General features: G+C 36.2%; 5 protein-coding genes, 1 long non-coding RNA gene and 2 pseudogenes across 8 annotated transcripts; 5 read left to right on the top strand and 3 right to left on the bottom strand.

The window, feature by feature from the left end:
* Positions 1–20,151: 20,151 nt before the first annotated feature.
* On the top strand, positions 20,152–24,437 carry FUC1 (alpha-L-fucosidase 1). The gene is made up of 3 exons (XM_068455419.2): positions 20,152–20,981; positions 22,910–23,146; positions 23,567–24,437. Exons 1-3 carry the CDS (start codon positions 20,428–20,430, stop codon positions 24,333–24,335), a joined length of 1,560 nt encoding a protein of 519 aa, XP_068311520.2. The 5' UTR covers positions 20,152–20,427; the 3' UTR covers positions 24,336–24,437.
* A 420-nt stretch (positions 24,438–24,857) lies between these two features.
* On the bottom strand, positions 24,858–28,179 carry LOC137714332 (uncharacterized; annotated as a pseudogene). The gene is made up of 7 exons (XR_015960389.1): positions 28,166–28,179; positions 28,027–28,093; positions 27,510–27,624; positions 26,687–26,786; positions 25,967–26,042; positions 25,790–25,882; positions 24,858–25,467 (listed from the first exon to the last, which is right to left on the bottom strand). The product of XR_015960389.1 is annotated as an uncharacterized LOC137714332 (transcript).
* A 5,345-nt stretch (positions 28,180–33,524) lies between these two features.
* On the top strand, positions 33,525–35,457 carry LOC148698130 (uncharacterized; annotated as a pseudogene).
* A 1,588-nt stretch (positions 35,458–37,045) lies between these two features.
* LOC137714333 (uncharacterized) lies at positions 37,046–37,453 on the top strand. The gene is made up of 2 exons (XM_068453573.1): positions 37,046–37,237; positions 37,340–37,453. The coding sequence occupies exons 1-2, from the start codon at positions 37,046–37,048 to the stop codon at positions 37,451–37,453; spliced, it is 306 nt and encodes a 101-aa protein (XP_068309674.1).
* A 1,144-nt stretch (positions 37,454–38,597) lies between these two features.
* Positions 38,598–41,121, bottom strand: LOC137714104 (serine carboxypeptidase-like). Its single transcript, XM_068453393.2, has 8 exons — positions 40,726–41,121; positions 40,443–40,611; positions 40,244–40,363; positions 39,949–40,092; positions 39,707–39,857; positions 39,493–39,584; positions 39,136–39,394; positions 38,598–39,035 (listed from the first exon to the last, which is right to left on the bottom strand). Exons 1-8 carry the CDS (start codon positions 41,082–41,084, stop codon positions 38,779–38,781), a joined length of 1,551 nt encoding a protein of 516 aa, XP_068309494.1. The 5' UTR covers positions 41,085–41,121; the 3' UTR covers positions 38,598–38,778.
* Positions 41,122–44,042: 2,921 nt separating this feature from the next.
* Positions 44,043–47,375, bottom strand: LOC137716033 (vacuolar protein sorting-associated protein 24 homolog 1). Of its 2 annotated transcripts, XM_068455421.2 has the most exons (6): positions 47,072–47,375; positions 46,855–46,931; positions 46,202–46,304; positions 45,320–45,441; positions 44,697–44,888; positions 44,043–44,593 (listed from the first exon to the last, which is right to left on the bottom strand). In XM_068455421.2, the coding sequence occupies exons 1-6, from the start codon at positions 47,181–47,183 to the stop codon at positions 44,513–44,515; spliced, it is 687 nt and encodes a 228-aa protein (XP_068311522.1). In that variant the 5' UTR covers positions 47,184–47,375; the 3' UTR covers positions 44,043–44,512. The 2 variants fall into 2 exon arrangements, with proteins under 2 accessions (XP_068311522.1, XP_088547395.1); XM_088691269.1 differs by lacking the exons at positions 46,855–46,931; positions 47,072–47,375 and adding an exon at positions 46,588–46,738.
* Positions 47,376–49,962: 2,587 nt separating this feature from the next.
* Positions 49,963–52,456, top strand: LOC137714728 (xyloglucan endotransglucosylase/hydrolase protein 31-like). The gene is made up of 4 exons (XM_068453870.2): positions 49,963–50,236; positions 50,412–50,512; positions 50,781–50,998; positions 51,748–52,456. The coding sequence occupies exons 1-4, from the start codon at positions 50,038–50,040 to the stop codon at positions 52,106–52,108; spliced, it is 879 nt and encodes a 292-aa protein (XP_068309971.1). The 5' UTR covers positions 49,963–50,037; the 3' UTR covers positions 52,109–52,456.
* Positions 52,457–58,414: 5,958 nt separating this feature from the next.
* LOC148698129 (uncharacterized) lies at positions 58,415–61,239 on the top strand. Its single transcript, XR_015960335.1, has 3 exons — positions 58,415–58,863; positions 59,562–59,620; positions 60,985–61,239. It is a non-coding gene; the product is annotated as an uncharacterized LOC148698129 (long non-coding RNA).
* Positions 61,240–71,325: the final 10,086 nt, after the last annotated feature.

Genomic DNA, 71,325 nt, shown 5'->3' with positions numbered 1-71,325 from the left:
ATGTTACTTTCTTTCTTTATTTTTTAACTTTTATACTAGGACCACTCAATGTTAGAATCCTAAATCTGCCACTAATTTGTATGGTTGACGATATGTGGCTCTGACTTATATATAAACTAAACTAGAAAAGTGCAGTTAAATTTAACACAGTTTATGATACACATATAGGTTTGATTTTCTTATTCAAAAGGGAACTGTTATTAGCACTCTAAAAATCTCATTCTACACTCCTCACGAGTGTATTTTTCTTTCTAATTATAGAAAGTTTGGAGTGCAAAATGAGATTTTTGGAGTGCAAATAACAATTCCCATTCAAAATAATGAAAGATGTTCTTCATAATCCTTCACTGCGTTTTTTTTTTAATGAAAGTACGATATTCATTGATGAAGAAGTTGAATACGTACAACGTTGAGGATAGGGTGTATATAATGGGCCTCGATAAAAATATTGCCAGAATTTCAACTCGGACGAAGAGAAAAAGAGCATCCCACACCATTAAAGATTATAAAGAAGTACTATCCTCAACGAGAAGATCAGAGATTACATCAGGGGTTCCTCGAACAAATTACATGAGTATCTAAGATTAAACCCAACCTTACCAACCTATGTGCCGCCTTGTTCGTCAGTCGCTGACTAAATGTAGTCTTCCTTCATTGCGTTTTTTTTTTTTTTTTTTTTTTTTAATTCCTTCATATTTCATCAATAATGCAAGGTCCATATACAATTATGTTAAGAGCAGTACATATTATCTTCACACATCACAATATCACAATTTTCGTATCAAGATATTGTTTTGTCCCATAGGTCATGATGCGTTTATCATTATACAATAGGGTGATGCCATCCATATCTCTTTTTACTTTTCACACACACCCTTTTAATTTTTGTCTTTCCATCTTCTATAATTCATTTGATTCAATGGCCGATAATTAAAAGGTGGGTGTCAATACATATTTGACATTGCCACTGCCATTAGAAACACCGCATTGCACTGCAGATTCTAGAGCTTGCTCATCGCCTCCAATTCCATTTTTGGGGGACTGAGGGAGAGAGAACACGATTGACATCACCCCTACGCATACGGCCTTAGGCGATGGGTTGGGCGATAGGCCTAATTAGCCCGACCGGTTGGGGCTTGGGCTGGAGCTCATTTTGTTGATTTTGGTGGATTGAATCACCCAATCCCCCTAACAATTGGGAGGGGTGGACTTGCTCTAAAAAGGGTTAATAATTAGAAAAACTTAGGAAGCTTAAGGCCATCTCCAACCGAAGGATCCATAGGGCCGAAAATAGCCTAAAACCGTCTCCAAATGAGGGCCAAGCCAAAGGCTCGTGGGCCCCACTGGACAAAAAATGGCCAAAGGGCCAATCGGCCGACTCAAATGAGCCAACCAGCTAGCCCCGATCAGGCTAAAAAAATTTAAATCTCAATAGCTAGTTAACGTCAGCTAGCCATTATATATATTTTTTTACAGTTTGTTTTTTGGGCCACAAATTTAAAAAGAATATTTAATTAAGGCCCAAAAAGGTGATTGGTTCTATATGAGGGCGTTGCTTTTATAAGCATGTTTGATTGCTCAAACCTCTCCCATAGTCGATGTGAGACAAATATAATGGGTGCCACACATGCAAGCTTTTGCTTGCTCAATTCTCTCCCGATGTGGGACAAATATAATGGGTGCCCCAAATATAAGCTTTCTATTAGAGATGGTAAATGTGCATTTAATTTAAGTTGTTGTAGTTTTTAAATTTAAATAATATGTTTGGCCCTCAGTTGGAGATGGTAAGAAATATGACTCTGCACTGTTCATTAAAATATTAATTTCTTAGAGGGAGCTTTCGGTTGGAGATGGCCAAAGTAATGAAAAGATGAGATTATGCCTTTTTACGCTTTTTTTAGCAATTCTTATTAAATGTATCCATATCAAAGAATCATTACACAATAATCATGATCATTGTTATCTAGTAGCTAGAGTACAGTGCCTGAGATGCACATAGTAACTAATGAGAGTGATGATATAGTTTGGACCCATCAATCAGATTCTTTACCCTTAAATTCATCTGACCAGGTGCCCGGACCGTAGACACTAATCAATGCCACCTCCTTGGATTGACAATGCATCATAGCTATTGACACAACTAGTTTTAAAAAGGCAAACAATCTTCAGAGATAGTTCTCGTACATTGTAGCATTTCCTCAATGGGATGCATCGACCATAGTTTAGTTGGGGTATACGTAGGCTCGCTATTTGGGTTTCTGAGTGACCCATAGGAATAGAGGCCTAATAATGGATCACTTGGACGAGGGAGTCAGGGACCCTACCTAGCCAGCTAGATACATGATTTTGCAAGCCAAAAAAATAAAAATTGTTTGGCACAGGAATGATGACTACTCTACATGTTTATAAAAGAAGAAAAAATAGTGATTTTATATGTATAACATCTTCATTGCTAGGTAGCACTTAGTGCTACGGCTTGTTTATAATTTAGATTTAATTTTCACAACTGTTAGATCTTTTATGTTCAATTTTAATTATTGACAATTTTTCAGACCATTGACAAAAAAATTGCATTTTTTTTAATGCAAATACTTCAAATAAATATCATTATCAATAGTTTATAGTTGACTAGTAATAACGCTCAAGCACTAATCAATTAATAATTTAATACGACACTAACCACTAAAATGGGCCCACTCTCCGAAATTTCTCATATTCTAAACCGATATCATTTTTTAGATTACTGTTGAAAGATTATTCGTATAAATATTTATTGAAATCAGAAATCATTCAGTCATCTAATGACGACGTAATATACATACAAACACAATGTTGACAATAAATAATGAAACAATCATAATAATAATTAAAGGGTTAACTGAATTTTCGATTTTTACTAGTTGATCTATGAATGAGGACCTAAAAAATGAACGGTTCATATATGAAAGCATCTTCAATCATGCTCTCTATTTTTTAATTAAATTTTAGCTAAAAATACCATAAAGTTAGTTTAGGAGCTCCCCTTAAAAATATACTCCAATCATACACTCTAGTTTAGGTAGTTAATAACTAGTAGGAATAGAGTTTTTATTTAAAGTATTATTAGAATATCAGTAATTAATGTTAGGAGCTTTTAGGAGAATCCCTATCTTAGAAGATGAATGTGTGATTGAAGATGAATTTTTTCATATTCTCGCTAAATTTAGTTAGGAGTTCATTTAAGGAGCCCATTAAAAATGCTATGGGACTAGTTTTTGTATAAATGTGACGTGTAAATTAAGTTACTAATGCTTGACGTTGAGCACTCATTAGATTGATAAATGTGTGAGTCTGACGTTTGAGCACATATACATTACACACACGCGGACTCACATTTTGTTATGCCCATTATAACTAAGATGTGAATAACTTGGCTACAATAAACATAAACTGCAATGTAAAGTCTGAATCTGCACAACTGTATAACGAAAACTGCAATGCAGAGTCTGAAACTATAACCTATTGAAAAAATATTTAAATTTTGAAAGATGTGCTGCCAACTATAAATGTAAGCGTTAGACTTTGTGGTTGTAAAAATTTGTCGTCTTCAATCTCGACGAATTTGTACCTACAAAACAAATAACACATTTGATCAAGAACCAAAACACACGTGCCCACGAGCTAGGGGTTTGGTCAATGGATCTTTGATTCCTAAGTCAATGTCTCTGAAAAAAGTGAGTGTTTATGCGTAGCAAAAGCTTACCAAAGTATGGTGGAGATAAGCTATTTGTAGGGAGGTGGCCGGCCTAAGTGTAAGGTCTTTCCCTACACATGGCGACTTCCCATTGGTCAATGTCATGTCATCCATATATAGGATGAATGAGGAAGTAATATTCCCAATATCATAATTAGGAGATAATATATTAGGATGATGGTGGAAATATCCTTGATTGGTTATGATAACGCTTCCGTACTTGATTGAGTTGATTAGAATGTATTAAAGATAGGATTTAGTAATTAATCATATCTTTATTGCCTTTGACTTTTCCATGAGATGAGCTTTGAGCAGTCGTAGTTTGATACTTGAACTTTCAGGGATGCTAAGTTGCACATGTGAATATTTGCGTGCCTGACCATTTAATGAGGGCAATTTTGTCTTCTTCAGGATAAATTCCACGCGTCGCCTCCATGATTTTTAAGATTATTTTTGGCTCCACAAACTATGCTTAATTAATTCATAATCCACTTCGTAATTGTAGTATGTACTATGGGAATGTAATTTCGAATTGTAATGAATGTCGGATTCCAACTCCAAATAGAGATTAATGTAACCCTATTATATTGCAATTTTTTTCATACATAAATATAAAGAGTTGTAATTCTACTTGATGATAGAAAGTTTAAGAAAGTTTAAAGAAGGTTACAGTAAGGGCACTAGCTGCTTTTTTTTTAAATATTTTTTTATTATTATATATATAGCTTCACTATTATTACGGGGAATGGGAGAGTTCGAAACTATTACAATAATTTAGGAGAATTGGGAGTTTCGAACCCAGGACGCATGGGTAGAAACTCAATACTGTATCCACCCGTTAGTTTATAATTTTGTTTGGTTTGGGGCACTAGTGTTATAAATTTCATTGACCTCCTGTGTTAATTAAGATAAATATAAATTATATGTGAATTAATTTTGATCCCCTAAATTAAAAAATCCCATAGAATAGGCTTTTATTTATTTATTTAATTTTTTTTTTTTGTGTACATTAGGGTCATTTTGGGTGTAATAATTAATTAACTTTGTTTGTTCGAAATTAATACCGGTGATCTGCATGACCAGATGATAATCAAAATAACAATCATAAAAATTCATTGATGTACTTCTCTCGAGTTTGTGAACTAAACAAGAGAGAATTTCACCCTTTGTGTAGTCAGGGAGAGAAAGGGCTACTTCTTCGTTATTGAATCTTGTACAGATTCATTTCCTATTAGAGAAAGGCTAAGGAGATTGAGACTTTCTATGGATTTTATGCAACCTAACAATATTATTAAATATCGTAGTAAAAATATGAGATGACAGATAGTTTATAAAAAATTCCATTTTTAAAAGATCTCCTTAGCATTTCTCTTCCTCTTTTCTTCCATCTTTTTTCTTATGTCTTCTTCTTCTTCTTTTCGTTCCATCTTTTTTGTCCTCCTCCTCCTCCTCCACAAAATTTTCTTCTTTCTTCCACGAATTGCAGACTCCCATGATTCTCGTGTATTCATGACGTTTTTTAAGAAACTTTTTGCTAGGTGTATTCATCATATTACGTTTATTTTGTTTGTTTATATAGTAAGTAGAGTATATATGCTTCATAGGTATAAAGTATTTGTCTTCCTGTATATATAGTAGGTATATCTGGAGGTTTTTGGCAATACTTTTGTTTGTCTACTTATAACATAGATTTTTGTTCTTAGTATACATCACATGTTTTTGTATTTTATATATCTATTACATATTAATTAAATATTATAGATCACAGGTTTTTAACTTTTTATCTTCACAATGTTTTTTTTTTAATTAACTGATCCTATTTGTTCTATGGGGCTTTTAATTTTTTTTTATTAGAAAGTAGATTAAGGAATTTTAAAATTCAAATTTAAGAAATTAAATTTATTTTTATTTTTACTTTAAGGTACAAAAGGGGCATTCTAAAAAATCAAATGAAATTGAACTTGATCTGAAATTAGATGATATTTTTTGGGCTTGGCTCAAAATGCCCTGTAATTAATTAAATGCAGTCTTGTGTAGCATATATCTTTGTTTCCTAATAACCTTCTGAATGGGTTTATATGGGCATGATACAAGCTCATAATTTTTTTTTTTTTTTAATTTAGGGCATAGTTTTCAAGTCTTCACATGCACTCAAAATTAAAAAAAAAAAAACGAAAAAAAAAAAACAAAAAGGCAAAACAGAGATTAGAGGGCCAACAATTATATCAATAGTGCACATACTTACATATAATAAAGAAGCATGCTATAGTCACTTAGTACTACGGTCTAGAGATATTTTTTTTCATTTGTAAGTGAGAGACTTTAGGTTTGATTTTCACCAAAGACGAATTTGAATCACATTATTGCTAGCCCATTGTGAGGCTTAACCCACTCCTCCACACTACTGCAAAATTGGCTTAATGTGCTGGAGACTGGTGGCGCTTTTATACAATATATTGTCGGATAAGAAATTTTTGAGAACCTTTTTAAATGATGTCGGATGACAAAGCATTACTGTCGCTTATATCCGAGAGTAATCATGAAGTGGAAAATGAGAACAGTGGCACTTTTAACCGACACATCCTGACCAGAATCGAGGCATGTTGGCCATCACCCGAAGGTGACGTAACCAAATAGGAATGTGAAGCATGAAAATAAGAGTAAATTTAAACCAAAACTAACAATTAATTATTCTAAAGTAGTGAGTGCGTAGTAGTGGGCAGAACCCATAAACACAAGTGTTCAGAGCATAGATGACATAAAAGTGTGCAGTCGAAACTAGTTTAAGTGCTTACTACACAATCGGGAAAAGTCCCTACATTATTTATGAATATGTCAAAACCGTCGGATATTCCTTATACGCCACATAATAAATTAGCTAACTAGGACCTGGAGGGGTGAAAAACAAAAGGGTGAGTGGGCAAAAACAAAGGTTTATAAAACACATTTATTTTCTGAACATACTAATCCCTCACCGTAAAACATGTGTAGTTTCCAGAAAATCATATTACGTATAAGTATAAAAACAACTGTAAATCAACAATAAATCTAGAAATACGCCAAATCACAATATCTCAATAGTAACATAATAAAATTAGGTGCTCATCAATCTATGCTAACACACGAGTTCATGTAGAGGACTTCTAACATGAACAGGATTGGGTGTAATCATAATATACGCTCTAGTGTTACAATCACTTGAAGACTAGAGCTATTCAAGGTCACGTACAAGTCGGAGTTGTCGATTGTAACTTGTACGACAGGAATGGCACCTACTTGGATCCAAGGCGGGCGTGCGGTGTGGATCTAAACATACACGTGAAAGACTGGCCATGGGCAAGCACTAACACCGGGTGTAGAAATGTATGATGATCAGGTAAAATGCATATGAACATGCCATGACAATATATAAATCTCAACCACGTAATAACATTTCTAAAATTAAATAAAGCATGGCATGATAGGCATAAATCAATCCAAAAGCATTTGTGGAAACTATCAAGTTTATATATATATATATATACATGCCCACTCATTGATCGGATCGTAGCCTCCTAGCCTTGCTTGACCTCATACGTCTTTGGGATAATCTCACCTATGTGGGAAATAACTAAACTAATTAATTAATAAGGACATAAACAAAAAGGCTAGGAAAAACCCCTATAATTTGCTTAAACGGAGGGTTTAAATATACGAAAACATTCTACACGAAGTCACGGACCTGTACACGTCGACCACATAGTGACCAGAGGCCGGACGCGCCTTCATACATTGCCTAGCCCACGACCACACGTGCAAGTCAAAAGCTGACAGACCTAGGGAATATTCCGTCTCACTTGACGGAATATTTCGCTAAACAGTAACGACGTTAGTTAAAAACGCTACCTAACAGGGTTAGAATGTTCCTTCAACTTAGATGGAATATTTGATCTTCTTCTTCGGTAGTCCTTCGCCGTGCACCGGTGCTGCCATCTGGTTTGCCGATTTCTGGAAAAAAAAATTCAAAACTTTGTTAATTCTTAACCATTTTCAACAAAATTTATATGGAATTGAAGCCCATGAGAAGTAAAACAAATCTATACCTTTCAAGAGTCCAAAAAGTGGACGGAAATTATCCGAAAATTGCTTGAAGCTCTCGGGTCAAATTCCAACTCCTTGAAACCGTGTGTTTTGACATTGGCTCATTTCCCAACTTAGATTAGTGGCCACGGGGAGTTGCCTAGATACTTCCAAAACTCCCAAAACTTTGTAACCCACATGGAAACACATTGGAAAAATTCCACTCAAGTCAGAGCTTCGAGTTGGACACTCAAAACTCGTCCATTTCGTGATTGGTTGGTACATATGGGTTCATGAGGATGAGAGGAATACGATGGTGGTAATTTTAAGCTCGATTTGTGAGGTTTGATGTTTGCTCTTTGTTGTTGCAGAGAAGAGAGAGTCATGGTGAAGGAGAGAGAATGAGAAGATGAGAGATATGAGGTTTTCTGATTGGTGAAAAAATAAGAGAGAGAGTGAGTCTGATTGGAGAAGAAAAGCTAATTGGTTGGTGAGAAAAAGCAAGGCACGAGTCAGATTTTTAAAGAGAAAAATGATAGGGTTTTTGTACAGCAGAAATCACGCGATATCTAACGTGCCTTATAAAAAATAATCGTTTTCAAACGCTGAATAATTAACACGCATGTATACAAAATCTACCTATTGTTAACTCACTTTAACTAAGCGTAACTTTTTCGTTACAAGTCCGATTGGGGTTGTTGGAGAAAATGGTTCTTCCTACGGTTTCTTAATCTGGGTTCGATCTTGATTTCTTGGATTTCCAATCTTCAATCGTGGAATCGGTGCATGTGCTCTCGTTTCTTTGTTTCTGTTCAGTCTTTTATTACCTTGTTGGGAGTTATTTTCACACTTAATTAGAAGTTTTGTATGGTGGTGATAGGTTTTTCAGTATATAATTTGGGGGTTTTCTAATTTCTGAATGCGAATTATGTTGTTGTGAGTGTCATTCTCACAGATAAGTGAAATCATATTCAAGAAAGTGTCATTCTTTCTTGCCAGATACGAAAGTGTCATTCTCTCTTCTAGGGTATGAAAGTGTCAATCTTTCTGTACTTGTGAATTGTTTGGTTTTGTGCCACAGTTTGTTCAGCATATCAATTGCTGTTTCTTGTATTGAAGTGTTGATTTGTCAAATTCATCATGAATTCTTCAACTGTGAAAGTGGATGGTTTGTTAGGGATGATTACTATAAAGTTGAAAGAGGATAATTTTGCCAAATGGGCTTTTCAGTTTCAATCTATGTTGAAAGGTTACAAACTCTTTGGCCATTTTGATGGGACTACTGTCTATCCACCTAAATTTGTCATCACTACAAAGTTAGGTATCACCAAAGAATTAACTACTGCCTATATTGAGTGGGAGTAAACAAATATGGCTTTGCTTAGTTTGTTACTTGCTGCATTGTTTGATGAAGCAATGGAATATGATCTTGGCTGTAGAACTGCTAGTGAAGCATGGGCTAATTTGGTTTGCTTTTGTTTCTAAATCCAGGGTTAATCATCTTAAGACTGAGTTACATACGATTCAAAAGGGTGCTGATTCAATTGATAAGCATTTGCTTCAACTAAAGAATATAAGGGATCAGTTGAGTGCTGCAAGGGAAACGATTTCTGATAATGATGTGATGATTGTTGGTTTAGCTGGTCTGCCAAAATAGTATGCTATTATAAAAACTGTGATTCTAGCTAGGGAATCTTCATTTACTTTGAAAGAATTTCGTGCATAGCTCTACTTGGGGCTGAGAATAGGGATGGGCAACGGTTATGGCAGGCGGGTAACCGCGATTATTTACCCATAACCGTTTATGCTCATACCCGCATAACCGTTTACCCATTGGGTAATTGCCTAAACGGTTATACCCATACCCATAACCGTTTATAAATAGTTAACCATACCCATAACCGCATACCCATTTAACCGTAACCGTTTAATACCCGTTTACCCATTTAACCTTTTTAACCCGTTTATCTTTTCTTTCTTTTTTTACCATTACCCCATTTTCACCCATCTACATGCTTTTTAACAACTTGAAAATTAAAAAAATATTGTCATAATTTTTTTTTTTTTTTTGACAATTAAACACCGTTATAGGTACATTCATCATACATTTCCGTATTTTAATTTTTTAAGTGCTTATACCATTCCAATAATTGAAATAATAGTTTACGGACGATATTTTTAACTATTACCAATGAAGGTAAATATAATATTTGCTAAGTATTATTGGGTTACAAAAATTGTTTAGAAGACATTTTTGTCAAAGCATTTCTGTCAATTTCACAGTTACTCGCAAGGAATTTAAATTAATTTGGCGAATTCCTTGATGATGAGAATCATCATTACTGTAGCAGTGTTATTGAGAGAAGGACCGATGAATTCCTTGCTAATTTATTGGGTGCTAAGTATTATTGGATCGAGAACATAGTTTGTGTTAATTTTACATATATAAAATAAATGGGTAAACGATGATCCGTTTATAACCGCGGTTAATACCCATAACCGCCCATTTAAATTTCGCGGGTAAACGGTTATACCCATAACCGTTTATTTATCTAAACGGTTACCCATAACCGTAACCATTTAATTTAAATGGGCGGGTAACCGCAGTTACCCGTAACCAATGGGTATTTGCCCATCCCTAGTTGAGAAGGAGATAGAAGGGGAGATTAATACACTGTTACACAACATGTCTGCAATGTATGTTCAGGGGTCTAGCTCTGGTTTTTCTATGGTATCTGGTTCCTCTTCAAATCCACAGTATCATAGTCATCTTCTTGCAACAACTAGGGGAGTCTTAACTCAAATTCCATTTGGTACACCTCAACAGTTGCCACTAACACCACAAAATCCTGGAGCCTCTACTTTTTAGGCAGATTATCCTATTGTTTCACCACCATTTTTCCCCATGCCCTCTGCACCATCTCCATATTTTCCTTTGCCTCCATATGGATATGGTTTTGTTGGTAATGCTGGTCCTAACTTTGGTCTTCGAAATCAGTCTTCTAATTTTGGGTTCAATAATGGTTCTAGGCCTCCAAATGGTAACATTTTCAAAGGCTCAAATAGTTCCAAAAACAATAGTGGTTACAAAGGGAGAAATTTCAATTATGGTGGATTTAGACAAACTTTAAATAATGCAGGCTAGTTTGGTAAAATTGATATGGTAGCACTGATACAAGGGTGAATACTGTCATTGAGTGTCATATCTGTAACATAATGGGACATACTACTGCCAATTGTTTCCATGGAGAGGTCACTTGACTCTTGATTGCTATTATCGAGGGAACTATGTGTATCAAGGTCAACCACCACCATCATCTATGAATGCCATGACTATTCAACAAAGTTCTCAGTTATTTCCAAATGACGCTTGGATTGTAGATTCTGGAGCTTCATACCATATGATTGTTGATGTTAGTGGGCTTACACAAGCAATACCATTTGAAGGCGATGACAAGATCACTATTGGCAATGGTACACATTTACCAATCAAGAGTGTTGGGTGTACTACACTTCAGACAAAGGATCATTCTCTAATTCTTAATAATGTTGTTCTTGTGCTTCATATTGCTAGAAGCTTAATGTCTGTTAAACAACTTTGTGTAGATAACAAGAGTTGGTTCATATGTGATGAATGTAATTTCTTTATGCAGGACAAGAAGACAAATGAGATACTGTATCAAGGAAAGAGTAGGCCAAGAAAGTTATTTCAAATTCCTGTGTTTCACCAAGCTGAAGGAATCCAGTCAACTACATCCAGTTCTGTTGCTTTGCTGGGAAAAGTGGTGAAGTCTAATCTGTGGCATCAAAGGTTGGGGCACCCTTCCACTAAAATTTTGTTTTCAATGCTTCACCAATCTAGTATTTTCAGTAGTATAGATGATTTGCATAGTATGTGTAGTTCTTGTATTCAAGGAAAAATGTCAAGAATACCATTTCCAACTAGGACTGAGAAGTGTTTGTTTGCATTTAAAAAGGTTCACTCAGATGTTTAAGGACCTTCTCCTGTCAAGTCTTTAGATGGATTTAGGTATTATGTACTCTTTGTGGATGAATATACAAGATACACTTGGGTATTTTCAATGTGTAATAAATCTGATGTGTTTGTAATTTTTGTCAAATTTTATCAATATGTGCTGACTTAATTTGGGATATGTATAAAGTGCTTACAAGTTGATGGTGAAGGAGAATACGTCAGTATAATGTTTAAAGAATTTCTTGCTGCTAAAGGAATTGTTCCAATGTTGTCATGTCCTTACACTCCTCAGCAAAATAGAATTGTTGAGAGGAAGCATAAACATATTGTTGAAACTATTATCACCTTGCTAACTGAAGCTGGTTTATCTTTGGAGTTTTGGTACTTTTCATGTGCTTATTCTATGTTTCTCATTAATCGAATACCCTGTAAGTCTTTGATGATGTCATCTCCGTATAGTGTGTTGTATAAGAAATATCCAGAATTGAAAACAATGAAGATTTTTGGCACTACATCTGGTTCTCTGTTCATTAGTCAATCTAAATATGCTGAAGAGTTGTTGGTTAAAGCAGGAATGGAGCATTGTAAGCCTACTTCAACACCATCTAAACCACACACCCAACTTTTTGTTGCAGAAGGTACACTATTATCTGATCCAAGTCATTACAGAAGTCAAGTAGGTGCTCTGCAATATTTAACATTTACTCGCCTAGATATTGCTCATTCAGTCAATATGGTATGTCAATTTATGACAAATCCCATTTATTTACATTTTCACTTGGTAAAGTGCACACTAAGATATTTGAAAATGACTCTGGATTGTGGTCTGAGGTACACAAAGAGTGAAGATATCTCTATTAATGGTTTCTTAGATTCTGATTGGGCTGCTGATATTAAAACAATGAAGTCTATTACAAGTTATGTGGTGTTCTTAAGGACAAATCCAATATCGTGGCAATCTAAGAAACAATCTACTGTGTCCAAAATCTCCACTGAAGCAGAATATAAAGCCCTAGCTTATTGTGCAACTGATGTGTTCTGGATTAGATCACTCCTTAAAGACATTCATCAACTTTTGTCTTCTCCTCCTAGCTTATAGTGTGATGATATTTTTGCTCTTGCAATTTGTTCAAATCTTGTGTTTCATTCCAAGATTAAATATTTAGATACTGACTACCACTTGTTAGGGAGAAAGTTCAAAAAGGTGATATCAAAGTTCAGTAATCCTAACCGATGAACAAGTTGCTGATATATTTACTAAAGGATTGCATGGTCCTGTGTTTGTCAAGCACTATCATGCTCTTGGTTTGGGGTCTGTTGCTCAGTCTTCATCGCCCTCAGTTGCCATTCCTTCTTCACTTATTACTTCAACTTTATGAAGTTTCTGAGGAGCCGTTTTTCCATGGTTTCTCTTTGCATGACTGCAAACTCAGCAATGACATTCCCAACTTCGTTTGAGGGGGGAGTAATAGCTATATACATACACTTGTCATATTTGTATTCGTCTAGTTGGTTAAAGGTTGTTAAGGGTAGTTTTGTAATAAGTCATTGTATGGTTCCTATATAAACCCCTTGTACAACTCATAGAAGAATCTTATCTTGCAATATAACAAATCTTTCACATTTCTTTCTCTCTAAGTTTTTCCTGCTCTTCCTTTCTTCTTCATTGTTTGTCACCGACATATCATTGAGAGTTATCACTAACCTCATATATATAGATGAATAGTTAAAAATAAGGGACGAAATTTTTGGAAATTTTCACCCTTAGGTTAAAGATAGTCTAAGTGCCCATTGTAAGGCTAAGTCCACCCTCCCCCCTTAGTGATGACATCGTTTGTTAAAAAAAAAAAAAAAAAAAAAAAAAAAAAGGTTTATGTCTGACACATTGTTTCTTATGGATTCAAATTTTTATGGTAGCAATTGCATGCTTTCAAAATTCAAAATTTTATTTTTACTCACTACTCTACTTATTATCGTTAGATGAGTTTAAATTTTGTGATTTGTGTCTATCAACTAGACGGATGTCAAAATTTAAACTCATTTAACGATCATAAATAGGATATTGAACATCACCATCACTTGAGGGTAGTGAGCAAGAATATTTCAAATTCAAAATGTATAATTTAATCAAATAATGCACTTAATCAAAATTTTTAAAATTGTTTTCGTTATTTATTTAATGGCCAATTTCGTTACTTAAAAACCATTCAACTCTAACATAATAAATTCAATAGACATTACCAAAACATTTAATTTATGTTGTTGAGTGTTGAGTGTTGATTGAGTCTAAATCAACAGACTCTTAACGATTCGCCCACCAACATTAAAAAATTATTGAGACAAGTGTCATTATCTACATTGACCGACTCTTAGTCTTGGACGTGCATGCTTTCTGTCTTCATCACTTTCTCAACGGCTGGTAAACTAAGTTAGACAAATGTTGCATGCTTAACAATTATAAATTTAATAACAAGTGAAGAGTCCTTCTAAAATGTTAGGTTCATTTAGATATATAGATTCTTTAAGGAAGGGATCTCCATCGAATTTCAACGATCTGGAATTATTTATTTTTTTAAGTTGTATCTCATAGATCATTCTTGCAAAATATTAGCCAAATTAGAAATATTTTAGGCATCTAATTGAATTTAAAGAAATTGACGAATACTATATTTGAATAAACATTGAAATTTAATTGTAATCTATGAATCGAGACTTACAAAATAGCCGGCTGAGATTGTTGAAGTTCAATGTGAAATGAGTCCTACAACAAATCCACATTTAATTTTTTTTTTTTAAGATTTCTTCCTTTATAGGGGCTGCCATTTGATAATACTTGAAGCTTTTAGCGGTCATAAGTTTTTGAGTTGTCTCTAAAACCTTCTATTGTGCGACCCATAACACTAATTTAGGAAGTTATCCCTACCCGTCGTAACTGTGGGAGGTATTGCAATCATCATTGCATTACTAGGAATTGAAATGAGTTTTATTTTTCAGGGCTATTATTTTCATTCTATAAAGTCATTATGCACTCAAATTTAGTAAGAAAAATAAAGAAGAAAGAAGCGCATGATGAATATTTTGAAGTGTTAATAATAATTCTATTACTTTTCTTTATATAATTTCAATACAATTTTTTTTTTTTGCAAAAAAATTGAATACAAAATTAGGGGGCCAAAATATCGAATAGGAATTTTTTTTAGTACAATGATATATTTTATACTAAGGGGAGGAAGAGTTCGGCTAAGCCACACCAATGGGCAACCTAATTTGATATCAAATTCCCTATCTACAAGATTTGAACCTAAGACCTTTCACTTACAATAAAAAAAAATATCACCAGACCGTAGTACTGAGTGACTATCGAATAAGGATTTTAAACTCTAAGCTTAAGTAATGGAGTATATGCTCACACATTTATTTATTTTTGCCCATCAATTTGAATAAATTAAGCCAAAATAATGGACATATATAATCCAATGGAAGTGTGTAGAAGAAGAAAAAAATGTGTATTTATCATTTCCTTAAATTTACCAATGCATAATCAAGATATACAGTACCCGAGAAAGCATATATCGGAGATCTCAAATGAAAGATAAGTATTTTTTCTGCGTCCATTGAAGAATAGAATGGAGCAAAGATTGATGGGCATCGTCCTTGTGTGTGGCTGGGGAGAAAAAAGATGTATGTATAGGAGATGACACTAGTGTTAGTTTGTTCTAACTAGGGTTTGCTTTTACGCACTAAGTTAACAGTTCAAGTTCCTTAAGATATAACCCACATAATTAAAAATCAATCCAAACTAAAACTGCTGGTTTTTCATACGAACAGCATGACTCACGTAGCATATCAAATTTACTTCTATTATAACACGTAACAATTTCTCATGCAGTGACTAATAAGCTCGAGTTGGTTTCATAACTTTAATTATCATTGATTTGGAATCGTAATACCGTTTTAGCATGTCATTTAGTATAATAGATAAATAGTACTAGCTCTTACCATCACAAAAATATTTCCATAAAACTCATGCGTTTATTGAAAATATGTATAATCCATCACAAAAACATTTCCATAAAACTTTAAAGCAAAGATTGCAGGGTCATATTTGCAGAACCGAACGTGAACTAGATTGCCTTCTTTAACAACTCCTTAAATTTAGACAAAAATTTATATAAAAAACGAATTGATAGTTGGTAATATTCCCGTTGAGGCAAGATAGGATATGTTACTGTATTCTAGCAACTTATTCAGCTTATAGAACACGGAAGAAGGGTAGACAATAAAAGTCAAAAGGAGTTCTTCTCCTATATTGTATTTAACTGGGATTTTCCGCTCCAGGGATCCTATCAGCAACCTCGCTGTCTGGTTAGTGACGTCACAAGTTGCGACAGCCATGGCGGGAAGTATCTTTTTCAAGATTCGCTCTGCGGCCTCACCGCACGAAACGTGTCTTTATTTGGTGCATCGGTCTTCGTGTCCCCCGTGGCTGTAGTTTTCTAGCATTTCTTGTTACTGCGGTCGTTACTTGTACGTGATATTCAATCTCTCATTTTTTTTTAATGAGGTCGTATGACGGTATGAGGGAGCCAGGCTCGGAGAGCGACGGAAGGAGGGAAGGAGGCAGTGGGATTTGGCTGTAGAATTTCATGGCAGTATTTGGGGTTGGTTGGTTTGCTGAGAATTGAGATTTGGTTCTCACTTTCATGGATTACAGAGTTTGGGAAGAGGAAGAAAAAGCAATCAATCAGTCAATCTCTCCGTGGCACTTAGGGAGGAACACAGATCCTCTCCGGATCTGTGCAACCAGAGCCCTGGGATCAATGGATCCAGATTATTAAAATTTGATCAAACAGTTATAAACAGGAAGCTTCTCTAAAAATTATAATAATTATAACCATTAGATCAAATTTCAATGATCCGGATCTATTGATCGCTAGGCTCCGGTTGCACAGATCCGGAGAGGATCTGTGTTCTTTAGGGAGCTAGAATTTGTATGTCAATGAAGGGATTTTCATGAGGAGTCTCAAATATTTTGAGTTTTTTAACCATTAAATTTTTTATTAAATTGAACTGTTAAAAAGTTTGAAGTATTCTATTATAACTTTGAGAACGTAACATTTTTTTTTATCAAGAAATACCAAAAACAAATGAACTACCAAGTTGTGCTACATCATTTTCAATTGGTCAACATGTTGTTCAATTTATTAAACAAGTTTAAGTACATCTTTTACACCCTTTTGTGGGGTTGTTGAGGTTGGTGTATATATAGTTAGGGAGTTTGACATTGTGGTAGGAAAGAAGGTTAATTTGAATTTTTTCTATAGTAGGAATTCGTACTTGAAAAGCTATAACTATGAATTCCTCAAATTTTAGTAGTGACCGAATATGCGTTGTTGTAAGCTTGAAGCTGTTAAAGAAGCAACTCATTTGATTGTGTTCATTAGTTAAGTATGAATATGTACTGAATCATGAACTTATTAATTTGACCAACTACACCATGTTTTTGGATCAATGTATTTTCAGTAAACTTTTAGATTTCATTTGGTTGGGAATTTTTTAAATTTGCCGAGAAGGATAAATTTACTATAAAGGATTAGAAACTCTGTGCAAATTGCAATGAATATGGTTTGAAATCCATTTATTTTATTTGTTTCCATTCATTCTTATAAGTAATGCTAGGTAGATTAATTTCTTAGACCAAAATTATAAACCATGTGATTTGTTATCAATATGAAATAAGCACATTAATCAATACTTTAACAATAATCTAATTATCAACAATCACGTTATATGGTTTACAATATATATATGATTTAAATAGATGGTCTCTCTTACATTTCTCAATTCTTATTCAACTCAAGTATTGGTATACATGTTTGGAGTGTGATAGTCTAAACAAACAATAGTAGCTTTATTATAATTTCATGTCAATTCCTAAATTTGAAGGCACTCCATTTAGTTCTAGCGTGCTAGCTAGCGTACTCTTTCTTTCTGCGAGTCAGACAGAAGTAAAGCCAACGGTGTAATCGCTACAAGAAAAGTTGACAAGCCACTATATTAGTTGTACATAATAAGGTGCGTAAGACTTTATCAATAGCTTATTCACGCTATACCCACCTCATTCTGTACAACGAATGTTAGTGGCACTATTGTTAACTTTTCTTGTAATTAATGAGAAATAATTTGTTCAAAAAATATAAAAAATAAGACATGTTGTTTTTAGAGTGTGTGTGTGTATACGGAAAGTTAAAATATCATCATATAATAATCCAGAAATTTCATATAAACTTTGTCCTCAATATGTTGATTTTTTTTTATATACAAGAAACTTTAGAGAATAAGAAGAGTAACAATAAAGAACCTTGTGTCAATGTTTAAATACTCTTGACTACGATCTTAAGCTATCCTTGCTCAACAAAATCGATTTATGCCTCCAAATCTATACCAGCAGGTACATATTGCAAGCATGCTAACAGCAACACTTTATCAGAAGGATTTGACGATTTGTATATGTACCGTCGGACAAGAGTCGTGGGTAGGCTACATACACTAGGTCATGCATGGCAGTATCCAAGATCTTTGAGCAAAAGTAGTGTCTCCTCACACTCGTCCCCGACTTGATTTGGGGGTAAATTTCCTCTAGGTTTAAGGCCCACCTCCAAAGAATATGTTTCATGGCACCATCGATCCTTCACCTTCAACCTTCCTTTTAAAACATGATTCTTATATTCTCTCTAGGCCATGGGGTTTTCTCTAGTGCACATCAAGTTTGTACATTTAACTTACACAATGGAATAAAAACCATGAGATTAATTGGCCAAACAGTGCTCCAACGACTCTTGTTTCATTGTGTAACTTAGATGTGCAAATTTAATATGTATTCGAGAATTTTCATTCTCTCTAGTCTCTAAAGCCTAGAGAAGTTTTTCACGCTAAAGCTTTTAAAACAAAGTAATTGGTGAATTTCTCTGGAATTAGGGCATTCTTTTTCAACCCACTCGATTCCAAGTTCAAACCCTCCTCTCTTCTTGTCTAGAATATTACTTATACTAAACAAAACCCTTTAAAAAAAAAAGAAAAAAAAAGAAAAAAAAGGGTGCTTGCATTCATTAAAGTTGTGGGTCTAAAGCTTGGGCCTCATTATTATTTATTGTGGGTCAAAATATTGGCCTTGTTATTCTTTTGGGTCGAAAGCTTGGGCCATTTTAGTTCGTACATTCTACAATATGACCCGACACAAAAAGTAACAAAAAAGAAGCAAATTCTGAGTTGATGCGAGCAATCAGGGAGAGGGGGACAGTTTGAATAGGGTTGAAAAAGAATATCCTAACCACTTGAACAATCCACAACTTGCAGCAATTACAGTTGATTAAACCATACAGCCAATTCTTTTTTTTTCTTTTTCTTTTTTTTTTGGTTGTATAAACCATACAGCCGAATTCTTTGTGGTGAAATAATGGCTTTTGTCTCCATGAGCTCGAAACCAAAATGGAAGCAAAACTACTAATAATTTTGTGGTGCACTCTTGTCCTCACGGTTGCTATACCACAGCAGTTCCCCCCCCCCAAGTCCGTGCCCATCTCTCTCACGGTACTCATACAATCTCTATTTGAAGGATGAAACACTTCCGGCTAATTTGGTGGACTGGATGAAATTGGACTATAGAGATTGGTAAAGATATGTAAGATATGATTTGTGAATTCATAACTTATCATGTCCAATCATGTTCATCTCATATTATAACATAACAAACAATGGATTGGACTTAATTCCATTTTAAATAGTCACAACTTATACCAATCAGCCAACTAAACAGGCCATGTCGGACCAAACCAATTCACTTGTTTTGTAAATTCATTCATTGTCTCATTGTCATTACTGACTCCAACCCATTTTAATCGAGAAGAATTTATGGTGGTTTGATAATCACTTCATTTTTAATATTCTGTTTTTAGTTTATGCAACAAAAAAAAAAATTCTGTTTTTAGTTTGAGTGTTGTTGTGCACTCCAAGCATTCTAGATATAGAAAAAAAAAAATACACTTACAAAGAATGCATAATGAGTTTTTTTAAGTGCCAATAATTTTTTTTTTTTAACAACTAAAAACTTAAAACTTGTATTTTTCATTTTTCAATTTTTTTTCCCTATAACTAGACTAGTTGCCAATGAGTATTCAATTTTCATAAAAAATGAAAACGAAACTCTTTGGCCATGAACTCTGGCCTGCGCACTGATTCCAATTCGATTCATAATATACTTGATTATCAATCGACATATAACTATTATAATTATATAAATCAATTGTGTTAACATCCCTCCCACCACATGACACAAGTTACACTACTATCACACATACAACTCTCCAGCTACATTTTTTCTACTGTAATCATACCATTTGGAAGAAATTTTTTTCAGTGCGACCATCAAACGTGATGCAAGATTTTTCAAGTCAGCCCGTTCTATTCCCATGCCTTCTCCTTTAATCATTGTCTAACAAGTAACAACCACCCCCTCTTTGCTTTGCTTTGCGACAACATCATCTCATAACCCAACTAGCCACTCTTTAGATCCAAATAAATATTTAAAAAAAAAAACAAAAGAAACAAAACAAAAGACTAGTCTGCAACTGAGAAACTCCCCCAGTTTCTCCCACCCACCATGAACAAGAAGAAGTCAACTTCCCAACTTACCCTTTTCATCTTCCTCTCACTCTCTCTCACTTCCTCCTTTTCTTCTTCCCAAACACCCAGAAAGCCACCTCCTCTTCCCATTTTGCCCCTCCCCTCTTCCCCGCAGCTCCAATGGCAGCTCGGCCACATGGCAATGTTCCTCCACTTCGGACCCAACACCTTCACGGATTCCGAGTGGGGTACCGGCCACGTCGACCCCTCGGTCTTCAACCCCGCCAAGCTCAACGCCGCTCAGTGGGTCCGAGTCGCCAAAGACTCGGGCTTTTCGCGCGTAATTCTCACCGCCAAACACCACGACGGGTTCTGCTTGTGGCCAACTGAGTACACCAACTACTCCGTGAGCTCCAGCCCATGGAGGAGTGGCCGCGGTGACGTCGTTGGTGAGCTGGCGGCGGCGGCCAGGGACGCAGGTATTGGATTGGGGCTTTACCTTTCGCCGTGGGATCGGCACGAACCGTGCTATGGGAAGACTTTGGAGTACAATGAGTTCTATATGGGTCAAATGACAGAATTGCTCACAAGGTAACTTTTATTTATTTCTTGAATTTTGGGGGTATTTAGAGTTTTTGTGAATTGGGTTTGTTTGATTTTCTTGATCGATTATTTTCTCTTGGTTTTGTGATTTTGTTGTAAGTTTGAATCTGCGAATAATGGTCTGCATTGGGTAATTTAAATTGTCTGCAATTTTTGTTATTTTATTGAATTTTGTTTTCATTTTTTTTATTAAGCAATCTTGCCTCTTGTCTTAGCGTGTGGTTCTGGAATTGTGTTCAGCAATTTTGAAGTCTAAAGGATTGTTTCGTATCCTTCTGGGATCCAATTGTTTGTCTCTGAAACTAATGAGTACAAAGTAATTTAGCTACATTCATCGTTTTTGAAAACGAAAAAATTGGATCCAAGAAGGACACTAAACAGGCTCTAAAAGTTGTGTGCTTTTATGAGTTAATCATGTGTAATGTAAACTGGATTCTCGGTATTCAGCATGATGTGTTTTTTGTTTTGTTTGGTGAAGTGGCAAGCCTAAGCCCCAACAAAAGCAAAGAAACTGTCATCTTCTAGAATGCAAAGTAAAGGAGGAACGTCTTTAACAACATGAATGCCCGAAGGAAGAGAGCTTCTGATAGAAGCAAGGTGATGAGTAGCATGGTTCTCTTGCACTTATCGATCGATTTGAGTAAGAGATGGTTTACATCAATTTCCTTAGTCACCCTAGTCATAGTTGCTAGAGAGTCACTTTCAACATCAATAGTTATGAGTCCTTTGTCCCAAGTTAGTTGCAGACCATAACATAAGCCCCACAGCTCCGCCTCAATTATGCTTCCAACACTGATAGTAACAGTAAAACCAAACAAAAGGCTCTTTCGGAAAACTTCCATCAATGTTTAGCTTACACCTTCCAGAAGTATGAGGACCCCAATGCATTTTGACCACAGCCCTAACAGGTTTACCTCCCAATGATTGATTTCCCTCGTACCATTCCCTTGAACATTGCAGAATGATATTGAAACTGACATTAGGAGGCTCAAACTAGGATTAAACACACGATTACACCTCCATTCTGACAATGCCAAAAAAATTATCAAACACCACCTTCCAAGGCAACTTATGTAAAGTACACTTGCTTTTCAGATTAAATAAAATCCAATCACGAAGGCATAGAATAAAAGTGCATGACCTCTTAAGGATTTTGCATGACATTTCCATACTTTTAAGACCATATTGATAACTGCACAGCAAGTGTTCCAAAGTTTCAGAACTTGAAGGACTTCTAGGACAACAAGGACTAGTAGTTAATCTTCTTTTAAACCTCTGCATAGTGGGTGAGAAGCTTTCCATGCCAAGTTCTTATTCTAGGAGGAACCTGAAGCTTCTAAACGAAACTCCATTTCCACTCTAACAACTCCTCGAACAAATACAAATAAGCAGAATTTTCTGAAAAAACACCACTTTTAGCAAAAAGGGGTACCTCTCCAAGTGTTAGAGGAGGAACCAAGTCAGAATTATCCACACTAGGACTAGAAGTCTCAGTTTTTACCATTTACAACCTGAGCCCTTTTTTTGGTAAAAAGAATGGGTTTCGGTTTATAATTTCATGTTCTGTGCAATTCAGTCTGTACGTGCTCTCGTAAATGGAATTGATCTGTATTTTGTCTCAATATTATTGGCTACAACTTGATATTTGCGATGTTTGTTTTAACTGGTTGTTGTTGTTGGGGCTTGGATTCCTTATCAAGGTTTATGTTCTAATTCATCTGTGGTTGTTCAACTTGGCTGATTCTGCTTTGGCCCAAAAACAAAAAAAAAAAAAAAAAAAAAAAAAAAAACTTGGCTGATGCTGCCATTCCAAGAAGTCGTTTGAATTTCTTCTTGTTTGATTTATGATGAATTACTAGGACAAATATTCAAAGACTTGGCGTTGTTTTTTGAACTTTTTATAAATTTTGGAACAGGTATGGAGAGATTAAGGAGGTTTGGTTGGATGGTGCAAAGGGGGAAGGGGAGAAGGACATGGAATATTTCTTTGATTCTTGGTTCAGTCTCATTCACCAACACCAGCCTGGGGCTGTCATTTTTTCTGATGCCGGTCCTGACACCAGGTGGGTTGGGGATGAAGCTGGTGTTGCTGGGTCTACTTGTTGGTCCCTTTTCAATCGGAGCGATGCCAAGATTGGTGACACTGATTACCAGTGAGTTCACTCTTCTAACTTCCATTATCTTTTCTTTGTTGTTCTAGCGGTTGGATCAATATATGTATATATGCATTTAAATGTAGGGGTGTGCTATCCACACACCCCTTTTTACTTCTCCTACACCCCTTGTTAATTTATGTCCTTTGATCTTCTTCAATTCATCTGATCCGACGACCGAAAATTAAAAGGGTGTGAGAGAAGTAAAAAGGGGTGTGTGGATATCACACCCCTAAATGTATGCAATGCAATCAGACAACACACATCTACTTACCTGCACTGGTTATATATGCTTAAAAGATCCTGCGTGGATCAGTAAGAGAACCCGTGAGGCTGCAACCAGCACCTTTCTCTCTATGCACTTTATTATCTTCTCCAAAGTATCGAAGCTATGAGTTAATACGGTGGCCTATATAACAGATACTCAAGTGGAGGAGATCCCTTTGGGCATGATTGGGTACCACCTGAGTGCGATGTTTCAATCAGGCCTGGTTGGTTTTGGCATTCATTGGAAGTTCCAAAATCTGCCAGGACCCTTCTTGACCTATACTACAAATCGATTGGAAGAAACTGTCTCTTGTTACTCAATGTACCTCCAAACTCTTCAGGTCTCATATCTGCAGAAGATATTCAAGTGCTTCAAGAATTCAATGACCTCCGGAAGTCGATATTCTCTTATAATCTGGCCAAAACGGCCCTTATCAACGCGAGCAGCACACGAGGAGGCAGTAACCATTCTTGGTTCACCCCCGGTAATGTCGTTCAAGAAGGTATTGATTCATATTGGGCTCCTGAGGGAAACCAGTCGAAATGGGTTCTATCCTTGAACCTTAAAAAATTAGTGTCATTCAACGTTCTGCAAGTTCAAGAGCCGATTCAAATGGGACAGCGAGTTATCGAGTTCCATCTTGAGGTCCTCAATGAGGAGGGGAAGTTGAATAAAGTCGTCAACGGAACCACAATCGGATATCAGAGGCTTCTGCAGTTTCCAACCGTAAAATCTCAGTACTTGAGGTTTGTTATTGACAAGTCCCGGGCAGACCCGCTTATCTCGTACCTGGGTTTATATATCGATCGATATTCGATTTTGAGCAACTTATCTCGTACAACCTCACACGCAAGCAGAAATGGCAGTCAAATTCTTCATTACCATATTGAATCCAACCATTCTCAGATTGCTGCAATATAGTGTTTGTATATTTTGCATTGCATGTAAATACACCTTCATCAGTTTTTCTACTTTTTTGTTCTCATGGAATAAAATTCATTGTCAAGATACTTCTGATATGAATTCTTCATTTTCGTTTTGTTGCTTCTGCCCCATTCCCAAAATTTCATCCTCATGCCCGATTTCCAAATTCGCGATAACTCAATCCCACCCCTCCGAACCCAATTCATCTAGTCTTCCATTTCGTTTTTTTATTTTTTTCTAAAATAATTATTTCATTAATAAATTTTTTTACCAACTACTATATATGATTAAGCTAGAGGAATAGAAAATGAAGAAAATAATTTTTTGAAGAATTAAGATAGTCGCAAAGAAATGGTGAACGTATAAGATAGTGGAATGAGTTTATCACGTCCTCCAATTCTTATATTCAAACTTTATGACCATTAAAAGTTGTTGATTTTGCACACAAATAACATCTCTGCAGCCCAAATAAAGTGTTATAAGATCAAATGTAAGAAGTCATCAAGATCATTGGTGATAGCATTGCATTCTAATTTCTATATAAAACACAACACATTACGTACACGTCAAGACTCCTTTTGGAGAATGGCATTCCACAAAAAAGAAGGAAGCGATCGAACTAATAAACAGTATGTATATATCGACGTCTAAATAACTAAAACTAAAGCAAGAAACTAGATGAGTACTTGAGCCCAACAACGCATGCAGCAAGGCAGCAGAAAAAATCACAAAGACCGAACCTCGTTATTAGGTAATTTTGATGTCGTGAAGAAGCCGTGCAGCCATCGAACCATATCTTCTAGCTTCCCAATCAGTAAGTTTACCGTTCTGAAGTCCTGTCGCTGGCTCAGTCTTCCTCAACCTTTTCATCGAGGGAACCACCGTCTCCTTTTTCCTTACAACTCTCGGCTTCATCAACTTTCTGATCGATCACATTAACTGCGTTTTCTGCACCTGTATCCACTTCATCAACTTTCTGATTCATCGCATTAGCCGCTTCTTCTGCACCAGTCTCCACTTCACCCTCATTCGGATCAATCACCTCAACTACGGTTTCTGCAAACTCATCAGGAGGCTTTAATATCATAACGTAAAGTTGAATATCTGGATGTTGGTAGGTACTGTCCATCTGCAGGAGTTTGACAAGAAAAAAAAACATCGTATGTGGGAAAATCAAAGGTCAGAGTGAACCTTCTCTCCCAAGCTCAATCTCATACGTGGTCCCTCATGAATGACACAAGACCCTGCAATACGTTGTCCCCTAAGAATATCAATAATTCAATCCATATACTAACACCACATGCAATCAACGCCATAGCTCATATTCGGATATTGATTACACGTCACAGGAACCAGGAGTTTTACTTGCAAACCACATGCAGGAAATGTTAATACTGACAAGTATTTGGATCTATGATTCTATATACTGTATTACAAAAACTAAGCTGTACCTTCGAATTTGGAACAGTTTTCACTTGGAAGTTTCTTTTCCACATTTGAAGCATTTGCTCATGGACGCTTGTCGATCGATTCTCATACCCCATCTTCCCAAAATTGAAACAAACCCGTGCATCAGTAACAATGATTAGAAAATAAAAATAAAAACTAAAATCTCTGAAGTACCATACATAACTTGTAGTCTGGGGCCCTGATAATTCATGTATTGTCTACAACAGTGGTTCCAAGAGATTTTCTTTATAAACATGAAATCCAAAAAAGTTGAAAATAGATCAGCACAGTTTAATTAATACTGATTAACAATGTTAAAAAGGGACTAAACATCATACATATGACATTTGAAAGACTGATATTATTATGGAATCCTGAAACAAACAAAAGGAAAATCAGAAATGGGAGGAGGAAAGAAGACGGGTGATCCTAAAGGAAGTACGTAAATTGAGTTGGAGAAGCAATAGCAAGAGTGAGTGCGACTGAGTTACCCGCATATGAAAGTTTTATTGTCCTCTTTAAAAAGAAGCAATTACTTAAATCTCTAAAGATAGAAGTTCAATCTGAATATCCAGGCATGATGCTCCATTTCCAGTACCCTTGGGAAATGAACGCTAAAAGAACAAAAAGATTCAACTCTTCATCTTGGTGAAAGGACATGGTTTGGACCGTGGTCGACCAATTAATGGCTCATTTCTGTTTAAAACCTTCTGTACATCCGGGGACTCCAGCCTTACCCAGATGTAATTCGTTACAATCCTTCACACTGAATACCAATGAAATCCAAAACTATCGTGTCACAATAAATACCATAGATATAACTATTTGCCATTGTAGATCAATAAACAACTGAAGAAATTCAAAGTTTCAGTTTTCACCGGAAATTAAGCGAACGTACAACATCAGTTCCAATGATGTAGTCAAATGGTGGACCAACAGCTCTTATATGATCCTCATTTCCCCAGCTCAACTCTGCTGCCTGGATTGACCCAAATGAGTCTAGAAAAAAAAAATAGCTTACCTGAGTTGCGAGCAAAAACCAGAAAAGTGAAACTAAACTGACTAAACCAATTTAAACGATCGGTTTGGTTAAGTTCAGTTTCGTAAACTTAAAACCAGAAACAATTGGTGCAGTTCTAATGTTGAAACACTAATACTTCCTACACGGAACAGACTGGACATAAACAAAGCATAGTAGCAGCCTTAGGGACTGCCGGCTCTTTTGAGAAATAAAAGTCCAGCTCTGCCCAGGGAAACAATGGCAACAACATAACGAAGGGCCCATGTAGTTGCTCCCCCTTCTTAGGCAATGGAGCAGCTGGGGCATCTAAAGCCTCTTTTGATTCAAAAAGTTAATCTTAATCGTAGAATGCCTTTGACCCCAAATGAATGAGTTGAATAATCCTTTGTTATTCCAAGGAACCAAAATGAAGTTAAATAGCAGCTGCTCAATAATATGTTAGTTGTAGTTTTTATCACTTCTTCAATTTTTCATATTTACAGAATTATTTAGAATGATAATGGGAATATCAATACCTAAACAAGTTGGTCGTTTTTTGTTTCCTTTCTTTCGATCAAATTCAAATCATGAGTGCATAAGCACATCTATTTTAAGTATAAGCATCCCTGCTGTACCTAAAATAACCAAATGTTGCATTCAACTAGGTGCAAGGGCCCCAAACTTTAACAAGTTTAAAATTAAACTTAAAAAATTAAAAATACCAATGAGCGGAAGTTGAACAAGAGTGTCTAGGGGGGTAACAGTCATTACCAGAAACTTGACAAACACCAATGAGGCATCCCAAACTGTAGTTCCCAAATGCTTTGAATTGGGATCCTACGGAAAAGATAAAACATTCCACGGTCAGGGAAGAAGTTATTAGAACAGATACGATTACAAAGCCAGTGTTAAAGTTGATAACGGATAACTCATGCAACAGAACATAGTATACCTACAAGCCATGGTAGAGACTAGAGAGTAAACATGTCTAAGGAGGATTGGCGAAAATAATCATACAGAAAAGTAAAGAGCGAAAGCAGTCGCTACACAGAAAGTACATTATGGTCCCTCTACAATTACCATACACTGCATTGTTAGTTCTCCTTGCTTTGTAAACATTCGGAAAATATCTTTTAACAAAAGCGCTAACCTTAAAAATTTCTGATTCCAAAGATCTTTCTTGGCACGTAACAATAATCCGAAAAACACAAACGCGATAAGGAGGAGAAGACAACATGCCTGAGCAAACTGTAACTCATTGCCCAAAACTTCCAAAGTCATAGTAAACGTGGTGGGCGAGTTTAATCTGCAACACAAAATCTCACCAGCTTCAACAAACAAGTAAAAACAATTAAACAGTAAAGATTGCCCATAATACCTGTCAAGCTCCATTTGATTAATATAATCTTCACCAATAAAATCCAACCCCAATAAGATATCTGAAGTGCCACCCTACCAAAATATGCATGAAAAAACATCGAGCTTTTTAGTGTAATTAAGCAAAAAACTTCCCTTACATTAAACAAAAAAGAACAAATATATTATCAGTTTTAGTTCCAATTAGATTACTCTTAAACTCTTTTTGTATTTTGAACCTCAGGAATCAGAAAAAGAAAATCAAACTCAATGTCGAAGTGAAGAAATTTCCTGAAACTCTGAATAAAACGGACCGAACCGAACTGATATTACCTGAGTTTTTGGAAGATGGAGTTTAAGGAAAGGCGAACCGAAGGTTAAAAGCCCAAAAATACGGGTTGGACTCCTAGTCCTGGACAAATTTGAGGTGACATTTTTCAAGACCGTGATGGGCTTGGATTCATTTTTCGTCAAACTTTTGGGTTTGTGCTTAAGATTGCAAATGGTCGGTAACTCGTGTAACGTGTTGTGTAAGATATTGTCGTCTTTTAGCATTTTCAGTTGTGTAGGAATTGAGTAGCAAGTTCGTTTTGACGAGCCGTGCAGACACACACTTGCTCCAATGGTGTAGGCAAAAGTTTCCTACTTCAAAGCACAGTTTTAAAATAAGTTAGGCGCTAGTTAGTCAGTAGACATGAATCTAGCATCTAGGCATTTCAACGAGGGTCTACGCAGTTCTTAAATTTTTTATTAAATTTATTATCTAACATAAATAAATGTCTACCTATACTTGAAAAAAATAATAATTGTATTGCAATATAAAATTTACAGATTGAAATGACATATAAATTATAAAACATTAGAACATATTGAAAACATAGGATTGTTCATCCAAGTATCCAGTAAGCCTTTTAAAATTTAATGAAAAATCAAAATAAAAAATGCAAGTTATCTATTTTCTATCTAAATGAAAGTTGTGACCTAGACAGTCTAGACGGGTACCTAAGCGGGTCTAGGTGGGCTAGGTGAACGTGCCACGCCCCTGACCCGGGATAATAATTTTTTTCCCTTGAGTGAGGTGTGAATCACATCCCAATTATAAAAATAGGAACTATAATCAAGATGCCATAAAATTACATAAACAGATAAAATGAAATCAGAGCATTTATTAAACGTTAAATTCTAGAGCGGAAGTCTAGTGATACGAGAAATTTACATAAAGATTTACAACTCACAAACTATACAACAAAGCTTCCTTGTTCTTTTGTCTAAAACCTTTTTATTACATATGAAAACTCTAATGGTAACTTCTAGTTTCCAACTGTTGTACCAAGACCTTAAGTTTCCAGTTCAATACCTGCAATATCTATAAAGGTGTGAGCAAAACCACAACTCAATAGGGACATAAACCTCATCGTTAATAATAGATCAAACTAGAGAAAGTCACACAAAATCATAGATTTTAGTCATGAGAAATTAGAAACAATGATTCCATGATGATGCATGAATGTTCCCTTATTCCCACCTCTACTCTCATTAATCCATACTAAAAACATAGAGGTCTCACACGTCCTATTTGAGGGAAAAGGTGGATGGCCCCTCGCATAGCTCCCCAAGGGTGAATGGCACCTTTGGTTGGTGTTGGTTGTCGGGTGATCTCTTGCTGCTTGGTATGCTGCAAGATAAGTTTGAAGTTAGTTTGAAATATGCCTTTTTGGGGCCTTAGGTGTAGGCTTTGAGGCTCACAATCAAAACTAAAAACTGCTAGGCGTGTCTCTGCTATCTTAGTATAACATATATTGAAATAGATGTGTTTTGGGTGGTTACTTGCGCTCTAAGTTACTCAAACTTCTTGTTATCAAATGATTGTCACAGATGGGTTAAGTCTGCATTAAGTTCTTTTTTTTTTTTGCCTTGTAAATAAGGACTTTTAATTCATAATCTTGTATGTTTGAATGAAGGGAGTCAGGAGCCATTTTAGACCATTTCCTTGATTTCGGGTTATGCTTAATGAAAACATATCTATTAAGTTAATCAGATCCGGATGCAAATAAGACTCTTAAGTAGAAAATAGATGGAAATAACTTGAATACATGTTGAAAGGTACATTAAGCAACAAATCTACTAATTTAGGGGACAAACAAAGAAACTCTAGCAAGATTTCACCTTATCGGGCAAGGTTGAACATCTTGCAACCATTTCTCTTTTGAGTTTACAGGGGTTGTATGCTAAAAGAGATGGATGGTAAATAGGTTTTATGCGAGGGAATCGATACTACAACACTAGGGAAGGTAGCAGAGCTTTTAAACTAGACAAAAGATAGCTTTTCTAAGGAGACTATGACTAAAAAGACTGAATCTAGGTTGGTAACTATGACTAAAAAGACTGAATCTAGGTTGGTTTCAGCTTTTCTTGTGCAAATCTGGCCTGAGAACAAAGTTTGTATGGTTGTTTGTTTGATTGGTTAAGTGTCCTTGTCTCTGTTGTCTCTTCTTCCTTTTATAAACGATTTGGCCCGATTGTTAGAGCTTTGTTCTTGGCCAAGGGCTCTCAGGGGCAGTGAGTCATCATGTATTTACACCTTTATGCCATTAGAAAGTGCTTTTTGGCTGGTAGTGAGCTAGTCTCTGTCACTTGTCACTTCAGTCATAGACATGTGGCTTATGCCTTGGCCGGGAAGACTTTAGTTTGTCTCTAGGCTCGATGCTAAGCTTCGGGCAAGTCCTCATTTAATTTGGCATCATTAGGCCATCATTAGGCCTTCCTTCATTCAAGCCCAATATTCGAATATTAACCCAAACAGTGCCCCCTTTAATCATTGTTAAGTCTGCAAACCGAGGCCTTAATGATGATTAAAACGAACTGCATGCTTTAACTCGGGTCTTGCACCATTTTAAACAGTCGTTTTTAACCAAACTTTTGCACTAACCCACGATCTCCAACGTTAACTAATTGTTGCTTATATAATCTTCACTTAAATTCTTCGGCCAAATACCTTAGCAATTATAATCCTCCGAATTTCCAAAATTTCTAAATTTCCTAGATCTCACTTGCCTTCAACCTCTTTCTTGCTTTCTGCCCTCAATTTTCTTCCATATTTTCAAAACTCATCCAATGGCACCTAAAACTACTCGTCTTGCATACGAGTCTGGAGAAGGTATCGTCAACATTTGTCGTCTTCTCAACGGCCTTCATCGCCATCGGGCTGGCCTAAACACTTCAATTTTCTTCAAAGAAGGAGGAGTACACGCCCTGGGGCCTGCCTGGACTTCCAAGGCCCCAATTGATGTGGAGAACAACATGCCTAAAGCAAATTGGTTCACCCCCAACCCATATTCCATCGAAGTTGGCATTTTCTCCTCCAAATAGTCTACTCATCGAAGAGGTTTTCCTTTATTAAGGATGAGGCCTGTGCGCAATGGGTAAATGAGCTTGAGCCTATTTTCAAAAAGAAGTGGATGAACAATGGCATCTACGAGCTCATTATGCTCTCCAAGGTCACGGTGATTACCAAGCCCGAGCTTCTGACCACAACTCTCCTTTTTTGGAACGCGCAGACCAACACATTTGATTTTCGAATGGGCCCCAAGTCTCCGACCGTCCTTGACATGAGCTAAGTCTTCAGGCTAAGGCCCTCGAGCCGGTGCGTGGATGTGACCCACGATTGGTCTTCCTCATCTCACCCGACTGTTGAAGGTTCAGGCGACTCTGACTCCATCAGTCGGCTGGAGTACACCCATTCAACGTTTAAGAGCTATGTGACTTCATTTGTAGGCTTCATCCCTTTTGCCAAGAACACCTTTAGCCCGCCTTCTGCCACGGAAAATAAGGACCATGAGCATATGTACTTTCTCTTGTACTGGCTCAACAAGCATGCCTTCCCCAATAAATCCAAAGGAGTGAAGTTAGAGTGGATTCATTTGGTGGAGGCACTGCACTCCTTCGATAATGTGGCCACGGGGCTCTTCCTCATTGCCCACCTCTATCATCTCTTGTACAAGATGACCAAGGGTGAGTCCTTTGAGACTAACCTTAACAGGCCAACCTGGATGGTCCAATTGTGGCTGTAATGGTATTTCCCCGAGCTTCGGGCGCCAACCTGGAGTTCCCCAAAGGAGTGGCTCCTGGCCGTATTCTGGCTGAGGCATCCCTAACCAATCATTCAACATTCTACTATCTCTATTTCTTCCGAGTTTGCAGGAATCAGGCAGACTTGGAGTGGGGTACTCTTGTTATGCGAAGATACCCATGGTTCTCAGACCAAATCTTTTAAGACGTCTTCGGGCCCGGTCTGTAAGGAAAAGTTCGTGAACTGCATCCAGCAACGAGACTTAGCTTGGGGAATGCAAAGTGACCGCACAGGATATGAGCGCGGGCTGGAAGTCTACCACCCCAACTTTTATGCTAGGCAGTTGGGGTTCATACAAGTCATTCCAATCCTTTTTTTTCGACTATGTGCACTGAGAAACTTCCTACCGCCTCTGTTCTCCTCAGGAGGTCACATTTCGGGCATTTTAGTGTAGCTTAGAGGTGTTGAGCATGATTGCCCACAAGCCTGTGGCCCTAAACTTCGAGTACACTCCTTTATTCTCTACTTGGTAGTAGGCTAAGTGGTCCAGGAAGTATGGAAGGGACATCAGGGAGTCCCATGATCGTCTTTTCGAGTAACTCTCCATCAAATCCTATCCTAAGCCAAATGAGCTTAAGAATTGGAAGGAGATGATCCACCAGAAGAACTAGCTTCTTCTAATAGGTAGCCTCTATTACCTTAACTTGTACTTTATGATGCTTTTATAATCTATCCTCCACTAACCTTTCTCTTGGTTATTTTGAACCTGCAACCCAAGGCAACACTGGAGAAATGGATGTCAGGCTGGATGAAGAAGCTGCAGATGCCTTGGTCGTTCAGGAGGCTGCGACTGAGGCTGCCAGACAGGAAGCTGGGTCCAGTCACGCTGCTAAAGAAGCTGGGTCCAGTCACGCTGCTGAGCTATTCAAGGAATTTGAGGATAAAGACGGGCTAAAGTAGAGACTCCGGCACCCCGGCAAACAAGGGCAGTTGTGGTGGAAACTTCGGAGTTTGAGCCTGAAGAACAGCCGGAGCCTTGACTTACCTTGCCTGTTTCGTGGGCAACTCCAACAAGGAAGAGGACTAGAACTCAAACCTCTAAAGCTTCCAAATCCTTCAAATCCTTCCCTACCCCTTCAGTTAAAGCGGGCAGGAAAAAATAGAAGTTTTCCAGTAAGTAAACTTCTTTTCTTGGTTATAGTTTCAGTTTCCTTTAGGGCATGAGCTAATACCTCATTCTCTCTTTTAACTAGGGCCTCAAGCAACCAAAAGACCTACTCTTGCTGCAAGATATGAACCATTTGGTGCAGAAATGCATCAAAGGCACAAGGGGCTTCTTGACACTATCTTTGAGGAGCTGAAAGTATGGCCTTTATTCTTTTGAGCACTAAGTCACCTATTTGAAATCTTTCCTTCTTTAACCATTGTATTAATCATTTGCCTAATTGCTTGAAACAGGACACCAAGGAAGAAGGGATTTCTTAGCTCGAAGCTTCTTCTCATTTGACTCGAGTGGTGTATGCTTCCTTCTCTCAGGCTAAACCTTTAAAGGTATACTTCTTTTCTTTCTTGGATAAGGCTTGTGACTTTACAAATTTTGAAGTTAATGACCAATTTCCATTCCTTCATAGGCTAAGGTTGGAGAACATGCATCTTCAGTCGGGCAGAGCTCTGTTTCCACTTATTCGACTTTTTCTCCAACACTTGTGGTGACTCCAACTTCTCAGTTCGATCCAAGGACTAGGGAGATGCTACACTACGTGGAGGACGATAGCACTTCAGTAAGTATCCTTCCCATCAAATCTTCCTGAATTCCTTTTTGAAGTTCTTCTTATCTGATATTCATACTTTATTTTGCTCTTTTTCTAGTCATCTCCAGTGTATGAGGCCTATTAACCACCACTAACCATTTTTGGGGAACCAATAGTCCCTGAGAACTCAATGGTCTCAGAAGTGACTAGCCCGATGGCTCCCTAGGCTGCTTTTCGGGCCAACCCCTCGGTTTCTCCTAAGGCCACAACCACCACAAAGATGCCTCATCCTTTTGTTCAAGGTCTCGCTCAAGTATACAAGTGTTTCTAATTCTATTTTCTTCATTGCACAAGTTAGCTTGTTAACACTTGTCTTTTCTCTTGGTGTTTCAGGTTTCTGGTGTGGGCTTGGGCAACACTTCTCCTTCTTCAGCAAGCGAGGCTGATCCTCCTCAACCATTAAAGGCAACAGCAACTCCTCCTCTTTCTTTCAAGGCTTAAAGCCCAACCCAAGTATACAAACTCTACTTCTTTCTTTTTCCTTATTTTAATTTCGTTTGTAGACTATTTTCCTAATTTACTTTTCCTTGGATTGCAACAGGGTTCTGGCGAAGGCTCAGGCCAATCTCATCCACCCTTAGTGCATAAAACAGCTTTTCCTAGGCCTTCCTTGGCTTCTAGGGTTACGGAGATCCCTATTCCTTGGCCAAAGAAGAAGAAGATTGATGCTACCACTTCCAATCCTATTTCTAGGTCTCTTCTCCCTCTTTCGACCGAACTTGCTTCTACTAATTCTGCCTCCGGAGGGGGTAGAGTGATGCTCCCGCCACCTCTTGCATTTATCCCTGCAACAGCTTCTTTGTCCGAGCTTGTCAGAGAGTTCGGGCAAATTAAGACAAGCCTAAGATCTCCAAGGCGTCATTCTGAGCCTCAACTTCTCTAGATGAGCACCAAGTCTTCAGGGAATGGATGAGAAGAGATATCACAACTTATTTCAGCCTCAAGGCTCTCCATGATGCTGAAAAGGCTTTAATTGAGCTCTACAAGGCTCAGTGAATGTCAATGGCTCAATACAAGTCTTTTCTAAATTTCTTTGAGAATCTACGGGAGTTGAGGGATCAACATCAGCAGGTAGAACGGGCATCCAACAGAGTGAAGTGTTATAAAGGAAAACACATTTCGACTTCGGCCACACTTCAACAGCTGGTAGATGAGGGATCAGCCATGGAAGATAGGATCATGGTGGTAGAGTCTGAGATTCAAAGGTTGGAGGAGCAGCTTTCTACTTTAAAGGCTGAGAAGATGACTTTGGCAAGTCAACTTTACAAGAAAATATAATAAGTGAAGAAGGTGAACCAGGAAGTTGAAGACTTTGAAGCCCAACTAGCCAATAACAATATGTATCCAGAAGAACCTGGCAAGATTTTAACTATTATGCAAACATATTACTCTAGAATATCTGCCTTGGCCAAAGATTTAAAACTGTTGAGCTAAATTTTTTGTAACTTCCTTCTCTTATTGAAATGAAATGACTTCCTTCTTCCCATCAACTTGTCATTTTGGTTATTTGAAGCTTTAACTGTGGTAAATCCAAGAACTAACTTTGACTTTCTTAAAATGCTTAGACTTTCTCAATATAACAATCTCTAACATCCCACACGGTTAGGTGATATTTCTTCAAAAACTTAGCATTGATTGGATGCCTTTGCAAGGTTCCTTCCAAATCTGCCAAGTAGTAACCCTTTTTTTCCAACACTCTGCTGATATTGAAAAGTCTTTCCCAAGTGGGACTCCACTTCCTAAAACCTCTAAGTTAAGCTCCTAAGGGCAGAATTGCCTTCCATACTAAGTCTCATTCCTTGAAGGTTTTCAACTTCACTTTTTTGTTATAGGCTCAGGCAACAACTATCTTCCCTTCTTAGATTTTGTTCAAGGCTTCAATTTGGGCTACATCTAAATCTTCAACTTTTGACATATAGCTTAAAGGTATTCCTCATTGTGTAGACCAAATTGGCTTTGGAGTCTGATACAACTAACATTGATTTCCATAGAAAGCACAGCATCCTGCCCGAAGGTTAAAGCATAAGGAGTAGTTCCAGTTCCAGTTCCTGCTTGCTTTGAGTTTACAGGGGTTGTATGCTAAAAGTGATGGATGGTAAACAGGTTTCATACGAGGGAATTGATACTACAACACTAGGGAAGGTAGCAGAGCTTTTAAACTAGACAAAAATAGCTTTTCTGAGGAGACTATGACTAAAAAGAATGAATCTAGGTTGGTTTCAGCTTTTCTGGATGCAAATCTGGCTTGAGGGTAGAGTTTGTATGCTTGTTTGTTTCGTTGGTTGAGTGTCATTGTCTCTATTGTCTCTTCTTCATTTTATAGGCGATTTGGCCTGACTATTAGAGCATTGTTCTTAGGCGAAGGCTCTCAGGGGAAGTGAGTCATCATGTATTTACACATTTATGCCATTAGAAATTGCTTTTTGGCTGGTAGTGAGCTCGTCTCTGTCAATTGTCACTTCAGTCATAGGCACATGACCTATGCCTTGGCTGAGAGGGCTTTAGTTTGTCTCTGGGCTCAATGTTGAGCTTCGGGCAAGTCCTCATTTAAATTGGTATCCTTGGACCTTCCCTCATTCAAGCCCAATATTCAAATATTAACCCAAACATGTCTCATACCATGTTTTGGCCTCAAATGTCTCGTTATGTAAATTATCATCCATGGTACACATTCATTCACTTATCATTGTTCTCTCAAATCACAACACATCCTTTTCTCGATAGCCAAGTCGTTCCTCACATAAAATCGTCTTTACCGCCCATTATTTAAGTTTACCAAAAACCTTAATTCTTAGGAGAGTTATATCAAATCTTTCCAATACATCAAACCATTCCAATTCATCACGACACAATGGAACTCTTACACGACTCATGGTTTTAGGGCAAACATTAGATAGATATTGATTTTTCCACTTTTAAAAAGTTTTCCTTCCCGCTTCCAAAATTTTCATTTTCCCCACGACTTTATTTTAAGAAAAGCAGTGAAGTAGGTGAAGCCGTGAGCGATTGATTTCTGAGAGCCATGGAAGCTGATAAGCCAACGACGATGATCTGCACATTGCTAGCAATAGACAACACCACCGGCTTCTCCTACAGAGTCTGCTCCGTCTGCGAGCGGACTCTCCCCGACAACCCTTCTTCCCTCTGCAAATTCTGCAGCCTCAATGCCTTCAAAACCCGCTTGCCTCGCACCAAACGCCTCTTTCGCCTTCTTGTAACTCTCTACCCTTTTCTTGGACAGCTGTTTGCTCATTTCCAAAGTGCTTTCCAAGAACTGCTTTTTAATTATGTGATTCTCATTGGGTTGTTTTGGCAGATGTCAATAGCTTCGGATACAAAAGTGCTTAATGTGATATGCTTTGATAGGGCTGCCAAGGTTCTGTTTGGTTGCTCTGCTGATGAGTTTTTTGACTTCGCCAAGTTTTGTTAGACAAGTAGAAATATAGTTGGAGTCTATGTATAATTGTAATCCTAATTGTAGTTGTATTCCTAACTTGTAGGGATATTGCCTTGCTATGCAAGGAATATAATTGTATATAATCTTATTCACGTATCAATGAAATAGACTTTTCAGCCTACATATCTTTTAGTACAAGTTGAACCCTTTTGCTGGTAAAACCACCTTTTACGCCTCAAAATTTCACCACACCCCCAATCCATTTACATCAGAAACTGTGAATGTTTACGTGTTTGTAACTTTTCACTGTGCAGGAATAAACACCATTCAAATTTTAATCTTTTGTTTTGACAGTGCGATATTCTATTTTAAGCTACTCTAATTAGGTGGATTTTGAGCTCAGGTCCAATGGTGCGGATACAAAATTTAATCTTAATGTTCCCACTCTGACTCATCTTTTGATGCTTTTGTAGTCAACTGCAATGTGGTATACTTCGGAGATATAATATTAAAGCAACTTTTTATTAGCAGCCATATGCTTTTTTTAGGTCTTTCGTATTCTCCCATGACCGGCTTTTTATGTTCATCTTCAAGAAATTTCTTATTGGTCATTTTTTGAAACTTGCTTTGATTTTCAACTTCTACAATTATCGTTTTCGAGTAATGATTTACTTCGTTGGGTTGCTCCATTTCTACCTACCTTATATTTCTGTTTTTGGGATGTTTCGTGCAGCTGTTAATGCAAGTGATCCAAGTTATTCCATTGAGATCTGGTTTTCAGCCAGCAAGTGAGCTTGAGGCAATTGTATGGTGTAAGAAGCTCTTGACTGTTGTTTTTCATCTACTGTATGCTATGTGCTTGCAAATACTACTGATTGACTTTTGTTATTTTCATCGATATTGAATTGCACTGCATTCTCAAAGCACATAGCACGCGTTAATGCCCAATCATGATACATCTGTGATGGCATTTTAGTTGCCTGCCTATATACTAGGAAAAATTAAGCCAATGGTACCAATTTATGTGTGTTTGTGTAGCAAGTTGGCAACGACGCAGAAAGTCATGGCCTTTTGCGCAGTTCTCCAAAGAATCATCTACCCAATTTTGATGTGTGGTTGTCAACTTTTAAAAGAATAAGCAGGTTTTTGTGAAATTTCCAAAAGACAAGGAACACCGTTAAAAAGGATGAAATAGTATAGTGAACCGTTTTTCGTATAAATCCACTCTATATTGGGAAATTTTTTGCCTGTCAAAGCAAGCATGGTAACTATAGCTATGGACAAGTATATCATAAGTATTCCTGCCCAACAGACACCATTTTGAAAACCAAGTGTTTTCAGGCTAGGATCTGAGGCTATCAGTTGGGAGCAACTCTTTTGGCTGACTCAGCCACGGCGAGATTTCCTTGCATCCAGTTTGTAAGCATCTGTAATGCAGCTTCCGGTTGATCCATTGGAACCATATGACCAGCATTATGAACCTTGAGGAAAGCTAGAGGTCCATAGCTTTTTAGCAGTCCTGCTTCTGCACCCGCAACCTTGAATGGAACAGTTTGTGCTGCTACGAATGCTTTCTGACCGGACCATTCCATGGCATGAGCCCAATTTGAATTCCCTACGAAATAGAGAGACATCATAATATGAAAATTACCGAAAGTACATTAACCTCGCTAATACATGCAACATGAGTTTTTTGCCGAAACAAAGAAGCTCACCAAGCCAATTGCAGATGAGATCATACTCCCCGGCATACACAAGCAACTTTATTCCATCTTCAAGGAGGGCAGGAATTCCCACTTCCAGATTTCTCATCCAGTCATTCAGCATAGCATAATATACCGTAGAGCTGCATGACACAAATTCGATGTCCCCAACTCCTAGGGCATCCCTAACCGTTTGTTTGTTCAAGAATGTCACCACGTTTGAGAAGTCATAGCACAAGTTCCCCTCACATTGCTTCCTAATATCATAGTACTGCACATACCCAAAACAAGTAGATTCTTAGCATACTTGGATTTGTTTCGTAGAACTTATAGCTGTGACAATGATAAAGGTTTTTCAGCTTTGCTTACATTTATACCACTATTTCTTTGCATTATCTGGTTAAATATGCTGTTGCAAATACTTAACGACTCCTCACAAGCGTCTCCACTCTTAGAGGCGTCTGATAGTTTCAGACATCAGAAAATTCAAAAGTCAGATAATCTTGTACAATGACCATTAAATCTCATACGAGAATGTAATCAACAGGTATGTGAAGAACAGAGGAAATGAAGAGGAAAATACCGCAAGCCTTCACCGACTCTTCACATTCTGGAATTGTCTGCGATATAGTGTCGTAGTCTGCTTTTGTAATCAACTTCATTTGCAGTGCATAATCAGTGTATGCCTTGTACTGGATTCCCGGATTGGTCAACCCATTACCTATGGCGAAACCCTGTTCAACCGTAGGAGATAAACAGATCAGATCAGAACGACCATGACGAAGCAATCAAATGCAGTCAGTCCATTGTAACTATTAGGGATACCTTGAGGTTTATGTGATTCCCTTCCTTCGCTTTATTTCCTTTGTTAACACGAGAAGCAAGCGCAGGAACGTAGTGCCCAGCATATGACTCTCCGGTGATGTAGAAGTCATTTTTCGCAAATTCGGGATGTAGAGCGAAAAATCCCTGTCATCATGAACAGAAACTGGTAAATTTAAGGTCAGTTTAGCAACAATAGTTCACTCGTGCGCAAACAGTTATCATTCGTGATACACATGATGGATGATTTCATATACATCAACGACGATTGTATGTAACATGAGATAATCATTAGGACCTGCAGAAAATCATATAAGTCGTTGCTGACGCCTGCTTCATCATGAGGAATGTCACTCGAATTTGTAGTGTAGCTGAAACCAGTTCCGACAGGTTGGTCGACGTAAAGAATGTTTGATGCCTGCCAAACAAGAACTTGTTCAGAAACACAAAGAAGCGAAAACCGATAAGAAAAAACACCTTGTCCAAACCATCAGCACCTTGTCCCAGCCATAGTTATTCCAAGTGAGTGACAAGTTGTTTTGAATGTGAAAAGGACCATTTTCATAAAACAGAGCCAGTTCACTGCTACATCCCGGCCCTCCGGTCAACCATATCACAACAGGGTCGTTCTTGTTAACCCTTGATTCGAAAAATAAGTAGAACAACCTGCAAAAAGTAATCGGATTCAAATATAATGCAGTCCAAGAATTTCCGAGTTTTCGATTTCCCAACTCAAATTTGATTCCTAGTGCAATTCAAGACCAACCCTTTTGCTCTTACCTTGCACCTTCCGAATGGGGAAGGCGGTGGTAGCCGGCGTGGTGACCAAGATCTTTAGCAGAAGGACCGGAAGCGGCGTCAAGAAAAGGCATTTTGAACTGCTTCTCCACAATCTCAACACCAGCATCTGCCTCAGCATCCAGCGAAGGTTTGCGGGACAAAATGTTAACATCATCCTTTGGGAACAAGTTGAGGGCTCTGATGAACTTCTCAGCTTGGCCTTTAGCGGAGAAGGCGGGGGAAGACGAGGGAAGGCGGCCGCTGGCGGGGTTCAATGCAGATGATGAAAGTGGAAGGAGGAGAAGGAAAAGGAAAAGAGAAGAGAGGGAAATGGGAGAGAAAGTAGAAGGAGATGCCATTGTTGCTGGTGTTTTTTTGCTTGTATGGGAAGAAAAGTGTGGAGTTTGGAGGGAATATATATAGTGTTGGATGCAAACAGAGTTGGGTGATAAGGCTTAAAAGAATGGACATTGGAGTATGAGATGTCCAACCCAATGTGGTGGAGGTGGAGGAAAGATTGAGGTAACCGTCTTCGTTTTTATTTTATTTTTTAAAATTATTTTTGGCTTTTAAAAAATAATTAATTAATTAATTTGGCTGGTAATTCTTATTTCTTGTTAACTTTTTGTTCTTTACTTATTGTCTTCGTGCTTTTTTCCAAAATATAAATCTTAGGCATTGAATCGCCTTTAAACAAGGATCAACAGCTCATTATTTTCATTGACCAGAAAAAAGGATCATTATTTTGTTTGCTTTGAGCTATGAAACCATCATTTGTTATTTTTTAATCAAAAGATTATTGCTTGAAAGGGAAGAAACTTTCAAACTTCTCAATTAATCCTCTAGTATTCTCTTCTTTGTTTTTCATTGGATCATGTTTAATTGATATTGAATGGATGATATTTGAGAAACATTATTTTTTTAATTGACAAATGGTGAGATATTTACAAAAAGAAATTTTAGCCAAAATGGTTTATGAGATTATTGTAACTCTTCATCTTGGTCTTTGACATTGAAAATCGATAAAGTAGTCTCTGAATTTGTGGGTTCTTACGCATCTATTAATATCCTTGTTAAGTGGAGTTGTTGGTTTGACAAAAATACCCTTAAAAGGTGGTCACGTGGTCGTTACATTACAATGTAACGATGATATTGACAGATTTTTCATGAAATGACGAAAATGATTTATTGCGACAAACTCAGGGATCACTTCTATTATTTTCAATGGCATGGATCAATGATGAGTTATATCAATCTCATGAACAATTTTGACCAAAAAATTTTTACAAAAATTAGTTATACAACATATACTTATCATTTGAAACTTATCAGAATAAGCCATAATGAGCTACAACGTAGAATTGACCTTATTAGAAATGCATATCATACTTGTATTTGTGTGAGTATATTGTAATATTTGGAAATTTAATAAATGAAATTTGAGAAATCATCATACCCCACCAACAAAAAATGAGAGAAAAAGAAGGGGATTTAAGAAAAAGAGAGACAAAAACAAATAAAAGAGGAACTAAGGTCCCATCTCTCACACGTTTAAGATAAAAATAAATAAATAAATAAATAAGTTAATGTTACATCCCGGCCCGAGTCCCCATTACATTTTGGGCTCGACTCCACCGCAGTACGATATTGTCCGCTTTAGGCCCGGACCACGCCCTCACGGTTTTGTTTCTGGAAACTCACACAAGAACTTCCTAATGGGTCATCCATCATAGGAGTGTTCTCGCGCTCTACTCGCTTAACTTCGGAGTTCCCATAGAACCCGAAGCCAGTGAGCTCCCAAAAGGCTTCATGCTAGGTAGAGATAAGAATATACATATAAGGATCACTCCCCTGGGCAATATTCCGATGGAACCCGAAACCAGTGAGCTCTCAAAAGGTCTTGTGCTAGGTAGGGATGAGAATATACATATAAGGATCATTCTCCTAGACGATGTGAGATGATACAGTTAAGGCAGTTAACCACTTTATACTTTATTTTTTCACAAATATATTTTCAAATAATTCTACTTTTACAAATATGTGATAAACTTAACACATAATTAAATCGTAAACTAAATCTCTTAAAATAAAAGTGGCTTTTTATCAAATAGGTTTCTGGTGCGGATCTAAGCCAAAAGTTATTGGGTTTGTTGGGAAAGTTTTTCCTTTACTAGTATTGTTCTCTAAAAAGATTAAAATTATAGGACAACAACTTTTCAGGTAAAAATCCAAAGAAATCTTGAAAATGTTGTATTTGCGTGTAAGGCACTGTTTGCCTTCGGATAACACGCCAAAAATGTGTTTTCATAACAATAAAGAAGAAAATTCCAATAAAAAAAAAAAAAGAGCCTTAAAAATAGAAGGACCATGCTTTGAAGAAAGTCATCCCAAATGTTGGAGTGACTTTGAAGACCAAGAAAAAATAATGGTAATCTATGGAGCCACCTATAACCTTTATTTGGTTGGCTCAGTTCTTGGAAGGAGCCATCCTCCTTCCTAATTAATAGCTACTCAATATTAGCATTTATTATCATTGTAAGTTAGAGGTAAGGTTCGATTTATGTAGATGACGAAGACAGTTTAATATTTGTGTTGAATTAATACGTTATGACTGACTCATTATGTAACTTAGCTCAAATTCTCTTCCCTTCCCCCTCCAATAGAATAAAACGAATGTGAGTTAAGCCAGTTAGCTAAGACAATATGACTGCCTTCTTTCAACAAATTTCAAATTCCACCCCCCTGAATATTAGAATAGTTTCGAACATTGCATCATCCATGGAACTTAATTATTTATAAGTTGAGTCGAACAAAAATCAATGAGTTTAGTTTGGCGCATGATAGCTTAACATGAGGCATTGACTATTAAGATTCATTTCCAGCTGTGGCACTCAAACATGTGTTAAGGAGAACATGATTTTCTATTTTAATAGACTAGGTTTGACTCTAGAATCTGGATCCAGCTTCTTGTGACAGCCAAGAATCCCCCGGCTTTTAGAATAAGCAGTTCTATCAAAGCACTTGCCCAACCAAATTTCTTACCCATGTGCTTTTATACCACAACCTAAAATGGTCCTAGAGCAATCTGAGAAAGAGAGTTTGGTAATGATAGGTGAAATCTGATGCAACCCCCATTTCCTAAAGCTAAATTGCAGATAACGAACCGATAACAATGTCGATATGTTTTGTTATTCACGTGTTATCGACACATTATTGCCACCACATCAACAGTCCGCCCTTTAATAAAGAACAGATGACATGTAAAAAGAACTTATGATGCATGAGTGTGATAGTTTTCATACATAAATTGAAATCTGTTTTGAGTGCAAATATTGAGCGTAAATACACATAGAAAGTAGGTCGAAGCTCCAGTCTCGGTTACCAAAAATAGAAACACACACACAACGCGATACACAGTGATACTAATTTGCTTGCAGTTTCATGAAATGAGTTTTTTCACTGTTATGGTCTATAGAGCAAATGCCAGTAACAAACCATTGGTGCAACACTGACCTCCGTGCAGGAATTAAGTAAGAGATTGGCACACAGATATATTTGCATTTGAATATTGCACAATAACAGCTTACTTGTAAACTCTTTCGGAAGCTGCTTTAATATAATATACAGTAGACAGTACATCTCTGGTGTTCTTGGTCTGTGGTAAACGCGGCCCTTACTGCAGCAATCTCAACCCGGTCATATCTACATGCAAGTCCAACACGTTCACTGCCTCATGTTATAATTCTGGGGGAGGATAAAACAGTGGCTGAAAGGCTTCAACGTACACTTATGACCTAACATTTGCAAGTCGGGCCCTTATTTCTTCCAACTCTTCCTCATCATCGACACCCTCAGCTATTGCCTCTTCCTGCGCAGAAGTAAAATGATGTATCATGTTGTCCGGCTTCCTTAGAAAGTTACGACTGGAAATGGGACTTATTACATAATAGTCATGTCGCAGTCATACATACCTCCTTTCCGGCTTGTGCAGTAGCAGGTTGCTTCAACCTCTCCTTCCTGACCGCTTCTGGAAGCTGGGCAGCTGTCTCACCAGCTATAGAAGTCAAAACCTTGTCAACTTCTTCTTCTATCTCTTCTTCGATGTCCTCGGAGTCTAGTGCTGTGTCAAGACTATCATTCACCATCTCTTCAATTACCCCTGCCTACAAATAAAAAATATAACCATTGCTTATTACTTGACCAAAAAAACACCATTTGTTTATTGACCAGAAGAACTTACAAGTTACGAGGTTCAATAAACTATATACAGCTCACAAACATAAAGTGATGATAATATTTAAATCTTCAAGCAGGAAACATCTATATACAGCTCACAAACAAATAGATCTAACAGAGGCCATAATGTCAGAAAACTATTCTCCCAAAACCTATTTTATTTGCGGTTACATTTTCCAAAAACCTTTCATTTGGGACAAAAAGGGGGGACTAAGAGTATTCGGATTCTATCTACACTTGATGGAGAATAATGTTGCTGCAAATGCATATTCTATGAGTATAATAAAACTGTGACTACCAAAGTGAAAGACTGTCACCTTTGTGCTTCTGTGTAAGTGAATGACAAATAACGGAGTACCTTGGTCATCTCCTTGCTAAATTCTTGCATCGTAACAGCCACTTCTGGAGCCTTCATGAGGTTATTGACAAGCTTCATAACCTCAGAACTCTTGGATAAATGCCCCACCGTGCGGGCAATAGCTGCAGAATCAAAGACGAACAATGAAAATGATTAAACCAACCACCAATACTCACATTAACAGGCCAGAGTTCCGAAAGGTGATTATTAATTAAGCATATTAGCAAACGCAGAAAAAAAGGAAAAGAGAAAAGACCCCAAGGATATATTATCAAAACCCATAAACTGAGTTAGTCCTTAAAAAACAAGAAACAGGAGTAAATGATTGGTAATCATAACCACAAAAATGAAAAATCAAGTTTCCAAACTCACTAGTTTTACCAATGCAATGCCCTAGCAGAACATTTAAATTTTCCTATTTAAATAATAGTTCGTCTTCAATTTTGTTATACGTTAACTTCACATTGTTTTTCACCACTGCTAGTCTAAGAATCACCTTCTATAAAGAGGTCTAACTTCCCATTGTCTTGCAAGGTTGTGCTAGTCTAAGAATCACCTTCTATAGAGGTCTAACTTCCCATTGTCTTGCAAGGTTGTGCTAGTCTAAGAATCATCTTCTCTAAGAAGGGATCAGTTGTCATTTCAATCCACTATAAAGCTGCCTTTACACGTAAAACAACCAAAAGAGATTTCTAGTTTAAGACATGCAATGACATTAGAACTCAATAACACATAATATTCCAGTTTCAAAATCTAAAAGAAACTAGTCTACTTAAACATGTAAACATGCAATAATGGGAATCTAAGGTTATTACGAAATGAGCTGGTGATGGAATTTATACAAGCATATCGAGCCATAACCTTTAGGTATTACAGACTTACCAACACTCTCCCCAAGGTGCATTGATATTGAATTCAGTTGTGCCCTATTTTCATGAAGACGGTTCACCGTCCTTCTAGATCTCACAATTTCTTTAGCAAGTGACTGAAATAATTAACACAAAGTAGATAACTGAATATACAGAAGGGAAGAAGGATGACCACAGGGAGTAAGTCAAACAACAGCCGGCAACTAAACTAACAAACTAATCAGAAATATATTCTCTCAATTTCATAAACTATAACACAACACAGAATCCGATCGCAGTGATCATAATCCCTACTTTTAACATTTAATAGGCACAATCACAATAGTATCGATAGAAAAACTCAGGTTCCGAAAATACATCATTTATAAGTTCCAATTCCAAGTACGAAAGATAAATTACCATCATGTAAAAAATTATCTGGGTTAATTTCTTTCCCCTGGAAAAACAGCAATATCACGATGGCTGGACATTTTACTATCCCATTTCTTTCGAATTAACCGAACCATGTATTCTGCAGAGCCTACTATGATTTGGGGTAAATCAAAGGAAACTTCAGAGACAAGAAAGTCATCAAAATTAACAGAGCTAAAACAAAATGCATAAAATTGGAGAATTTGAAGAACAAAACATTGGCCAAACCAAATTGAAAAGGGAAAAAAATGGTACCTTTGCAGAACCCATGTCATTTCTCTTGGAAGCCTCTCTGATTGCCTTCTGCACGCTTTTCTCTTCTCTTTGTATATCTGAAGAAAGCCCATTGCAAAACAACCAAAATTAAAATTACCCATTAATCCAATTTCACGACCCATGAACCTAAACTATCACAGAAATTAACCCACAATCCAAATTTTTTAAGAAAAATGAAAATTATGGTGAAATTTACCTCGAATTTGTCGTTCGATGTTGCGGCACTCTTGGCGAAGCTTGCGCTGCCAATCTCTCAATTGCTGCTGTGGATTTGCCTTTGGTTTTATTATGTTCATCACCCTCTCCATCTTTCTTTTTTTTTGTATTTTTTCGATCAAGGAACTAAATTCTGCGTTGAATTGCTTGATTTTGTACCGAGGAGGGCGATGATCAAACGATTTCAAACCCAATATTAAGATTATATTTGTGAAAAAGAGGAAGGCAAAACTTGTCTGGGCTTTTAGCCTTTGAGGACGAGTTTACAGACACTGATTGAACATGTTTCGTTTAAAGCCCATATGCCTTTGATATTAGTAGGGTCCGTCTGCCCATATGCCTCAGCCCAAAATAGTTTTGAAAACCCAAAGAAAGATTTATTGTATGTTTTCGGCCTATTTTCAGTTACGCCTTTTAGAATTTCATTTGAATCTTACTTTACCTCTTGTAATTTAAAAGGAACCACTTTACTTTTTAAAACTCAAAATTCGATCTACTTTGACTTGCGGACTCTCTTTTCTCCCTAAACTTATAATTTGCCTCCTAAAACATCTATGGGACCTAACATTCAATAAGACTATTCCACATGTGCAATATATTTGATTATAAATCTTCCTTATGCGTTAACATTCAATAATAAACGAATATTAAGTTTAAAAGAAATTGAAGAGATGAAAAAAATAAAAACGAAATTGAGTAGCCTGACGCACCCAAATCAAACCCACATAAGAAATTAACAAACCTAAGGCAGCGTGGAGTGAATTTTGAGTTTTATAAAGACAACTTTCAAGTTTCAGGGGGTAAAATAGGATTAAAATTGAGTTCCAGAGGGTAACGTAAGAAAACTTTGAGTTTCTGGGAGTAAAGTGACAACTTTTAAGTTGCAGGATATAAAGTGAGATTAAAATCGAGTTTCAGGAGCATAGCTAAAAGGAAGCTCTCTTTTTTGGGTAATATGGAGATGATTAGTCAAAAGTAAGGTTGGAAAAAGTTAAAGAAAAAAATACATATGTGAGGTGTGGCCGTTGGTCCTGCGCAGGTTGTTCATCAAATATTGATTCACATTACCTACCTCAGCAATTTATGAACTGCTTTGGCTTCTGCAAGCTCCCCACAAGTCCATTACATCAATATAATGACATTAGTTTTTTGTGTGTGTATATACATATACTGATTTAGGGTTTAGAGTAGGCTCTGTAAAATTGTAAAAGTGATTACTTTGCCTGCTTATTGAAAATTACACAAGCCCGACGGTAAGATTTTAAAAAGAATTCCAATGGTATTATGATTCCTTTGTCTTTTGACTGTTTAGTTTTGTAATTTAGAGCAAAATAGTGAAGGGTTTGCAGGATTTTCTGTGTACTACGTGACTGTGACTGCTATGTGTATGAATCCAGATGTTCATTGAATTCTCTTTGTGAAGATCTAAGAAATTCGTGAATTGTGTCTGTTCATCGTACATCGTACGATTAGAAATCATTTTAAATATTTTTATTTAAAATTAAACGCAAACAGTATCCGACAAAAATCGTACAATGTATAATAAACGAACACGATTTACGAATTCCAAAAATTCTCACCAAAATGATCCGGAGAGGATCCTGTTGGCTATGTGTATTGCACTCGTTTCTGTTGTAGATGAATTTATGAAAACTTAAACATGATTAGCAGTAAAAACTATAAAATAATAGTCTTTAGAATTTGGAGTAGGTATATCTTACGGTATCCAATGTTTCACATCAACATCATGACAACTTGAGCAGAGAACAAGACCTATATCCACAAGCATGCTATTTCATAAGTAATTAATTTCAAGTAATTGTTTTTAATAGTGCTATTTATATACTTATTTTTATTTTTTATATATATATTTTTTTAATTTTTTACTGTTAAAACGAATAAATTAAAAAAAAAATAATGATAAAAAATGAACAAAGGTATATAAAAAGTAAAAATAGATGTGTAGCAATATATTGTAAGCGGTATATCAATATGGTGATATAAGGAGAGGGCTAGTCTCGATTAGTGTTTGCGATCAGGGTTTTGGTTTACAAGAGGGCTACTAAAAACAATTTCTCTTTCTTTTTATACAAACGATATACATACCTCTACTACGAGGTAAATGTGGTTAATCAATTAAGCTACAAGTCATTGCATTCTATTTGTATAATCCAATCAAATTTTTAGAGCACAATACTACATCAAATTGTAATTGCATACGTCATCAAACTGTGAAATGTAACATTTCTTACTCCAAAGGAATTTAGAATGTATTATCCATTTTTGGAGAACTCAAAAGAAAAAGGGTTTAAACCAAAAGTAAGATCAACCAAGATTTCATTAACTTGGCCGATACTTTTTTCCTGAAAATGTACATAGTTTCCAAAACATGGGGCTACATAACTTCCCGCTCTTTACCTTTTATACATATCCACAAGCTCCTTCATGCTTGTCAGGATCACAAAGAACGTACATATATGTACACATCCAAGATTTAAGCTGTTTTGGCCATTTTCTCTCTGAAATCTGTGACATAACTACAAGGTAAGCAGACCTGTCATGAAGCAAACAAATTAAACAGTTAACCTTTGCTTCTCTCAGTAAGCAACCATAACTTACAACTAACAATATTTCCGGTATTATATGGAAGCTTTTTCACTAAATCTAAGGGAAAAGGAAAAAAAGTCAAAAACCCTATTCCACAAGTTGAACCATTTTTTATTCATATTATTATTCTTTTATAGTAAATTTTTTGTCTACATGCATAACTTCCCAATCAACCAACTTTCCACCTTTGCAATGTGGGGCCTACAGATCACTCTATTTATACCAAACCGTAAAACCTTACTCTTTCCGTATGCATACCTGCCTTTATAATTCTCTTGCCCCACCCCTCTGTTTTTTGCTGCATTTCCTTCTCGAATTCCTTTTCTCAGTTCAGTCTTCATGGCTCCTCTCATCTTCTTCATTTTTCTCTTCCTAATGATTTCTTCAAGCATTTCTCAGGGCCCCCCCTCACCCGGCTATAACCCTAGTTCCAAAATTAGTACACTAGGGTTTGATCAGGTTTTCAGAAACCTCTGGGGTCCTCAGCATCAAAATTTAGACCATGGTGCTTTAACAATCTGGCTTGACTCTAGCTCAGGTACTCAATCCTGCAAGATTCACTTCTTTTCTCATTGGTTTTTCGGCATATTTTCTTGCTTTTTGTGTACTTCAGTTAAGTGCTTTTTTGTGCTTATTTTCTCAGATTGTTTTATCTTTTTTGGTCGGATTTCTCAGATTGTTTTATCATCTGCTGCATTTTTTACATGTTTCAGGAAGTGGGTTCAAGTCACTTCATCCGTACCGTTCTGGATATTTTGGTGCAGCCATTAAGCTACAACCTGGTTACACTGCTGGAGTGATTACTTCATTTTATGTGAGACTCTGCTTGGATAATTGCACTAGCAAAACGACTTCTACACACATTTTGTTTTCTTCTGTACAACCTTATTTATATATTTGTCTCTTAATTTTTCTCTCATTTATATTATTCAAAGGTAGAATAAACATGTATATAGAGGAGAAAAGGCGTGTGCCGATATCACTTCTCTTGCAAACTTTGAAATTTTATTGTTAAATTCCTGAATTCAATAAAAAAGTGAAAATTGGGTTATGTCTAATTTTTTTTTTATTGGTTTTTAAAGCTCTCTAACAATGAAGAACTTCCGGGCAACCATGATGAAATTGATATTGAGTTCCTTGGAACAACTCCTGATAAGCCCTATACTCTGCAAACCAATGTGTACATTAGAGGCAGTGGAGATGGAACAATAATTGGAAGAGAGAAGCAATTCCATCTCTGGTTTGATCCAGCACAAGACTTTCATAACTACGCTATAGTATGGAACCCTACTGAGATCATGTGAGTATATCGTAGTACCACACAGTTGTAAAATCTTGTACCTTTGTACATGCATGTCACATGTACGTTTTTAGGTATGGTAAATATCAAGCCAAACCGTCTGTCTAGTTTCTTGTCCTCTACCGTTTAGTAGGGGAACCGTGAAACACAATTATTATTTCTGATCTTATCAAGAAAAAGTTCTTGGATTCTTTTGATAACCATTTGATATTTTTTGTTTTTAGTTTTCTTTTTGTGTATCATGCATTTCTTGTACATATCTCCTTTAATCATTTTTTTTTAAATTTCATGCACGAAAAGTAAAATTAAACTAAATGATAATCAAACACGATCCCTTTTTATTTTTGTTTTTGTTTTCATTTGGCTTAAGATCTTTCATATTAATTGAGTTGTTATATCAAACCTAAATTATTATCTGAAAATGCTAAACCTAAACTTTTAACTTTGTCTATAAGCTGAAGTAATTATTAAGTTAATATACGTGATAATTACTTCTTGTGATGTATTTCAATAGTTAGACTACATTTTTAACTATCACATTACTAATTAAATCTTTCACAGAAGCAAGATTTATATGACATTTTACCTATTATCGAACGCTTCAAATACAGCGTGCTTAACAATATGATGATCAGTATATAATACATGCAATATCGCTTTACATTTATCTTTATTAATCTATAAAGGGTTGTGAGGTGAGATTTGCATATTATAAAGTACACCAATGATATAATATAATCAATTTGCAGATTCCTGGTGGATGATGTGCCCATAAGAAGGTACCAGAGAAAGAGTGATGCAACATTTCCATTGAGGCCGATGTGGGCATATGGATCCATATGGGATGCATCATCATGGGCCACAGAGGGTGGAAAATACAAAGCCGACTACAAGTACCAACCGTTTATTGGCAAGTACAAGAATTTCAAACTTGGTGGGTGTAAATCCGATAGCCCTACCTCATGCCAACCGCCCTCCGCCTCACCGTCTGGTGTGTCGGGTCTTAGTCAGCAGCAGTACTCGGCCATGGAATGGGTGCAGAGGAACTACTTGGTCTATGACTATTGCAATGATTCTAAGAGAGACCATACTCAAACACCCGAGTGCTAAAGCTCGACTTGCAAGAAAGTTTGTACTGAATCATTCTTCTGTATCTACAAATCGCGAGCACAGAAAGAAAAACTAATGTTCACATGTGTCGTTACAGGAAGAATGGCTCCTTCTGGCTGCATATAATATAAGTTAATATATTTGTTGTCCTTTTCAGTTATAAACAGTTTGTATGGACTATGTTGGAGGGCCTTGAGATGGATCCCACTTGTCAAAGAGTAGCTGCTGTGCGTCCAAGGCCCTCCGGATTTAGTTTATTGTATGTTGCTTTGGCGTTTATTTATTGCTTTCAATTGTACCAATGTACCGATAAATATCTAGTGAAAGCATTATTCTGTTTTGTTGTTCTACAGAAAGGAACGGTTCTGATTCACGCCACTTTCCATTCATGCAAAAGGATCACACAGTTGCTCACCTGTGAGTTGTGACAATTGTCTTTTAGTTGCCCACTGTCAGAAACGAGTTATCATTCAACAGGAGCAATTTATAAGACATGAATCATTTCTTGTGTTTCGGTTTAATAATATAATCGCACGTAGACAGAGATTCGAGATTTACATGTGTAACATTTGTACTGTAGAAAGCGATAAGAGATTTACAGATAACATATGTATTGTTGGACTAGAACATCATGAAACTTTTCCCCTTAAAAAGACCTTAAAATGTTGGGCATATTTACTTGGTAGATGAGATTAAGAATGAATCCAAGAACTTAACAATAGGAGTAGAAATAGAGAGTCGGATCAACTAGTCCCCTAGTTGATCTACTTCATGATTTTTAGGTATATAATTGTGAATTTTAACGAGAAACTCATACTTTTCTGATACTATAAAAGTGAAAAATTCACTCTTATTTTAGTATACTAGATATAGAACTCAGTATTCAAAATGATTTTAATTCCTACTGTATGTAAGTAAACAAGTTAGTGTCTAGCAATATCAACCCCCAATAATTTAGAGTTCACAGTAATAAAAATGAATGATTTCAAATAATTAAGACAAAGTAGACAGAAGGGATGAAGATATTTTGTACGATCAAAAGTCTAATATTTTTTCATTCATCCTAGCGAGTCTAAACTTGTGATTAAACAGTGTGAGAGTATAGCTAATTATCGAATGGGACTAGAACAAAAACAAAAACAAACAAAAAAATCATCAGTGAATGGGATAAATAGACTGATTGTGATCTTGCCAGAAAAGAAAAAGACATCAATTTGTTTGGTTTGAATTGTTCAGTAAGATTTTAACAATTTAAAATCACTTTCATAGCATATTTACTGTGATTCAAGTTGAACCACCAAAAATCAACGACTATATGATTGATTTGCACTTTCAGCAAGTATGAAACCCTTAAGATCGTGATCTTCAGCGACAATTCTTTTTCTTTTTGTGACTAAACACTTTCGTCGCAAATTTGATTTTTCTTTGTAGTATTAGCACGACGGACACAAAAAAGCTAAATGCAAATGACCAAGTGAAAACGAATTGGATTGGACCTTATTATTTGTTTGCTACCCCATGCACAAGGGTGGGGCGCCCCAACTAACCCAAGGGGCTTAGGGCATGCTTAAAGTGACTTAACAAGAGTGGTGAACAGATTTTAACCAACCATGCCTCACTTGACCAAGGCTTCATCACCCATCAATCGCTTTAATTCACCAGTACAAAAACATACTTGTGTGACAACAACTTGCGCGACTGAGCAAATTACGTTGCGCAAAGTATATTTTCGCAATAGTGACAACAAAACGTCACGCAAAGGTATTTTGCGCAACGGAACTTAGCGCGATGAAGATTGCCGTCACACAATGTTGGGAAAAAAGCGGCAAAAGTGTTGGTTTGGCTCCAAAATCTTGCGCGACGCACAGGCCGCGTTGCGTAAACGTCCTTTGCGCGACGAAGGTGCCTCTACGTTGCGCAAAGCTATTTTGCGCGATGAATGTACAACTACGTGGTGCAAATACGTCGCGCAAATCTATTTTGCACGACGAATGTACACCTTCGTTGCGCAAAGTCAACGACTTTGTGGTATAACATAAGATTTTTTGGTATCCACTTGTGTAAATATTTTAAATTGTTGATCAAATTAGTTCATTGTATTCATAGAAGATCAAGGAGTGTAGCTGTAAAAAATCATCAAAATTAGAGTTAAAATAACCGTTAAATTGTGATTTTTTTTTTATAATTGTCAAAAAGTTTTGTCCCGTTACTAGATCTCTGAATGTTTTTTTTTTGCGATTTTTGGTGTATGCGATCTCAAAGCATATACAAACAAGTTTGACAGTTGGATCGTTGAAATTAGTTTCGTAGGATGCGTATTCCATCAAAACGATAGATTCACTAACACTTAGAGTTTATTTATACTTTCATTAAGTATAACATAAGATTTTGTGGTATCCACTAGTGTAAATATTTTAAATTGAAGATTGAATTCATTCATTGTATTCATATAGGATCAAGGAGTGTAGCTATAAAAAATAATCAAAATCGGAGTTAAAATAACCGTTAAATCGTGATTTTTCATCTATCATTTCTCTCGCATTGTTCTTCACTACATTGTCTTTTTCTTGACGCAACTAGTACCATTTTGCTAACGTCTGAGCAATCACAATTGTTGCCACAGTTAGCTAATCACTACCATTTCCAAAGACGCATACACCATTCTATCACTGCATATTCCTCTTTCATGCATGACAAAATTTTGTCACAGTATTGTTGCCACAGTTAGCTGATCACTACCATTTCCAAAGACGCATACACCATTCTATCACTGCATATTCCTCTTTCATGCATGAAAAAATTTTGTCACAGTGCATGCCGGTAAAGTTGACTCTTCCAAAGAATATGTATTTATTTGTACAAAGCATACTTCACAAGAAAAATTGTACTTGATCTTGATAATGATTTGTCAGTGATTCAAGTCATGAATAGTGTGGTAACTGTACCAAATCTTGTTGGCAAGATCATCATTTCAAGCATATGTTTGTGCCTTATTTTTCACGTACCAAATTTCTTGCACAGTGATGATTCTTTTTATTCTCTTGGAAATACTTGATAGGGTCCCAATCAACATATGTGAAGTCAAGGAATTGGCCATTGAGGTGCTCTGACCAATGTAGAGTGAAGAGGTTTTTAACACGTGCCAACGTTTAACTCACAAAGAAAAGAATGCAAGATAAAAGTTGTTACAGTTCCAGTTTATAGTTTGTAACTCCTCGCATAAGTTTTCTGCCCTGATATTGTTAAGTTTCAATATCTTCGAGTGCTTTACCCATTGGTTTTGCTATTGTTTTAACTTTTACATATTATTTACAGCCTTGCTGTGTTTATGTTTGCATGCTATATTGCAAGAATTATGCATGACTTTGCTAGGTTATTGTTGAGATTGTCAAATATTTCATTGCACTTTCATGTGTTTAAAAATTAAAACAATATCATGTTCCTTTGTGTTGATGGCACATCTGTATATGTAGGTTTAATGAATTTGGTGTTGATGGTGGCCCTGCTACAAAGGACTTGGCTCCCAAGTTTACTATGTTCAAGAAAAATTTGTCTGCTAAGCTAGGGGTTACAATATCGGAGATAAACGTAAGTCTTTCTATTTCTTTCTCTACAGTTTCTCCCTTGGATTCTATGGTCATGTTGTGCATTTGTAGTTTGACTTTTGATATCGGAATTCAGATTTCAATTAGATTGCTCAGTTAGTGGGTCGTTTCCCAAAAACGAAAATGGACATGGTCATGGAGTTAAACCCCAATTCCTTTGAATTGGGTTATAAATCCGGTTGATATATAAGTAGTTGATCTTTTGTTGATTTCTTATTTTGATGTTTCTCTTGGCAGACAGTCTTATTAGTGTTCATGACAGCAATTTGTTCTAAGCATGTGTTGAAATTTTAAAACAAGCTGCATTATTTTCGATGATTAAATTGTGGCAAATATTCCCTTCCAAGTATATTTCTCTTCATTTTTCTTGTGCATTAACCTTAGGTTCCTCAATCTGAGCATACCTGGTCTTCTGATTAGATTCAGGAAAACCTGTTTGTATCTTGGCATTCATTGGATTTTGCTTAGTGTTGGCTTATCTGAGAGAATTAGTGGTACAAATATTCCTTTGTTGCTGCTTTTGTGTTTTCGTATTATCTTTTTACATGGGTTGTTCTGTTGGTTAATTTGTTTTAATCGGTTGTCTTTAAATATATGCATTGGTAATTTGTTTGGATATATATGGTTTGTTGCTTAAGAGGGCATTTCTTGGATTTTATTTTTTGTGTTTGGTGAAATATTAGGACTTGGGTTCAATGCAGTTTTCAGAAATTGGATATTTTTGTTGTGACTAGTGAATCATATTTGCAAGTGGATTTATGGTGGTATATAACATTCCTAGTTTGATGGCTATTTAGCATTCCTAGTTTAGTGACTCGTTGTTATTGCTCAGAAGCTCGGTCGTCGTCATGGCAAGGTTGTTCGGTGTATGAGGAAGGCGCGGGTTGGTGAGACAGGTGCCTCATCTTCTAGATTGACCACAAGACTGGTCATCGCCCTGACGGAGGAAGCGGTAACCCTAAAAGGTCAGCCTACGATCCAACAAGCAGCACGGGAGGCCGAGGCAGCAGCTCGAGAAGCTGAGATGGCAGCCCAGTTTTCGGCCCAAGATGAGAAGATGAGTATGATCTTATGGGCCTTACAAATGTTCGGCCTCCAAATTCCAATGCCAACACCTGATCTTGCTCCACCTTCGACGTCCTAACCACTTCGCTCAGCCGATACCCAGTAGCGTGATGCATCAAGCCTAGAAGATTAATTGTTGTAGTTTTTTCTTTTATATTTGAACATCTTGTATATACATTTTCATATATTTAATAATTAAATACTTTTTCTTGGTTTATTAATTATTGTTTAGAATTTAATTACAATATTTATTAAAAATTAAATAAAAATTATTTTTGCCAAAAAAAAAAAAAGGGTTTACGCGCAGGTTACTTATTCGTCGTGCAAAGTAGTTTTGTGCGACATAGGGACATACGTCGCGCAAAGATAGACGCATGTTACTTCTTCATTGCGCAAACCTTGCTTTCACTGCCTTGGCGCGACGGTTGGTACGCGACTAAGGTTTCATTGGGCTAATTTTCAGGCAATGATTTTTGAGTTTGCGCAACGAAGGTACCTACGTCACGCAAACTGTTTTTTGTACTAGTAATGTCCTCCTTAATTACAAATCTGCGCTACAAGACTCGGCTATTAGGCATTACTATTAACACAATGAAAAACTCATTTCCACAGAGGAAAAAAAATAAAAAGAATAAAAATGATAACAGTGAGTTGTAAACCTCATATTTGACGGATATTCTCCTGATTTCTTATGATTGGTTTCTAATTAACTGAAATTCTCCATAATCTCTTTCCTGTATCATTAAAAGTTCCCTTTATGTATTCATTGTATAGTAATTACACTTGGACATCAGGCCGATTCCTTTTAAAGCGTTCCCCACATTAAAAGTTCCTTTTTCGTTGCTTTTAATATTATCACCAACCCTCATTGAGTGTCGGCCGATTCCATTATTAGGCGTATTCACATCTCTGCGTACCAATTTCTTACAACACATTATGGGCGTAGATTACTTGTTAAAAAGAAAACGATAAGACTAATTTTTCAATGTGTAATTCTTCTACCGAGTTCATTAATATCAGAGCTTATGAGTTTACCTCCATCTATCATAATGATCCATCTTGATTAGGTCTGGCAATTCCTGACACGACCCGATAACCCGACACGACACAACATGAAATTAACAGGTGTTCGGATCGACACGATAACGAATCGGGTCGTTATCGGGTAACCCGATAAGCACATGTTAAGATAACAGGTTGATTCGGGTATACACGTGGGTAACACGATACACGATAAGCAGAATATTATTTTTATAATTTTATAACCCTAAAAAAATACTGTAATAATTATATGTGACAACCCGTTCCAAATTTTACGTTTTTATTTTATTTGAAAAGCGTGAATTTACGAAATGGCCCTAGAGGCAAGGACTTTGACTTCCGTTGACCATCGACTTGAGAGATGTGAGACTTATTCTTTAAGCATATCCTCGTAGTACTCTTTGGTACGAACGTATAGGCGAAATCCGTTTGCGAGTCCGGATTATAACGGTATACTTATGGACGTTTGAAATTGGTTATTTAAATATTTGAATTCCCACCTTGTGGGATTAGCGGACCAATTAAATTAAAGGGACAAGGAACCAATTAGAAAATAAAAGTGAAGCTTGCAGCCAATCAAAAAAAAAGAAGAAAAGAAAAGAAAAAAAAAAAAAAAAAGGGAAGAAAGCTTCCCGTGCACCCATACCCGCACCACCGCGAGTCCATCTTCCAAGGCCGATTCCGGCCAACTCCGGTGGAGTTTTTCGATACCACCACCACCATCTTGAAGCTCTCATTCCCCTCTACAAAACCCACCCAAGAACCACCTTGATTGACCATGGTATGAGGCGGTTTGAGGCCACGAAAGTTGACGAAAATCAATGGTGCTCCAGCCACCATTTTCGATTTTCCGGCAAATCGGCAAAGCAATGGCCGATGCCACCACTTGGGCTTTGTAGCCCATCATCCCAGGAGCAAAACCCAACCAACCTTGACCCCGTTGGACCACCGTAGACGACGAATCGACGTCGGGAAGTTTTAGGCACCCACCGGCTTCGTGGGAAAAATTGACCATCTTCCGTCCACTTTTGGACTTTGTGGCAGGTATGAAAGTTGCTCCACTCACTGAGATCTTCATTTCTGTGAAGTTTGAGAATTTTTGGAAATAGTTGAATTTTCCGGCGAGTCGGGGCGGCCGACCGCCACCCGCGGCGGCGCGTGCGGCAGCGCGTGGCCAGTGGGCCGCCAATGCTATTTTTAGGCTATGTCAAATGTCTTGAATTCAGTTTTGTCATTTGAATAACGTAGGTTGATAGTTGGAACCTAAATTCGTTACGATACGTTACTTGATAAAAATGTGAATCGATGATCCGACCGTTGGATCGTCACCAAAATTAGATACATTATAATACGTAATATTTAAAGATCATAGGAATTTATGGATCGGGAATCCGACTTACGGATCTTCTTGAATTGGATTTGTAAGTTAGTAAAATAAATGTTCACGGCCACTTGTTTTAGGCAATTGGCGGAGATCTGACCGTTGGATCGTAATGAAATTTTAATATGTTATTCTAGAAACATATTGTGGATCGTTGGGAGTTGCGGATTGGAAATCTGTTATGCGGATCTTCCGGGTCAAGTTATACAAGGTTGTAAACCCTACCGTCGATCTTTGATCGACAGTTGACTTGTGGTCAATGGATCTCAAACTATTTAGAATGTCGTTGAGGTTATGTTTTATGTGAATTACGTATTCTTCGGATAAGAGTTCTGAGATGTGATTTGATAATTGGTCACAGGGACCAATCATTCAGGGCGCCTCGATACGTGCGCTAGAGAATCATAGCGCGGACTCCAGGTGAGTGGATCTTTTCCTTTTTATCGTACATATTGTTGAGAGTTCTATCGACACTTTTAAATTCATTAGGCATATTACTTTCATATATAATTATTGTGAATGCTTGAAGTACAATATGAACTACGAATGGCTTGATCCCTGTCTAGGGTACGTAGGCAGTCTAACGAGACGTTAGATGCAGCCATAAAATATTTGAGACAAAAGCCTTGTTTGAGGAATTGAGTAATGCGAAGGAAATTGATAAAGACAAGTTTTAGTTTTGTGAATTAGTTAGTTAATTAGTGTTAATTGGGTTATCATGGATAATTATCCCTGAAAATAAGTAGTTTGGGAGTAGAGCGTTATTGATTGTACATTTCACACTATATAGTTTATAATTGAAAATGCTACAACATGGTGTTAGATTGCATCATGGTATATCCATATGTATACTACTTGCATATAATTATTGGGAATGCTTTCAAGTGCAAAGGTGGACGCATGATACCCAAGTAAGCTTCAGGTGAGTACATGTTGATGTTAGTGATGGTAGTGAGTACGATTGTGTTGAGATATAGTATAGCTCATAAACCTGCACCCCGGTGTTAGTGCTCCCGCCCGTGGCCAGGGCACAGTCCTTCACGTGATGTTCACCTCCCGCACCTTACGCTTACCTTGGATTCAAGGTAGGTGCACAGTCCTGTCGTACAGACCACTTTAGGTGGTTCCGACTCGTAGGTGACCCGCGATTATTCGCCCAGTCTTCACGTGATCGTAGCACTTATTTACACCCAATCTTGTCGTACAGACCACTTTAGGTGGTTCCGACTCGTAGGTGACCCGCGATTATTCGCCCAGTCTTCACGTGATCGTAGCACTTATTTACACCCAGTCTTGTCGTACAGACCACTTTAGGTGGTTCCGACTCGTGTGCAGGTATACTTATTGAGCTATTAGCTAGCCAGGATTGATGAGATATGGATGAGTCGTACAGGTCACTATAGGTGACTCCGACTTATTGGCTAGCCAGGATTGATGAGATATGGATAAGTCGTACAGGTCACTATAGGTGACTCCGACTTATATGCTAGCCATGATTGATGAGATATGGATAAGTTGTACGTGTCATTTTAGATGACTCTGACTGATATATCACTTTGTATTGATTTAGTTCATTTGGCCTACTTATTAATGTATGGTGGAGTTGATGGCAAACCTTGGTTTTGGTCATTTCTGAGTATGGTTTATATGTATGTATATATGTTGTACTGTCTTATGAAAAACGATACGAGTTTTACAATTAGGGGCATTACTTTTAGAGAGGTAATAACTTTGGGAAGTTTGGTTTTATTGCTTACTCACACCTTCTGTTTGGTGCCCTCCAGGTTTTAGCTGCTGAGTTTGTATCGACAAGAATATGTGGCGAATCTTAGTATTGATGGATAATTCTGAGGGTGTGATTCTTACCCGCACTACTGTACCTTATCTATGCTCTGACATCGCGTGTGATATGGGTTCGCTCCCACTCGTAGCGCACTCTGGTACTTAGACACTTTTAGATTCAAATTTATTCACTTTTTCTACACTTTATCACATTTTATGGCTTCGTCACCGTCCAGGTGTCGGCCAGCACAGCTCGATTCAGGGTCCAAGTGGACTTTCTGGGTCGGAGTGTGTCATTATATATATTAATTTAACAATTTTATACCTCTAAAAACTATAATATATATATATATATATATATATATATTAAATTTACTATAATAATTATACCCCCAAAATATTAACTATCTATAATAATTATATATGTATATATATTAAATTTTGAATTAAATTTTATAAAAACTATAATAATTATCAATTAATATGCATTCATTGATTTGATTCCATAATTGATAATTCCATTTCATTCCCTGCAGTGTCGCCCTTTTTGAAGAAAAAGGGAGGGAAAATGAAAGTGATAAGAAAAGTTAAAAAGGAACAAAAAAGAGAGGGAATTAGGGAAAGATGGGTAGGCACCGTAGGCTGTCAGAGGGAAAAGTGAAAATTATAATAAAAATTGAAAAGGAAACAAAAAAGAGAGGGAAAAATGAAAATTAATAGAAGTGGTGAGATTTTTTTTTTATTTTTTTTAAGTTATTAACTTTTTATCACATATATGACATATCTCACTATTTTTATAATGACTCACGTGATGTACTACTCCGTATACCAATCAATTATATGTACAAAATAAATAGATTTAAATCTACTTAATAAATATATATATATATATTTATTTACACACACACCATTGAACTTGATGGGATACAAATTCTCCGAAACTAATTTCAACGATCCCAACCATCAAACTTGTTTGTATATGCTTCGAGATCACATCAGCAAAAAATTGCAAAAAACAAACATTCAGATATCAAGTAACGAGACAAAGCTTTTCGACAGTTATAAACCAAAAATCACGATTTAACGGTTATTTTAACTTCGATTTTGATGATTTTTTACAGCTACACTCATTGACCCTATATGAATACAATGAATGAATTTGATCTTCAATTTAAAATATTTACACAAGTGGATACCACAAAATCTTATGTTATACTTGATGAAAGTATAAATAAACTTTAAGTGTTAGTCAATGTATTATTTTTATGGGATACGAATTCTCCGAAACTAATTTCAACGATCTCAACTGTCAAACTTGTTTGTATATACTTTGAGATCACATTAGCAAAAAATCACAAAAAACAAACATTCAGAGATCAAGTAACGGGACAAAGTTTTTTCGACGGTTATAAACGAAAAATCACGATTTAACGGTTATTTTAACTCCGATTTTGATGATTTTTTACGGCTACACTCCTTCACCCTATATGAATACAATGAATAAATTCGATCTTCAATTTAAAATATTTACACAAGTGAATACCACAAAATCTTATGTTATACTTAATGAAAGTATAAATAAACTCTTAGTGTTAGTCAATCTATCGTTTTGATGGGATACGAATTATCCGAAACTAATTTCAACGATCCCAACCGCCAAACTTGTTTGTATATGCTTCGAGATCACATCAGCAAAAAATCACAAAAAACAAACATTCAGAGATCAAGTAACATGACAAAACTTTTCGACGGTTATAAACGAAAAATCACGATTTAACGGTTATTTTAACTCCGATTTTGATGATTTTTTACAACTACACTCCTTGACCCTATATGAATACAACGAATGAATTTGATCTTCAATTTAAAATATTTACACTAGTGGATATCACCAAATCTTATATTATACTTAATGAAAGTATAAATAAACTCTAAGTGTTAGTCAATCTATCGTTTAGATGGGATACAAATTCTCCGAAACTAATTTCAACGATCATAACCGTTAAACTTGTTTGTATATGCTTCAAGATCACATCAGCAAAAAATCATAAAAAAACAAACATTCAGAGATCAAGTAACGGGACAAAAAAATTTCATGGTTATAAACGAAAAATCACGATTTAACGGTTATTTTAACTCCGATTTTGATGACTTTTTATAGCTACACTCCTTGACCCTATATGAATATAATGAATGAACTTGATCTTCAATTTAAAATATTTACACTAGTGGATACCACAAAATCTTATGTTATACTTAACGAAAGTATAAATAAAATCTAAGTGTTAGTGAATCTATTGTTTTGATAGGATACGCATTCTATGAAATTAGTTTCAACGATCCAACCGTCAAACATGTTTGTATATGCTTCGAGATCGCATACATCAAAAATTTCAAAAAACAAACATTCAGAGATCAAGTAACGGGCCAAAACATTTCGACGGTTATAAACGAAAAATCACGATTTAACGGTTATTTTAACTCCGATTTTGATGATTTTTTACAACTACACTCCTTGATCCTATATGAATACAATGAATGAATTCGATCTTCAATTTAAAATATTTACACAAGTAGATACCACAAAATCTTATGTTATGTTTAATAAAGTATAAATAAACTCGAAGTGTTAGTGAATCTATTGTTTTGATAGGATACGCATTCTACGAAACTAGTTTCAACGATCCAACCGTCAAACATGTTTGTATATGCTTCGAGATCGCATACGCCAAAAATTTTAAAAAACAAACATTCAGAGATCAAGTAACGGGACAAAACTTTTCGATGGTTATCAACGAAAAATCACGATTTAACGGTTATTTTAACTCCGATTTTAATGATTTTTTACAGTTACACTCCTTGACCCTATATGAATATCATGAATGAACTCGATCTTCAATTTAAAATATTTAAACTAGTGGATACCACAAAATCTTATATGATACTTAATGAAAGTATGAATAAACTTTTAAGTGTTAGTGAATTTATCATTTTAATGGGATACACATTCTATGAAACTAATTTCAACGATCTAACCGTCAAACATGTTTGTATATACTTCGAGATCACATAAACCAAAAATTGAAAAAAACAAATATTCAAATATCAAGTAACGGGACAAAAGTTTTCGACGGTTATCATTGAAAAATCATGATTTAACGGATATTTTAACTCCGATTTTGATGATTTTTTACAGCCACAATCCTTGACCCTATGTGAATACAATGAATGAATTCGATCTTCAATTTAAAATATTTACACTAGTGGATACTATAAAATCTTATGTTATACTTAATGAAAGTATAAATAAACTCTTAAGTGTTAGTGAATCTATCATTTTGATGGGATACGCATTCTACAAAATTAATTTCAACGATCCAACTGTCAAAGTTGTTTGTATATGCTTCAAGATCGTATACGCTAAAAATCGCAAAAAAGAAACATTCAGAGATCAAGTAAAGGGACAAAACTTTTCGACGATTATCAATGAAAAATCATGATTTAACGGTTATTTTAACTCCGATTTTGATGATTTTTTTACAGCTACACTCCTTGACCCTATACAAATACAATGACTAAACTCGATCTTCAATTTAAAATATTTACACAAGTGGATATCACAAAATCTTATGTTATGCTTAATGAAAGTATGAATAAATTCTGAAGTGTTAGTGAATCTATTGTTTTGATGGATACGCATTCTATGAAACTAGTTTCAACGATCCAACCGTCAAACATGTTTGTATATACTTTGAGATCGCATATGCCAAAATTTTCAAAAAACAAACATTCAAAGATCAAGTAATGGGACAAAACGTTTCGACGGTTATCAACGAAAAATCACGATTTAACGGTTATTTTAACTCCGATTTTGATGATTTTTTACAGCTACAGTCTTTGACCCTATATGAATACAATGAATGAATTCGATCTTCAATTTAAAATATTTACCCTAGTAGATACCACAAAATCTTATGTTATACTTAATTAAAGTATAAATAAGCTCCAAGTGTTAGTGAATCTATCGTTTTGATGGGATACGCATTCTATGAAAATAATTTCAATGATCCAATCGTCAAACTTGTTTGTATATGTTTCAAGATCGCATACGCCAAAAATCGCAAAAACCAAATATTTAGAGATGAATTCGATCTTCAATTTAAAATATTTACACTATTGATACCACAAAATCTTATGTCATGATGATCGATGAAAATTGAGGATTTTGTAAAAGGAATAACATGCAAGCTCTGAGTTCCATTGGCAATGTTTAAACTTTTGAGAAAGGCTTCACAACCTTGAAAACAAAATTTTTTTCATTTTGTATATCCTTGCACATTTAATATTTTGTAATAGATTAGTAGTGTATGGATGTTTATTTATTAGGCTCTTATTTTCAAGTGTAGATGTAGTACTTAAACGACAAATGTGTTTTAATGTTTTGAAGTAATATTTATGTGGCAATGTGTGGTATGTGCAAATTTAAGGAAAAAAAAACATTTTTCTTAACGGGTCATAACGGGTCGGGTCACTTTACCTGTTGGGTAAAGTGACCCGACCTGTTAAGGACCCGTTAAGATAACGGGTGTGACACGACACGACCCGTTAAGATAACAGGTGTTACACGAAAACGACACGAATACGACAGACACGACTTGTTTGCCAGGCCTAATCTTGATGAGTTCATATTATATCATATATTTTATCCTAATTTTAATATTAATTTATTGGTTATTTTGGTAGAATTTTGATACTTTGAATTATATTTTTAACGTAGGACATTCGATTTCTTCTGAAGCAAAAAATGATCAAACGGATGAATTTTGGGGTGATTCCAATTGGAGGATGTTCGTGTGCCTTTCAAGATGATTGTGTCAAAATTCCAAATTTTTCTACCAAGTTGTTTGACCGTGACAATAAAATTAAGCCCCAGCGTATAGCTTTCCCAGATTGATGTTTCTGGACTTTTTGGTATTTTGGAGGTCATGATGGCGTATTTTGAGGAAGATTCCTTCTGAGAATTTGTTGGAGACCTCTTCAGCTTTAAAAAGAAACCTTTTGGGACCAAATCGGAGTTGATTTGTTCAGTCAAAAGTGTGATTTTCTGAGAAGTCCGAATTTTAGTTTAAATAGGTAACATTTTATTTTCTGTTTTATTATTTTATTATGTTTCCTAGTTTTATTCTAAGACATTTTCAAGGAAGGATTTTATTTTGTAGTAGTATAAATAAGGCTTTTTAGCCATTAGGTTAGAGAGGGGGTAGAGCGCAATACTTTGGCTTTAAAGAGCATTGACGATTCAAGTTTATTTTCAAGGTGTTTTCTATCTATGTTTTTAATAATATTTTATTTTATGGTTGTTAGTAACTAGTTTCGTTTGCTAGAGTAAGGCCATGAGCCTTAGCAAGAATATGTAGTTTCTTTTCAATTTGTTTATGATATTATGCATGCAAGTTTTGAATTGTTAATCACTGTGCTTTAAACTATCTATTTGTCTTGATATTGGCCACCATTAGGATATTTAGAAAAGTAATTTGATGCAATTTTGGCGGATGGCTGTCCCTGAAATTGGCGCTGGCTTCTTATGGTTAATATGTATAACTTCTTAGGATGGACGATACGTCTTAAGGGTTGTATGGTTTTTCAAAAAGTTTTCACAAAATTTAATGAGTCTTGCATGTTCATATTCGATTTGGACATCACGGACGGGTTGCATGTTAGATATGTTGGAGGTTCCAAGTAGGGCATACTTTAGGAAAACCTAACCTTCGAAATATGCATGTGTAATTCATAAGGAATTAGAAGAACTACATAGAATTGTTAGGGTGACGGTTGAACCCTAGGTTTTACAAATTAACTTTCTTTAAATTGTTCTCTAGTTAATTTCTTTAATTGTTTTATTTTAAAATTCGTTTTTATTATATTAAATTCTAGAATCAACATTTTCCAAACTTTGTTTTCAATAATTAATTAAGAGTTGGTTTTAAACATAAATTATTCATTTAATCCCTATGGAGAACGACCTTACTTGAGCTGCTATACTACCACAACCTTGTACTCTTGCAAGTATTTTTAAGTGTTTTTATCTCTACTTTTGCAGGTGGTAAAATCTCTATCACATCTCAAATATGGAAGTCAATGGTGGATAATCGTTGCTGGTGTGGAAGTCAGACTTATGGTCAGGGGAGGTTGAAATGCTTCTGTGAGTCTTCTCAGCCTCCGAAAATGATGAATAACTGTGACTTGCTATCAGTTGTCTCCCTTTTAAAAAAAAAAGTAAAAATCTATCATAATATCCATCTCAAATATGGGAGGGAGGGGAGAACCAACAATAGACATATAATTAGGGAGTTATGTTGGAACTGGATTTGCAGGGTCACTCACATGATGTCCTACCTTGGGCCTTGAATTATTATCAGGTGTTACTATTTCTCTATGGCGTTTAGGGGATTTTGGTTTGTTTTCTTTTGGGCCTTTCGGTCCGTTTGGGATCAATATACCCAACAAACCAAAAAATAAAATAAATGTTGTCATGCTTTATCCCACCACTGAGTGCAGTATTCAAGATCTGACACACCTCCACTGGTACATTTACTCGTTTCATATAACTTGTCAATCAACATTGTCTGACAATTTCCTTCGCCCGTCTCAAAATAATTTGACGTTTAAAAACCTCCTGCTAAAGTTATAAGATATCAGTAGATTCAGCTTTTCAGCTTTTCCACTTCAACACAAAAAATATTTGGCTTTTTTTTTATATTAAGAATTATTTTGTAAAGATTATTTCAAGAGTACTGAATCTTCGTCATCCAAGTCCAACTACAATAAACTTGACCCAGCTCACAATTCTGATGAAGACCCAACAACAGGGAAGATGGTAGTCTCACTGCCAGGAAAGATGGTAAATAAATAGAATTGCAATAAACTACTGGATACGTGGGGAATCTTATAGCAAGTCTACCCTGAAAAAAATGAGTGAGCACTCAACCCATTTAATTCACTCAATGAACAGTGATAGATCCAAATGAACAATAATAGACCAAATGTATCTTCATTCCTAAAAAATAAAAAATAACCTAGTTAATTTTATTAAAATATTAATATTTTTTTATTATAATATAATAAATAATAATTATTTTATTTTTAATTTCTGACTTTATAAAAAACTATTATTAATTTCTGAAATTTTATTTATTTATTTTAATTTTTTATGGTTGAAAAATCTAGACTGTTGATCTAAAAATCGAACGGTCCTCATTGTGCCATGTCAGTAGCCATTAATTTTAAATTTCAAATTTTTTTTACCGTTGGAAATCCAACGACCTAGAAAACTAGCCATTGGAAATCCAACGGACAAAAAGGAGCCACGTGTCTCCACACTGAAACCCCATAGTGTGCCTGCACAATGGGCCCCGCCTATGCGATGTTGTCAGCCACGCGCACGTGTTTTTCACGCCCTTGGCGCAAAAAAATTTTAAAATGGCCTGTGACATTACGCTAGCGTCAGCATGAGGTCGCATAGGTCAGGCCTTGGCTCAGCACATTCTTGGCCGACCTATGGGATGGCTTGGGCTGTTAGCTAGGCAATTGGACTCAGCTAGAGGGAATTGGCTAGGTGTCAAGCCATTTTGGCTGCTGGGTGCCATGCTATCCACTCTCGGTGGACTTGCTCTTAGAAACGGGTGGATCGACAGCAAACAAAGACAAGGGAGAGAGGGCGAGAGAGAGAGAAGGAAGTAAATTTTTTTTGGTTTACTTGTGTTAGTATTTCTAAATTTTGTTTTTTTTTATTATTATGAACCTCACATGCACCATGTCATCAAACTAAGGAGAAAAAGTTGACAGAATTTGGATGAAATGACCAATGCACCATATTTTGTCAAGTTCAAGGACTAGATTTAATGTTTTTAGTTCCTCAACAATTTATTTAGTACAAGGGCATTTCAATGATCTACATAATTTTATTCTAATTCAAGTGGAATAGTAAATAGTTTATATGTAATCTGCATTATTTTTACTTTGATTTCAAACAGTTTAGTAAATAACTTTAACAAAAATTTGATTCCTACTCCACTCCAATACAATTTTTCCTTAATTCAATTCTTCGTCAAGCCATTACAAATTCGTAATTGAGCCATTAAAGATAGAGTAATGCTATCTACATGCCTTTCTCAAATTTTAACTATCAAATTGATTAAATTGAAAAAAATTAATAAAAATAAATAAAAAATAAAAATAATGCGTAATTAATACTTTCGTAAAAATAATATATGCACTGTGTGTAACTTCTTACCATACATTCTATCAAAAAACCAAAAAAAAAAAAGAAAAACTTCTTCGCATACAATAAACCCGTTCTAAAATTAAGCCCTAATATGTTTTTATGTAAATGTTGAAAAATTTTATTTTTTAAGTTATTAACTTTTTAACGCATATTTCTTTATTTGTATAAAGACATATGGTACACCATCTCGTATGTCGATCACACTAAAAAATCTCGAACACTGACAACACCCACGCACCGTCTCACTTAAAAATAAAACTTTAAAGCCTTTCTGACACACCTCAGCTGGCAGGCTGGCCCCCTGCTGTCACGATTAAACTTGTCTGTCCCTTCCCCTCTGACAGTTCATTTTCCCGCCTTTTCTCACCCTTCAATAATTCTATTCCTAAAATAATTTAAGCTTTCCCACCTTTTCATATTTTCAGCTTTTTTTTGCACTTCATGTGTTTTAGGTTAGAAAACTAATATTCTTTTGAATTTTAAAATATTATAAAAATTTCAAAAAACAGACATATTTATTCCACACATGTAATATACTGCAGAGTATTCCTTGACTTTCGAACGAAATGCTAAAATATTTGAAAATTTTGCTTCATATGAAGTCAAAATATATGCTAATTACGAGAGAATATAAAACTATATGATTGTAGACTTTCAAGTTGGTGTATATATGTCATTAATGCTCAACTTGTCACGTGAGCCATGATGCACTTTGTTGGACACTATTTATTTGTGAACATTTGCCAGTTAATTTTCAGAATTAACAAGTAGTACAAAAGTTAGTCTAACTTTCAATTTCTCTTAGATGAAATATTGAAGCACTTCAACATGTGCAGCTTGATCATGTTGAACTGGACTGTGAATAGTGTCGATTGAAGCCTTGTTATCACAATGCAACTTCATTGGTTTTCGTTGTTTAAAGCCTAAACCTGAAAGTAAATTCTAAATCCACATCTCACAAATGCTGTGAGACATACTTTATTTTTGTCTCAACGCAATATTCTTGAAATAATATTCTATTTCTCGCATCGTCAGGTGATAAGATTGCCTCTAACAAATGTAAAATAACCTGAACTTGAACGTCTGTCAATGATACAACCTGCTCAATTTGTACTTGTATACCCAGAAGCATCCCAAGTGACCATGATACAACACACTACAATGCTCAATACTAAGAGCATGCATGAACCGACTATCTACACTTACTGCATATATATGCAATATCCTGTCTGGTATGTGCCAAATATATTAACCTTCCAACAAGGCGGTGGTACCATTCCTTGTTGGTGGTTGTTTGATCTTCTTGCTCACACAACTTGTGATTCATCTCTAAAAGTGTATCAGCAAGTTCCAAGCAAGCATTCCAATCTTAATTAGCATTTCCATCACGTATTTTCGTTGAGATAGGAAAATACTTTCGGTGATCTGAACACTTTGATCCCCAAGAAATACTTTAGGGGACCAAGGGCTTTCATCTCAAACACTTGGGACAAGTATGTTTGTAGTAAAGCTCTTTCTTGAGGATCATCCATTGTCATCATCATGTCATTTACATAAACAACCAATGCAGTGATTTTACCTTTCTTACAATTCAAGAATAATGTATAGTCAAAATTGCTTTGTCTATACCAAAACGCCTTCCTTAACTTCGTGAATTTGCCAAACGATGCTCGAGGAGATTATTTCAGGCCTTAAAAGAGGACTGGTTTAGTTTGCACACTTGATTCTTAGAAGGCATATTACATCCTGGTGAGATCCATATAAACTTCTTCTATCAGGTCTCCATGCAAGAATGCATTATTCACATCAATTTAATAGAGCGATCAATCCAAATTTGCAGCATGAGATATAAGAACTCTAATAGCATTAATTTTAGCAACTGAAGCAAATGTTTCCTGGTAATCAATTTCATATTTTGTGTGTAATTTCATTATTAACCCGACTTTGTACCGTTCAATTGATACTTTAGTTTGACTGTATAAGCCCATCTGCATCCAACTGTTCTTTCTTTTTTTTTTTTTTTTTTTTTTTTTGCCCCTATGGAAGGGGATGTTGGGTT

The sequence above is a fragment of the Pyrus communis genome, chromosome 3 (assembly GCF_041283825.1).
Source record: "Pyrus communis isolate YQ-2024b chromosome 3, ASM4128382v1, whole genome shotgun sequence".
NCBI lineage: Eukaryota > Viridiplantae > Streptophyta > Magnoliopsida > Rosales > Rosaceae > Pyrus > Pyrus communis.
This window is presented reverse-complemented; position numbering and strand designations above follow the sequence as displayed.

What these genes read in the sequence shown, in the direction of transcription:
- FUC1 (XM_068455419.2), top strand. Translation starts at nt 20,428, where the DNA reads ATGAACAAGAAGAAGTCAACTTCCCAACTTACCCTTTTCATCTTCCTC. An exon ending in ATGACAGAATTGCTCACAAG is followed by an intron (nt 20,982 to 22,909) that starts GTAACTTTTATT and finishes ATTTTGGAACAG; the next exon opens with GTATGGAGAGATTAAGGAGG. An exon ending in ATTGGTGACACTGATTACCA is followed by an intron (nt 23,147 to 23,566) that starts GTGAGTTCACTC and finishes CCTATATAACAG; the next exon opens with ATACTCAAGTGGAGGAGATC.
- LOC137714104 (XM_068453393.2), bottom strand. Translation starts at nt 41,084, where the DNA reads ATGGCATCTCCTTCTACTTTCTCTCCCATTTCCCTCTCTTCTCTTTTC. An exon ending in AGAGTCGGTGAAGGCTTGCG is followed by an intron (nt 39,585 to 39,706) that starts GTATTTTCCTCT and finishes TGAAACTATCAG; the next exon opens with ACGCCTCTAAGAGTGGAGAC. An exon ending in TCTCATCTGCAATTGGCTTG is followed by an intron (nt 39,036 to 39,135) that starts GTGAGCTTCTTT and finishes TCTATTTCGTAG; the next exon opens with GGAATTCAAATTGGGCTCAT.
- LOC137714333 (XM_068453573.1), top strand. Translation starts at nt 37,046, where the DNA reads ATGGAAGCTGATAAGCCAACGACGATGATCTGCACATTGCTAGCAATA. An exon ending in AACGCCTCTTTCGCCTTCTT is followed by an intron (nt 37,238 to 37,339) that starts GTAACTCTCTAC and finishes TTGTTTTGGCAG; the next exon opens with ATGTCAATAGCTTCGGATAC.
- LOC137714728 (XM_068453870.2), top strand. Translation starts at nt 50,038, where the DNA reads ATGGCTCCTCTCATCTTCTTCATTTTTCTCTTCCTAATGATTTCTTCA. An exon ending in CTGGCTTGACTCTAGCTCAG is followed by an intron (nt 50,237 to 50,411) that starts GTACTCAATCCT and finishes TACATGTTTCAG; the next exon opens with GAAGTGGGTTCAAGTCACTT. An exon ending in TGGAACCCTACTGAGATCAT is followed by an intron (nt 50,999 to 51,747) that starts GTGAGTATATCG and finishes ATCAATTTGCAG; the next exon opens with ATTCCTGGTGGATGATGTGC.
- LOC137716033 (XM_068455421.2), bottom strand. Translation starts at nt 47,183, where the DNA reads ATGGAGAGGGTGATGAACATAATAAAACCAAAGGCAAATCCACAGCAG. An exon ending in CATCGAACGACAAATTCGAG is followed by an intron (nt 46,932 to 47,071) that starts GTAAATTTCACC and finishes GGCTTTCTTCAG; the next exon opens with ATATACAAAGAGAAGAGAAA. An exon ending in TTAGCAAGGAGATGACCAAG is followed by an intron (nt 44,889 to 45,319) that starts GTACTCCGTTAT and finishes TTTTATTTGTAG; the next exon opens with GCAGGGGTAATTGAAGAGAT.